The following is a 72,089-nucleotide window of genomic DNA, read 5'->3' as shown; positions in this document are numbered from 1 at the left end:
TCGATAATTAATTGAAGCTGTGTATTATCTCCTCTATAATCATCGCGAATCGTGATCGCCGTTGAAAAGCAACAGACTTTACAAATAAAGTGCTTTCATTTATGCAACAAGTTAATGCAGAGGTATTATTTTATCTTTGTTGTTCACCGAGTGTTAAACAAGAATTAAATAATACTCTCTGTGTTAATCGATGTGTAAACAAATGCACGTATATGTATAAATAACCGTCGCATCGCGACAATTTCCAGTTCCAGCTAGCTTCAAATAGATAGGCCTTAATTTCGCAATTTGTAATTGACCCTCAATGGTGATCGTTCGCAGGATATGTATATCTATAGACGAATCGAATGATCATTTCTAGTATTCAATGTCGCTTTTGCGGCCGTATACAAATATATGTACTTAATTTTGTATTCTCGTTAAAAGCGTGGTAAAACGTAATTATTATAATTGCACGATGTAAAGTGAACTTATATATAATTAGTTTAATAATCAGGGTTGCTGAATCTTCACTGTCAGATTATTCAAAAAGATGAAATTTGCAGAAAAAAGAAGAAAGAATTTCGTGTTCATCGATGCTGTATTTTTGGATAAGCATTTTTACACCGGTCACACTGTGAACCGCAAATCTATAAACGATTGCAAGGGCTGTTAAAAATTACATTTTACAGTAAGCGCTACCCAGAGTTTATATTAATCCGCTACTCGCTTATGAGCGTCAATGACATGTATAACTAATAATAAAACAAATTGGAATAGTCAATATATATTAAGACAGTTAAGATATTTTAAATGAAATTCTTTTCGAAAATAACTTTTAATATTTTTTAATTTAAAATTTTTTAACATTTGGCGGATTAATAAAAATTCTGTTTGATTCATCGAAATTATCTGTATGATAATCTTATATAACTGTACGTGTGCGAGTTGATAGTAATTATGCTGTTGAGCTTCTACTGCAGAACGCTATCAATGTCAGGTGGTTATTCGAAAGATACGGAAAACATATTAGAGAAAGACACAAAGAGAGCGATATTAAATTCTTCGCTGACTTCAATTCTTGTCGCTTATACTATTGCTTATATCTGAGAAATTTGAAGAGAGAGAGAGACAGAGAGGAAGAGTGTGCGTGCGAATGTGTGTGTGTGTGTGTGTGTGTGTGTGTGTGTGTGTGTGTGTGTGTGTGTGTGTGTGTGTGTGTGTGTGTGTGTACGTGTATTGAAGTACTATTGTTGGAACAATTCGACGGTCAATGATTCTACTTAATACTCAAACGACAGTTTACTAAAAAGACAATTTTTTTAATTATATTTTTGTACGATATGAATATTAGTGACGTATTGTATATCCGCGGGATATAAATTTATCTATATCTCAATATCTGTGTTGCAGCTTCTCATTTTTATATATTTGCTTTAAGATCTGATCTACTGACAGAAGATTGTATTTTATCTAAAGATAACATAATGTGTTGACATTATTGAATATGTAAAGTACTGTGAACGATTTTGTACCTTGTACATTTCTTCAACGCTATGATACAGCGTATTTGCAATTCTTAGTTAAATAGATCATTATTTATAATTAGATTTTTGTGTTAAACTGAGCTCAAATATTTTCTATTTTGTTATCGTTATCAATTATACTCTTTTAAATTATAGACTACAATTTAAAGATTAATATAACTTTAAATTAGAAATTATAATTATCTATAACTAATAAAAAATTTCCTCGTTAAAATTATATTATAATTAGTCTAGTCGATCATTTGCAATAACGTCACAAATATTAAAAATTATCTTTCGTTTTAATTGATCTAAAATTTTTCACAATAATGTATTCAAACATTAATTACGTAGTATATAAGAAAGGAGTTATGTGTTTCTTTTTAAAAATAAGGACAGATTGTTAATTATAAATAAGAAATAACATTTAGAGTCGCAAACAAATCTGCACATGAATAATTTGCAAAGAATCCAGCAATTATGTGCAATCGCTGTTCTTTCATAGGATTTAAGTATCATATAGGATTTATTAGATTTTAATCTAAAGAAGTTAAGAGAATGGGAATAACATACATTGAATTCTAATTCGTCAGATTTACAAATAGTTTAGCGCTTGGACTGTTTTGCATTATTTTATTCTGTGATAAATCATGATCGTTGATCAAGGAAGAAGAACAAAAGGGTTGTCAGGCGCAAATACGGTCTTCCCAAACGAATTAATAGTGAAGTCGTTTTCATCGCCCACGTTAGTACGTGCCAATCAATGCTGTTAAATCAATTATTAACATCGAAACTTTCGGGGCGAGATGTTAATATACCGTATGTTGAAGCGTATATGTCTGCGGGGCGACATATATGTATATAATTTTATATTAAGATCGAGTTCTTTTTTATGTCGAATTTGTCTACGAATTGTCGTCCTCAGAAGCGCGATTCTCTGTGAAAAACGACGGCAATACTGTACGAAGAGAATTTATGTCGAACGTATTGATTGCAAGATTCTCAACCGAGACATCTAACAGCGAAATCATGTGGTTGTGTCATCTTGACGACTCAATGCAAGACGATACGGAATCCGAAGAGAGTACTTGAAGCGAATAAAAATGACGGGGAATCGCCGTCTTTCGAAGTTTCGCCGCGATTTTTCACAAGGAATCGACACGTTTACACAAGCGCATACTCCGCGTAGGTCTATAATCTCTTTTGTAAATACATTTTATACCGGCTGCGAGGATAGCCCGTTGTGCGAGGGTGGCTTCACGAATAAAGACTCTCACCTATCCCTCGCAACGACACGGTTCGCAAACTCATACAGTTATTTCTGTCACGTAACATCGTAATACATATTAGTATATGTATCTGAGAATTTGTACAACATGTGCGAAGCACGAAGGGGCACAGGTTGTCCCGTAATATCACATTATACAAGCATATGAAAAAGGGACACGCTTGCATAATAAACGTGACTCTTCCCGTAATCTTTTTCTCTCTCGCTTTATTTTGTATCCCTCCCCATCTCATTCACCAAATATAATACATATAACTTCATAAGAAGATAAAAAAAGGTAAGAAAGTTATGTACAAAAATTGTTTACTAAATTATATATATTTTTTTTACTTTGTGAATAGTTGTTTGTGTCCATTCCATACATAAATTCAATGTATCAAATAATAAAAAATAAATTTTATTATAATGAAATTAAGAGAGATTAATACAAATGCCTCCCAAGAAACGATGTCTGGGCGGTTTCTCTAGACACTAATAATGCCTACATAATGTTAGTAGTCTTTGAATTTAATGGCATTTCTGATGACAATTCTAATGAAGGATTAAGTTTGTTGTGTGTGTGCTTATGTGCATCAGGCCTAGTTTCGTTCACGAGACGACCTACAATTAATACAACATATTATTCAATTCTTATTTGAACATATATGGATTTACAATTACATATAAAGTACAAGTAATTTATATTGTATATAAACAACTCACTAGTAATAAAATCTATTTTTCATAATTTTGAAAGAAGATAATAATATTACAAATATTACGGCTATGTTTTCAATATAAAATAAGTAGGACGAAGTTTACTTAAAAAAGGAGTATTTAGACTACAACTTTAAAAATCACTGAAAGTACAAGGTCTCAAGTCGCGACTGTCTACTAATAAAGATTCGCTTGACAAGTTTGTTTAAATCTTTACTTTCCTCTCAGTTGGTTGAGCATTCTAGAGAGAATTCCACGCCCGGTGTCCTCTGCAGGTTTATCGATAATTCCATTGTTCTCATTACGAGGATGCCTACGTAGTATACGACTTAGCGATCCTGCCTGGGGATGGACAAAAAGTCTCCTAGGTGAACCATCTTTGTCAACAAGCTTAAACATTCTTCCTAAAGAGTTTGTTTTTTCTTTCTTCGATGCTTTTTCGTTATAGTCATCTATGCTTGTCATATTCTAAAGAGAGAGAGAGAGAGAGAGAGAGAGAGAGAGAGAGAGAGAGAGAGAGAGAGAAAGAGAGAGAGAGAAGAACAAAAAGTACCACAAATATATTATATAAGTCGTTAAAACTAAAACTGGTGATTTGTTTCGAAGGCTTCGAAATTTAAACTTTGAAGCTTCAAAGATTCGAAGCTTTGATATTAAAATCTTTGAATATATTTTAATATTTCTTTATTCCCACAAATATATTTTTTAAAGTTTCAAAGTTAACATCAAGCTTCACAGCTTCGAAAACACTTTGAACTTCAAACGTTTGCAATTAAATTTAAAAATTTGAATTTTTTTTTCAAATCTTTGAAATAGTCAAGACTAACATTAGTTAAAACTTTGACGCCAAGTTATTCAAATTAATTATACATAAAAACATTGCTGCAAAATTTAGTTTACTATATTGAATGTATCCAATTATTTTTAATGTAAATGCAGTCAATATGTAATCTCGATTAATTAATGCTATTTTGCGATCGCAATATACAGCGATTAATGTATTGACACGCATTTTACCGGTCCTAATTAAACAATCAATTACATATTCGTTGTACTGATGAGATTATCGACAAATTTAGAGATAAATCACTTTATTAAGAAAACTTTTCAGTTTTTAGTATAAACATGTACGTTTTAATTATAACATAACAATAAATTCAATATTGTAATTCAGAATTCAGAAAATAAATTTTTCAAAGGCTACATTATTTAGTAAAAGTTATTCAAGATAAAAGAGATTATATTTTCAATCAAATTGATTTCTTCACAAATTGATTTTCAAAAAGTTAATAGTAAGCAAAGATTTTTAAAAATAATCGGATGTAGATGCAAAATGAATATTACAGATCCAAACGTATTAAGACATGTTTAAGGTCAGAATGTGGTCGGTATGTATTTCAATTCATTTTCACTATCTTGACACTTTCAAGATTCAAACTTTCTTCATATATCATGCGAGATATCACTAAAGCCCGAATATCATACGTCCCCAGCTGCATCTTATATTTGTCAAACATGATTCTCCGAGGATTCAAATCACTTACAGTATCCAAACCTAAGAAAGACCTTCCCACAGCAGGTGTATGCGCTTTAAACATCTTCCCCATTCTATCCAACGTAGCGCTTTTCAACCTCCTGACATCTTGCCTAACGGCTTCCGTCCTCGATGTCATTTGAGATAACTCCGGTAATTCCTTTGTTCTCGATGGGCTAGTGCGTCGAGTACCAGCTGAACCTATTGTAGTTTCGGAAACTATATTTTACTTCAAAATGAGATATCTTTTGTACTACACTTAATTATAGCGTCTGTTATATTGATACACGGATTTCATAGAGCATCGATAATACATTGAATTTTAATATTTATAATATGCTATCATTAGTGTTTTTAGCAAATATAATATACTCGCAATCAATGCAATGACACATACAGCCGATCGCGTTTCGTGGTTTACCTTTCTAAATAAACCACTTCTGTATATCGTGATTGGCGAATCGATCGATACCTAGTCCGCCTACCACATAGCAATAAATACGGCAGCAATAAATACGGATGAATCTAGCGATTGAAACGCGATTCGTGAACGCACAAGTTTATACGTAACACCAATTCAATTTCTTGAGAAAAAAGACCGAACGAAAGCAATCTCATTCATCACACCGTGACGAACTGTAAGTAAGGAAAATTACACTTATATAGTTGAACGAACATCTTTTTTAGGTCGAGCCACAGATGTTACGACAAAATAAATCACGAAATAACTCCTTCAAAGTTTCATATCAAGTACGAATACGAAATTTTCAAACGGAAACTGGTTTTTTAAGCCAACATTTTCTGCAATCTTATATCTCTCTATTCGTCTCGCAAAACTTTATCCTGTGCGCATATGATGTGTTTTTCATCACTGCAAAGCTAAAGAAAATTACATGAATTTCACGTACGTTATTACGTATGCTATTGCGAATATTATTGCGTATGTTATTGGGTAATAACTAATAATGATAATGTTAAATGTTATCTTTGTTTCAACAATTACGACGATAGAGATATCAATACTAAAATGTTAAAGAGTTAAAATAAATAGATGACTAGATAGATTCGAACAAATTTAATGATAATTTCTCAATGAATTCTCAATGAATTCTCAATGAATATACACTTCGAGATTGATTGCTATGTGAGAAAAAGATGTGTGCTTTAAAATTCTTCGTGGTCATTTATAATTATATTCATTTGATACATATTTGTGTAAAAAAGGAGAGAAGGAAATAAAGAGCAAATATAAATTTTTAGACGTTTTTTTTTGGTCTTGTAATCGGAGATGTTAATTAAAATTCATTAATTAATTAGAAGCGTATAGTGAGTTCTGTACACTCATATGTGCCTGAAATTATCAGAAAATTTAGTGCGACGAATATGAGAGATGGAAATTGATTAACTCACTCGGAGATATCCAAGATTCGCCGTTCTCGTTGATTACTTCCTGCTTTACTAACGTTCTGTCATTTTCTTCATGACGTGCGCCATTAACAACCTAATATAGATACGCGTCAATGCAATTCCGGTTCAATTCTTGATATATTTACGACCAACAAAATGATTTAATAAAGCGATCCGACTTAATACGTTCTAATAAATTCGGGGTGCAACTAACCTGATACTGTGATTGATCTCTTTCGAAAATTTCCGCATCCGGTTCATTCATTGGCATTGCGTATGCAAGAGTAATTTTTGTCGCAGATATAATTCTCGATTCTCCTTTCTACGAATTTTCGAGTGAATATGAAGCATGAGCAGCATGCAACCTAATATTAAGCACAATATCGATATATGCAAGTCACAGACAATAATGGTGAAAAATTTTATTGATCATCGACTCGTTACGACACAAGAGACGCGGTTCGCATACGAGACCGTCTCATTTCCATCAGAAAGCGAAAAGCTTCCTTGACAGAATCAAAGAGCTTATGCGGATATTTTGACCAAACTATTCTGACTTTTTGCGAAAGCCAGCGTGAGTAAGATATTGGATTTCAATCAAGGGAAAGAACGCAGCCTGTATGCAGACGTTATCATGTTTATTGGATAATAGATCCGGTTTACGAGTCATCGTCGAAACCTTTCGCTTCACGGAAACGGGATTCTCGGCAACAGGAGAGATGACCCAATCCTTTATCGAGTATCAGATGGATGTTTTCACATTCCGTGATAAAACGTCTCCGTTACGTTGCCGACGTGAATCAAGAGACGGATATACTAAAACTTTCTCTGATATGGTGCTTAGAGTCTATTGCCAAATATCTGTGTTTTTGGGAATTAGTAATGGCGGAGTTGACGGAGAACCATCAAATAATTGCTCGTTTGTTTCGTTACTGGATAAACAAGTAACCAATTTGGTTCGTTTGCAAAAAAACGTAACTTCAATTTACGTAGCACGATAAAAATCGATGTGTTAATAAAAAATAGATTGATAAAAAAGGTGTACTTTTTTCCAATATCTTTTAACGTTGAAATTTGTGATCAAAATTTATTCGCTCGTAAGAATCATAATTGAGCAGGAAGTATCTTCAGAGTATATTTATTTAAGAAAAGATTCTCGAGTAAGAGATCAATCTATGATTAATTAGTGATCATAAAGTATCTATCTTTTCAGCGAGATATTAGCCAATTATCGGTAATCGTGCGACATTGTTCGTCGAGTTTGTAATTCTAAATGGAAAAATTTTCGAACAATTTGAGGTATATATTTTATAAAATTTTTTTTATTAATCAACGTCTTTTCTTTCAATACAATGAGTATCACAAAGTATATAAACATATGCTTGTAAAGTAAATTATCTCTTATCTTTTTATAACAATAAAAAATAGTTTAACTTACATAATTGCATTATGTGCATTGTTATAACTAAATTAGTTATAACAATGCACACATATATATATATACTGATATTATATACATATAAATATAATTATACCTATAAATTAATGCAGATAAAAATTAATTAATTAAATAGAACAAATTAAATTTTTATGTTTACATATTTATGTTTATTAGAATAACATATATTTTGATATTACCGTGGAAAATATTTACATACATAACTTATATGTATTATAATTAAATGTAAAACCATTAGTTTAAATCTAGTTCGTTTTAATATGAAATAACGTGTATTATTTTATAATTAAATTAACGTTAGTCAAAGCAATTTTATTATTCGAGTTCATTTATAAATATAATTTATAAATATAATTTCAAATAAGATCTTAATTTATCTATTTATTTATTTATTTAAGATCTTAATTAAAAGACGGTAATTAACCAACTTGATTTTGAAAATTTGTTTAGTTTTGCACTAGTTTGCATAAATTTTTTTCTTAGCTAAAGCTTGCAGGGAAAGGTCCCAAGAGAGTAAAATTTGTGTGCAGAAACGTGACGGAACTGCTAGATTCGTAAAATGTCATTTAGTTTTGCGCATTTCTTCAACACGTGCTGTAAAAGACCTGAATAATCCGTGATTCGTGATTGTCACAGCCATCTTCGATCATGGAGACTAATAGAAGAAAGGTAATATAACTAAGGAGAACAAAGTGCCTCATTAAAACGATTGTTCTTTCATCAGTATTCAAAGAGTAAAATGATCGATATGCGATTCTGTAGCAGACTGAAATTCTTTTTGATGAAACGCTGGCGTTTTTGGAAGAAATAAAAGAATGGTAAAATGGAGACTACAAAGGAACGACACGTACGCGTTTATACCGTGCGTCACAATATTCTGATTCTACTGTTATGCTCTCAATATACACACTACAACAAAATGTTATTTTCTCAGTCGTTATCATGAGAGCGGATAGTTCTTCGAAGTTATTAAAACATAATACAGCAGCAAGTAATAAACGGTGTAAAAAATAATATCAAGAAAAATAGTATCAAGAAAAGCAATTAGGATTACACACAACTTGAAAATTAAAACAGTTAACGTTGATTAATTCTTTATAATAACAGAGAACAGAGTTTTATTAATAACTCCGAGTTATAATCCTGCTGGAAAATCACTATGAAACTCATTCGATAGGTTATACACGTGTAATTTATCGCATTCGATACTGTAACAAGAGAACTATCGAAATTCTCTTACTCTTTAAATATTCCAATAGAAGTAGTTGTTGGATAAGATCAGATTCTTATCTGATGATAAGATCAAGACTAATCCAACTTTCTCACTATGAATGAGAATTTCACAACCTACAGAAAGTGCGGTGTCGTCATATAAGTAATAAATCATGTCACATATCAGTTTCGGCTCATATACTTATCATGTTGAAAATTGAAAATAAAAACATCCAGCCAAAGCGCATTCTGCAACTCTCATTTATCATCATTTCTTACATTTGTTATCTCCGCTTAGAAACAGAGTTATACTACGAGATGAATAAAAATACCAATTTAGTAAAATAAGATTTATTTTAAGCGTATATAAATATAGATTACACCTACTATACTTCATACATTTTTCTTTACATAATCTAAAAAAAAATTGTCTCGCTTTGATTACGTGATTGTTAAAGCTTAATGTTAATACACAAAATAATTAATAAACGAGATATTCAATTTATGTATTTTATAATAGAGGCGGGGTATCTCTTTTATCAGGAATTTTGTGTTACGGATGCTTGGAGAGAATCTGTTACTTCGATACAAGACGTAACGTAACTCGTATATACATACTCGCAGAGACATATCCTTGATACATATATCGTTAAACAACATTATCTGTTTGTCGCCTCGACAATGGGAAGAGAGGAAATGGGAAATTGTATCATGATGTGCTGATGTTGAAACCGACCTCGCGCTTTGATTTAATTGACCACGACGGCGACCTTTTCGCTGCGACATCGCGTTTCTGACAAGTGATCGATTCAAAAAGGTTACATAGCTGTATAAGCCTGTATTTTCTATTTCCGATCACGATCGATGGTCCTTTATTCGTAGTCACGTATCTACTCACGTGGCGCGATTACGTCGAAAGTGGCGACTTTTGCGATAGAAGCGGATACGGATAAGAAGGGTGACGGTTCCAAACTCCGGCGGACTTTCGATCCGACTGGTTCGCAATGTCTCTCTTCGCGATCCGCACGATCGCTTCGGAATTTCATTCTAAGGTAGCAGAAAGCATTTAGAAATTAGCGACGGAAAGTTTGTGGACTCGCGTCAGCGCTTTCCCAAACAGACCCAGAGTTGGGGATAATTAACTCTCACGTGATCGTAAATTTTGAGTTATCGAGCACGATAGCACGCGCGTAGGCAGTTAATTTTCAGCCTAGATTACATTCCTGACAGTCTTTCTGATCTGGCGCGTGCGCGGCCTATAAATATTAATTATTTTTTTCAATATTCCATTGTGCATTAAATTCGATTTATTGATGTAGACATACTTTCGAGCTAACTTAAAGATTAAATTACTGAGCGAGTTTAAGCAGACTATGAGCGATGGTCTTGTTCAAGCGTGAGAAATGCGAATCCAAGAAATAAAACAGTACAATAAAATTGCTCACTTTAATATTAAAAGAGAAGCTTCCAAAAAAGGAATCTGCCTGTATTTAAAAAAAAATATTATTAAAAATCACAGGTTCTATTCTCTTTCAATATCCGGGCTTCGTGTTTTTCCGTATGAAAATTAAATGTATTGTACATACAATAAAGATGAAAAATATATCCGATGTGAGAGATCAATACACAAACTAGTTATGTTTATAAACATTAATAAAAAAGAATGTATTACCTATTATTATACAACATTGATCATTCTATATAATTATAAAATAAAAAAGAACATAAATATTCATAAAAAAATATCTGCTGTAATTTTTAGATAAGTTATATGTTTATTTTTCAAATTTGTACTCTATGAATATACAACTATATTTATGTCCTGAGTAAATAGCTACAGCTACATAAATGCAATACATATACGCGCGTCGTTATTAAAATATGTATTTTAAACATGTACTTTAAATATTTAAATAATATTAAATCGTTATTTATTTTAATATAAGGTTCTAAAAAATATTGATGAAATAATATTCTCGGCTCATTAACCAAGTAAAAATAAAAAAATCACAGATTTCAACAAAATCCTTATTTACTTATGCCTCAATACAATTTCGTACAATCGTATATCATCGTTTTATATATCATAGAATTCGTTTAGGGGTAACAAAGCCTAAGAAAATTATATAAAACTGGTACTTGAATTCGTACCACAAATGGAACGTATGAGACAAAGAGTTTTTCAGACGATAACACATATCTGGTACAAGGAAGTATACCAGTGATATTTGAATGCTCCGTCGGAATTTACATGTATTTCGTGTACCGTCGACAATTCCGTCGAAAATGAGGTGGCATGGCGGAATATTTAATATAGACATTCTTTGATGAAAGGGATTTTGCGCGATTTTCGTGATCGCACATTTATGCGGAATTTAAAGCAGTTGCTGTTTCACCTGATAATTTATTCCACATGCATAATTTGGAGTTACACGGGGCGAACTGACCGACCATTTTTGAGATACTGTGACTGAAGGGTGAAAATAACTTGAAATGTAATTAACTGTAGAAAATTGAGAGCTGTGATGAAAGATGATCTGCATTACAAATCTCCGATAAGACAAAATGAAATTTAATTGCGATCAATCATATCTCATGTGACACTAATGATTTAAGTGATATAATGTTCTAACGTATATTTTGATGTACGTATCTGAATACGTAATTCGAACGGAACTAGATGTGTCACAAACTTGAACGTGGAACTTATAGTTACGAACTTTGAGGTATACGTTACATGATGTTCACAGCGGTAAGTCACAAAGCGCAAGACATACGTGTACAAACCAAATCAGTAATCTAAGACGAAACTTGCAGTGAAACGCTTATCATTTATGATATTAGTTATAAACTTGCATATCGAAGATTTAGATAAGAATTATTTAATTTTGTGCATACTATATTGGACATACTACTTTGGATAAATCCAGTTTTGATTTACATATATAATTCTATTATAAATTACTCTATATTGATTACAATAAAATGAAAAGGGATTAGATACTAGTTATTTTTCTAATATTTAATTCCTTATAAAATTATCTTTGCTCTGTGCAAATTTGTATGCATTTATAATTTATAATTTGCAGCAACGTAATTTTTCACTCGACGCTGCATTATTGAATTGTAAATTTAAACCGCAGAATCCGGTATATCCATAGTTTCTCTCATCTCTTTCGTTACTTTCATTCCTTTTTCGTACAACATGATTAATCACCGTATAAGGAAGTGTACGATGCTTGGGAGCACGTATAGATAATTTATTTGAACGATCTGTATACAGTTTTTTGAATGATGTAACCTCCGTTTTACAAATAGAAAACATATGGACTGATATCACTGAAATATTATTTTAAAGTGCTATTAACTATCAACAGACAACAAAGAACGAGCGATGATTTGTTCTTATTCTTCATTTTCACATGTCATCGAAATACAGCAAATATTGAAGCATTAATAGCACAAAACATAATACATTGTTAAATTCGTAATTTTTGTTATTTTTCATCATTTCTATAGGTTGTTATTGCTTTTAATCAATATTCCATTAATTTAACTAAAGCAATGGAGTTAAACAATTTAAATTAAGAAAATGTTAAATTGAATTCAAATTGTTAGTTTATATAGTGTTATTTACTAAATGCGTATATGAAACACAAACGTTGTTTATTTTGAAACTAAGCACAAAAATGGATTGATTTATATTCTGATACACATAGAGGTTAAAAAAATATAAAATATTATTTAACTTAAAGGATTGGATTACCAGAGCTTTTTTGACATCTAATAGTGTACGCATCTCGTTACGCAATTCATGGAAGGTCATGCGTGCGATTCCACGTGGAACAAATAAAATGGATGGAAGAAAATTGCAAGATTCCATGTTGCACCTGCCCGTGTCGTCTAACACATATATCGCGTAATTACTCATCGATCTACCTTGCGAGAGTGAAGTTCCAGCGACAGTCTCGCGGTCGCGTTGCTAAGGAAAAAGTCGCTATCACCGCATGTTTTCTTCCTTTTGGTTTACTTATTAGCCAATATCAATTTTTTAGAGAAACGCGATTTTGTTTTAAGATAATGTAAATTAATCTGAAAATCCGAGAATCGAAAAATTCAGGGGCGTATATACATATAAGAAAATAAAATTGTATTCAAATACATTAACACAAGTTCATGAACAAATCCTAATAAAGATAAAGAATTACAAATATTAATTTTAAATAAAATTTTCATATACGTGATTCTATTTTACGAAAATTATAGATCGAAAAAAATATGAAAGAAAATATCTCTAGTAATAAATTAAAATAAAAGTTTAACTTGAAACAACCAGTTTTCGCACTGTAGAGTTGACATGTGTCAACTAGACGTACAACTATAGGCATTGGCTAAATATGTTTTTGTAAATATATGTTTCTAAATGTTTGTGATTTTTCTGTTGAATTAATCTGCTGGCTTTAAAAAGTTAGAAAAATTACCTTTTAAAGTTAGAAATAAATGCGTGTCCCCGGGAGCCAGATATAAAGTAGTGGTTATTTTGCACTCTTCAAGTATTTGCTGCGGTCTCGAATTAATAGTAAGTTTATTCGGTGTCTATAAAATATATGTGTATATTTGTATACGTCCACATTAGGATATAAGCATACTAAATTGTAAGGTTTAGGTTAAACAGGATTTACCTAAAGACGTGTTTGTCGAGGTGGGATGTGCATGAATAAAAGTGGAGATGATTAGATGACACAATGTTAAAGAACGCTGGCAAGATTTTGAGGAAGCAAATAAGTACTCAAGCAATGCTATATCGGATAGTGGCGCGGTAGATGGGCGTTCCGCGTACGAGACGTTATCCTACAAGCAGTGTGGGACGTTCTACATTACACACAGCAACAAAAATGTCTTCGCTGATGGTGTCTGACACCTCCCAGACGTAACCTTCCGGATATATAGAGCAGAATGTTGTGTACATAGGAGAGAGGATTATGCTAGAGGGATGTAATGCTACTTTTCCACGACAATAAATCTCGGTCGTATATAAAATGTTTGCCGCTATCTTATTTACAACCCTCGTAATATGGTATCTCGTACATTTTGTTTCAGTGCGGCGCGTAACTAACCGAGTAAGTTTGCATAAATGTTGAGTTGTTTAAATCGGTAAAATTTTCGTCCCAGGATACGAAAGAATTGTTCTTCGTATCCTGGTACAAACAGATTTGTTCATTCGTGGAAAATATATGCAATTGCCTCGAGCAATACATTTTGCGTTACTATTTCTTTATATGCAATCGAAGAAACTATTCCATTTGAGCATCGACGCGCGTAATGTTGATCGCACAAACGAGTATTTATCCTGTGATATTGCGTAAAGATTGATGCGTGCACAAGGGTGGCGCAAGAAACATAAAGACATACTCGGCTCGTTCACGATTGGCCACGGAGTTGGCGAGGTGTGCGGTATCCCAGTCCGGAGCGAGCCTGGTTTCAGTCAACGGCGCAGATCCGTCGCGTACGCGTCGCTGATGCCGGTACTATACGTCGACTGTTACTACTTGCTGCCGGTCGCGAGAAACGCTACCATTAAATACGTAAAATTAAACTATAAACACATCGTCTCTCTCTCTCTTATATAAACAAATATTAAATATTAATTTTAACATCAATAAATAGCAATCCAATTATTACGCACTGGAATACAGTTTTTAGTGTTCTATGGATAGATTTTAAGCTAGATAAACATTAATTGTTAGTGATAAAAATATAAATATCACTAGTGAATTTTTTATTTATTACTGTGTTATTAAAAATAAATCATTCGTTGTTAAAAATTAATTCTTGATGGATAATAATTTATAGGATTAATAATTATATATAGTTATACTCTGTAAAAAATATGTTAAGTGTGAAATATCCGAATCATTATCAAAATTAAATGCGCAAATAGGAAGTGGATAGAGGAGTAATTATACTCCCTTTCTAGTGAAAATATATTAAACTTTGATGGTGTTCTTCTTCAAAGTATATCTAACATTATAAACTTGATAATTAAACGAGAACTCTGATATTGTTCACAAACATGACGTGAATATTACTAATAATCTTTAACAAGTGATATAAGATTAATATAATAAACAAACACAGTTATAAGATGATTTCATGATGATTTTATACCATTTAAAAAATTTCGATAATTTGCAGAAATAATCAGCATTAATAATTAAATAAAAAAAAGTAATAAAATGTAAATTAAATTACTTTTGTTTTTTGTATTCAAATTTTGTTTACGTATTTAAATTGTACCTAATAGGTAACTAGATGACAATATATAGTTGAAGTATTATTTCAACTAACGTTATATAAAATGTGGAGATGTAATGAAGAATGAATGAAGAATGTACTAATAGAAATTGGTGTGTATATTATATATATATATATATATATATAGTGCATTTATACGCACGATACAAAAAATTCTGCTTCATCATTCACAAACATATTCGGACCGCAATGGAATATAAAATACAAATTACACGATTTATTGATTATTAAGATTGCAATTCTGCAATAATTTCTCTTTTTTTCTGTCTTTTCGAGCTCTCTATTACATAAAATTCAATACCATTTCAAAAGAGAACAAACGAACAAAGATGAAAAGTTAATCGAAGGGGAAAAGAAACATCACTACTTCGAAATTAATCGAGTGAAACCTGAAGCAACTTCTAATGACCAACTTTTAACGTTTCACAGTCAATCTCTTTCAGTTTTCGTACGGTTGATGCGAAGATAGCGATACTTGTCATCGTAATAATACACAAAGTAAGAAATGACAAAATTTCTCCAAAGTAAAAGTCGCTTGATACTAATCACAATTTAATCACAGTTAACTATTTGTTTTGTAAAGTGAGTTTTTTTTTTTTTGGTGAACTTATTGTCATTTTTTTGACACATAAGTAGTTTACCACAAAGGTATCGCGCAAATCAGTTTTTATTCATGTTAACAGAAAATTCCTAAATTGCTACGATTAAAATAATATTCCATTTTACATTTCTGGAAAATTAACTTGGATTCTTCAATGGTATAAAATATTAAAGCTGAGATAAAATCGTCAGAGCGTGTTTATTTCCGCTATAGTGATCAGTACCAAACTGTGCAAACTAAAATATCCACGAGACGGACTGCCTGTTATACATATTTGGATAGCAAAGTGAGCACGATTTCACGCGATACAAACATTTTAGTGAGTACGTCGATATTCACAGCATTTAAAATCGGTGAGTGAAAATTTATAATAAATTTAGTTGTATTTAATATTTTAAGTGAGATTTTTAAATATAAAATTAATAAATTAGATGAATATGTTGAAATGTGAAATTATCAAAATAATCCTTAATTTACTAATTACCTAGTTACCTATAATTATGAAATTATTAATCGTATTTTAAATTAATCTTTAAAAACATACTTTAAATAAACATTTAAATTAAAATCTTGTTGAGAAAAATATTAAAAACTAATATTTTATCACGTGCAAACTTTTCTTACATTACCTATGCTTCTGTTATACTTTTACCTTATACTTTTATTATTTGATTACGATGGTTTTAACAATCTATTGCACATACCTCATCTATTTATTTATAATTAGTTACTAGTATATTGAATATTTTGGAGCTAATTGTGTGTGAATTTTCATAATTATTAATTTCAAATATCCATGTAATATTATAGGCTCTACATATAACAATCTCGGCGTATGATCTTAATGCTATGTACATTAATAATCATTATTACTATGCATAGAAAGCGTGATTGACATTATTATATAGGACCTAATTACATTACGATGACTAAAAGCAAATTTGTGGCAAGCTGTACTACAAAGTGCACGAGCGTAAAAATGTCATGATCACGGAAACACTTAACATCAATTATGGCGTACAATATGAATCATACTAAGCACGCCATATGAGACAAATCATGTACTACATACATATGTATGCTTTCATATCAACTTGTATGCGACAGCTTTATCACGTAATCAAATCCTAAAGAAAATAAACCAAACTTAAATATCACAAATAATTAATGTATTGGATTATATCATTTTGTTTTATAAATTTTATTTGAAAATTGACCAGAGTATCAATCATAGAACATATGGAATGAATTCCGATCAGAATGATTCCATTTTCTTTAGAAAACACAATAGAAATCTAGGAAGTAATTGAATAATTTCGATCAGAATCCACTCCGATTTGTTCCACGATAGGTGCTCTGAATGTTTCAGAGAATCAAGATCAGGTTGGAAAAGATATCAAAAACTGATTGATGTTTCGGGATCACTGAAATGCTATTCGTAAAGATTTATACATATATTATATATATATGATTGTTCATCAAACTATACCTGTAGCAGAACACGGTTAAAAGATATTATTATAGCATTGTTATATATCGAGTAAAAAGTTAATTATTAAATGCTAATCTATAAATTGGCGGCAATTTAGGTAGATTAAGACAAAAATGTCAATGTAATCATGATGGTGATAACATCGTTTAATAATTCAATAATTATGCTGATATAATAAGACTTTAAAATAAAGAATTTTTATCTGTCTATTTAATAATTAGTCAATAGCGCTACTATGATTTTCAATTTCTTCGATGCTATAGTCAATTAAGCGCTATTTGCTAAATTAGCGTAGATGTATAAAGATAACAATATTTGCCGTTGGGACACGTTCAAATGCTGATCAACAGAGTGAGGAAATATAATTGTGTTTGTACGGAAGAAATTGCCTAATTGCCTTGCGGCTGATGTACACGATCAATACAGGTAATAATAACTACAATTCTCTGCATTTGACCACTAATTTTGATACAGCCTGTTTCTGAAAATACCTGATATATCTGAAAAATTCAATAATCTTATTCTTAAGCTATCAAGTAATAAAGAGTTATTTTGCAAAATATAATATTATAATAAAAAAGATGCAAAACAAAAGGTTAGGCAAATAATTTTGCTAACCTAATATAATTATTCTGACCTTTTGTTTTTATAAAGATTAATATATTGTAGAATATTTATGTCATATAAAATACGTGCCATTTATTTTAAATGTCGAATATACTTTGTTTAACGAACCGTCCAACTATTCGCAGTTTTAGTTCGATTCAGACACATGACGGAAAGTTAATTGAGCAACACTAAACTGTAATAACGATCTAACGTAATAAAATAATCCACGTGTATACGGCATTTATAGATGACCAGGCTGGTTCGAGTTTAATACCGAAATCGTATACAGGATAACAGAAATTCACGACTACAATCGGCATATACCATTGCATTCCAAATATCATTGTAGCTTTCAAATTTATTCGACTGAATGATGTGCAATGCAATCGTAACGATTATATAGAATACATAATAATAATAATGTAGTGATTTTCAATAGTCGTGACATTAAAATACATGATTATCATAATAATTTTCACAAATTGCACTTACAGAAAGAATATTATACATAATATGATATAATTTCAATACATGCGACGGAAATAAAATTGTTGTCATTACGAGATAATATTTATTTAGCATTAAAAAAATTTAGCAAAAGAATTTTGTGCAGAAATGCCTGGGTGGCAATTGAAATAAAAAAAAGCTCACGTAAATGTATGATATATTCACCTGCAAAAAAAACAAATCACTGTAATGTTACAGAGACTCGTTTTTTTACGGGTAAATATAATAAATAATTGAAAAAGTATTGTAATTATGGATATGCGTATCCCAGCTTTTGCTGGAATGTGTAGGAATCAATTCACTAGAGATCAATAACAAAAACTGTAATAAAACATTTTTATGCAATTTTCTTCTCTCGTTCGTACATCAGCACTTGCTCCACAGTTCTATCATGATTTTGTGATGATCGTGTGGTAACATACGTAACATCTCTCTCACAACTCAACCTGACCCGATCCGTTCACCCATAATCCACCTAAAGGCTTCGAGTGAAGCACGCATACAAATGACAGGAAGTATCTTCGAATATTTATTACAGCACTGCATTAATACTCTGACATACTACATTGTTTACGTTTTCCGCGTCTAGCCGCTCTCATCCGGTGGTCCGGGACGAGATGAGATGTGTCCCCGCAGCGATATGTTTTCCCACACACGTACATTACCGTGCGACGAATTACCTATCGCTTCGGTCCACCATTCTCGAATAAGTTCATTAATATTTCCCGGATATTCGCATGACATTCGAAAATTTTAAAAGAGCAATATCTGCAGGAATAATGAGTGGAAACGTTATAAACGCTTTTATTTACTAACAGCGTTTAACTTTCTATAAAAGGCGACCTTCCACGTCGCAGATTCTGTGATAAAATTAATGTCAATTTTTTTCTCAGAGAAAAAATTAGTGGAAGACTGTTATTTCTCTCCTCGGGGTTTCTTCCGACGCATCTGTTGAAAGAGCGTATACTCTGCAATACGCTCTCTTAAATTATATGAATTCAATCGGAAATGCTCACGTTTAGGATACTCGCCATTTACGGTTTAGCGCGATGGTGTGCATCTCAAACGCTATGAGTATGTACATTTATAAAAAGGTAAAGTTTAATAACTAAACCGAGTATATATATTATCTGGTATTCTGACAGTTCAGAAATTCATTTTCGTGTCACTGTTTCTAGAGGTGTTGAAGTATATAAATGGGAACGGGGATGTCGTGTGCTGCCAGCTGTTCGCGAGCGGCAGCAATTGTGGAAACTGTCTCAGGCACTGGGCGCGTTAACATTTTAACGCGTTAGCTCGCGAAACGGCCTTCTAGCTCTCTTTGGAACTTCGGTTAATCCCGGAAGTCAAGCATTCGAGATGAAAATTTATTAAGCCCAACAAATATTCTTCTCATCTCCGTACGTCATTATACTCGAATTAGTAATTCGTCTCTACATGTTGCCTACACGGATGATCTAATTATTAAAATTTTGCTCGCAGAAAATTTACCAAAAATTTATCGCACATATTATTGCAAAAATTTTAGAATTCGAACACTTGTTTAATTTACAACTGAGTAATATATAAATAAATAACAAAACGCAAATATTAATTAATCGTATACTAGAGATTTTATTTTAGTCTTTTTTTCTGTTCCTTTTTTTCCTTTGATATTTATTAATATATAGAACAAGTTAAAAGCGTCGATTTCATCAAATTGCTAATAATTTGAAGAATGTATATGTTTATCGAGTGATTACCTGTATTATACTTGTTCGTTTTCATTAAAACTCTGTGCCGCGAGTATAATTATTACGAACATATAAAACAAAACTCATAAATCATTAAAACGACCATGTCACTATGATAGGTATTTTAAATGGGTTGCTGAAAATATAATCCTCGAGCAAATTCCATCCGCGATTTTATCATCACGCAACTATACATATATATGTATAAGTATTTGTTACTGCATTTCGCGAGCCTATCGTGCAAATATTGCTTCATAATATGTACAATAATGGCGTCGAAATATCCAAAAAATTAGGTCAAGCATCTCAAAACATGCTTTTACTTTGTGCATTTTGACAACAAGTATCTTTTTGTATTATTTTTTTGCCACGATTTAAAAATTTGTCGAAAGTTTACGTAGAATCGTATTGTTCGTGATTTTCGTATCGATTGCACAGAATATGATTGATACTCGACAGCGACGATAACCACGAATGATAAATCAGACATCCGCGGCACGTCGCACGGCTGCATATTGCAATTCGTAAGTGAAACTGTGGTAGACCTAGAGTGAAAATCGGATCGGACTTTTCGTGAGCGGAATTTTAATCAGTTATCATTGCAGAAATAGCAGGTAGCTTATTTTTTAATTTATAGAGTGCCATTGAGCCTCCATATAATCTACTAAATATGTTCTGCTTTCACATATCATGCTTCAGTATTGTTATTTTGAAGGACATACTATCAAAAACAAAAGGGATATGTTTGGATCATTTAAAAATCTTGCACGTGATTATCAAAGACATATGTATTATAAATCTAAATTAATACTCTTGTTTATAATAACAGGACAACGGGTTCTTTTATACAGAGCATGTATTACGCACATTAAATATGTACTTTGTAAAATATCTGAATGAATAATACTGTATAAAATAGTAAGTCAATAATGCAAATTAATTAACATTGTAATTTTTAATAAACCTTGTGACAAATGTATTTGTGTTTCCTTTATTCAAATTATGATCAACGCCGACGTATTTAAAAAATTGAGTTTATTTGTATACAACATTGTTCATTGCTAGGAAAACGTGAGCAAATACAATTATAGACGGTTACTTAATATGTCAGCATTCGCTAAACCGATATAATATATAATGTTTAATTTAAGATTTCTGCTCTATAGGAAAATTTGAATTATGTGCATAATTTTGATCAACATATGTTCATGTAACAATATTATAGGATTAATCTGTAAACCAGTAATTATTTATAATAATGCGATTCTACTTTTTTAAATGTTCTATATATCATTTTTATAACGAACATTAATTGTAATATATAAGTAAATAATACACACACGCATGCACATAAACGTTAATGTTCCATCTTTTTATATCAAGTATTTTATTTGAACCTTTGTATCTGCATAACTTAGTTTATTAGTTATATTGTTACTTACCTAGTTATATTACATTGTAATCGCATATATTAATTTTGTCGGAGTTCATTTTATTCCCAGAGATGAAAAAAATTCACATAAATTGTGCTGATAATATCGCATAACTTAGTAACGTAACAAAGAAACGTACAACAGTCAGTTTCGCTAACGGAGATGAAATGTACAAAGAGTGTCAAGAACAATAGTGGTGTCGAATAAATCAGATTTCTTTATCTCTGACGTTCAAAGTCAAAGAAGAGGGCATAAGTATTTAGCGTAGATTTAAAAGAGTGAGATCCCTAAGAAACTGATTCTAATGGATTTTCTAATAATAAAAGGGTATGGTAACTACGTAGAATTAAAATTTTATTAAGACCATTTCACAAACGTTCTCTCTCTCTCTCTCTTTGCAAAATTGAATACTATACTTCGTAATGCTTCTTCAATTTCTTTATTTCCTGAATGTTATATTTTACAAAACGAATAAGAAATTCATCTTTGATGCGTCGCCATACGTATTTTTCATCATTCAAACTACTGGTAAAGTAATAGTGTTTAATAATTATAATTATATTTATAACTAATAATAATTATAATTATAACTTTAATAATTATAATTATAACTAATAATAATTATAATTATATTATAATTTATAAAAACAAAAATTATATTATAAATTTTTATTAAAAAGACGGTGAATTATTAATTCATTCTGTGAGTTATATAAATAGTTTATTTAACTTTTCGTTAATTCTATAATTATAATGATTAAATACAATGATTTTAACCAAAAAGAAAATTTTAAATAAGATATTATAAATATTTTATGCAATTTATTATTGTTATTATTTTTATTTTTATTTTTCTAATATCTCAAAATATGTATATTAAGAAATTTTTTAATATATTTCGAGATATTAGAAATTAATTAATTAAAGAAATATTTGTCAAACTATTAGTCAAAAATTCCTATAGTTAATATTGTAAAGCATGTGTGTCATGATCGTAATGATTTTCTTTCCTCAACGAATGTGCTTCATCGACTGGCATTACCGGTAATATGGTGGAAAATAGCGAATGAGGAAAAGAGTTACTTGCGATAAGCACCATATTTCTTATGTTTTACGAAAAGAGAGGCTGGAATGGATAGACTCGAGAGAACAACGGCATAAAGAGCTCAAAGACCAGATAACAAAACTTTTTTATTGAAAAAACGTAGTCAAAGTTACTAAACGGAAAAAACTGTAAAAAAATGTAGTGTAAAGAAAAAATAAATAAATAAAAACTTATAATTGCATTAAATATAGGAGGTTTAGCTGTTACGTTTATATTGTTTGCAATATATTTCGTATTTTATACGCAAAGTTAAAAATGGTTGGACTTAACTGTGGTAATTTTTCAACAACGCTAAAGAAACGCAAACGATAACTTAAAGGAATTATGTAATACAAATTAAATAAACTTTGTACATATGTGTGCGTGTATATATTTTACGTTTTAATGACGAATATATCACATAAATAATGATAATTAATATTAATACAAATAAAAAAATGCAAGATGCAATTAATAATATTTGGCCTTACTATAATATACTATGAAATGTACATACCTATTACATAATGTATTTTAAAAAGTAACGTCAAAAAGAGAAAGAGAGAGTTATCAATATATTAAATAGTTAATTAAATACGTGTCAATAATAGATGATTGAAATAATAAATAATTTCTTAGTATTTAGAGTATCGATTTTTTTTAACTGTACGAACACACATTTTGTACTTTATGGAAATTCTGTTAGGTGTGGTATTACTAATCGGAATTGGGTGTAAGTAAAAGTACACACCCATTTGTGTGAAATGGCGGACAACGGATAGTTGATTTAAAATATTGAGCGTTAAGTGAAAATTGTATTGTTTTTCGCAGAAACAAAGATTATAATAGAGATTCAGAGACGTCCCAACCTATTGTATATCGTGCAATTGTGCGATATTTGAAAATTTGAACATTGAAAAATAATCAAAAAAGACAACGCGTCTCTAAAAGATTGTGAAACAAAATGGTGGTCATATTAAATGTTATCTATTAGAGATTTGTCATATTTTGGTAATTAATTCTATAGCAGTTTTGTACTAATTTTGTTAAAAATAAATGTATTATATGTAAAGCAAATGATGACATTTCGTGTGCCATTCGGCATTTCACAAATTGGCGTGTGCGCCTTCACTTACGCCTAATTTCATCTCGCAATGCCACACCTAATAGAATTTCCACGAAGTAGGTATAGAATTTGCTTATACAGTTAAAAAACCGATACTCTACAAGTATAATTGTAATGAGATAATTAAATGGTATAACATTTCGTACATCCTATATATACTCGTATACATGCTCACAATTTATATTATAAATATACATATATAATATGTGTGTGTATATAATCATATTACTCACATAATTATTACCTAACACTTATTAATTTATATGTTTTGTTCTGTTTACAGACGTTCATCGAGAGAGATGATCGCAAGTTCAAGAGACCAAATAAAATTGCAATTATTGCGAATGAGGACAATCACTATTATATTTATAATTTATTTTAAACTGCAAGATAATAATATGTATTGCTCAAAAGAATGCTACAATAATTATCGGTAAAAAATTTATTTAAAAAAATGTTTCATCAAACTGTGAACAAAAATGTGAAAAAAATCGCAAAATGTGAAACTATGCTTCAAACGTGCAAAAAATATTGATTTTATCGTAGCATTGTTCTGGACTGTAGTTCTAAATGTTAGAGAACCAGCAAACAGTGAGCAAAACATTCACGAATACAGTTGTGTGATAACAGTTTGATAAAGTGACATCTCTCAGAGGAATATAACATTCGCTCTATCGGAATATATTTCGCTAGCATGGGCGCATGAGGGAGGGAACGAAAGATCGAAGAGCACGAATGACAAGAAAATGTCGATTCAGAGGTGCAACCTGTCCGATAACCCCGTTTCCACAGAATATTTCGGTGCTTTAGAGGTCGATGACGACCCATCGATCGTTACCAGCTTTCCCCGATTCTCCACCGTCACGTCTAAAATTATCAACATCACCTCGCCAATCATCCCACAGTCATCAGGTCAAGACAGTCTCCTGGAGAATCTTATTATACCACTGTATGGTACTATCTTCTTCCTTTCCATCGTGGGAAATTCTTTAGTGCTTATTACCTTGGCGAGGAACAAACGGATGCGCACGGTGACAAATGTTTATCTGTTGAACTTGGTAAGTCTCTATACTCTATTTCGCACTTATTATTAGATATAAAAAAACGGCTGATATAGTTCCTCCATAAATGGTAATCAATACATTAACTCTGATTTTTTTATAGGGGGGAGGGTACATTAAAAAAAGTTAGAATAATATGAGTATAATATGCACATAAACAAAATGTGAAATAGCTATAAATTTATAAAATAAATTATTCTATTCCTTCATATCGAATATTTAATATCGATAGATTAATTTACAAAATTTTAAGATTTAATAAACAGAATTAAGAAGTATTTAACGATTTGTGTGTTCCTAGTAAAAAGTAAATGATGTATTACTTTTTTAAACAAATAACAAAATTTTCAGGTGTGAAATACATCATAATTACTATAAAATACAATATAATTACAATTATGTATTATAGAAAAATATTTAAATACCTTTTGTTCATAAATGTATTATTTACTATTTTAATAGCATATTCCATTATCGATGCAGACAATGCTGCGGAAATTGTTCATCGAAGATCTCGCAAATTAGCTTTCATATTTTGCACACAATAGTATTTGGCGGCAGCATGCGGTAACAGGTTCATCCAAAGCTGTTTATCTCGGTGACATTACTGACAACATGCGATAACATTAGATTGCTCTGGAATTATCTTAATTGAATCTACCTGAGATGAACAGATTATATGACACTATGTTCCATATATTTATTCAAAAATTATTAAAATTCAGTCAGTAAATTTTTAATCATGCATACCGTGTTTATAACTTATAATAAATAGACAATATTAGTAAACTCTTTTAATTAACATGGTAATTATGAATATTAAATTTAATCTCACATATCTCACAGAACCACAATTGTTACTCTTTAAATATATGGTATAAACTATAATTATTTTTTAATAAGTCCATATCTCGGATAATAATCTAATTACATTCGATATAAAATTTTTTGTGATCCGAATATATGATACAATATATGAAAAGAGAATTATATATGCTAGAAAAACATATATTTATATATATAATGTTGCTTCCCTAATTACTTTAAATCAACTATTTTTGACACAGTAATTTTTCATCCTTCAATTCCCGCGCGGTTAAAGCATTATTTAAAAATAATGTACAAACATTCCATCTATAGATTTAAACGATTTTTCAAATCAGATACGAGATAAAATATAATATTGCATATATGCTCAATGAAATATTTCTTGCAACTTTAACAATGTCCCATGCAGGTTTCTATGCGAGCAAAAATATCCGCTGGCTTGCGTGTGAGTTAATAAATAAAAACAAAGAATGATAAAAGAGGCAACGAGACCAGAAGATTCAAGGGTCTGCAATGTCCTGCGCGCATCTGTTTGCCAGAGCATTTTTGCATATTTCGCACGAGTGATGTGGGGAAAAACTGCCAACAGCACCATTTTTTCGGCTACACCGGCTGCTAGTGATTCGTCACGCTAGCATTGTCATCATTCTTCCAGAAGGAAGAAAAATGTTGGTCACGTTCGTGAATATCGGGAACCTAAGACCTATTCTCGCTACGTATTCAATGAGGACAAACAATTGATCAGAGTTAAAGTGGGCTTTCTTTAAAGAATATTTGCAGACGTTATACGGCGTTTAGGTTATCAATATTTTACCTTATTATACAAAATTGTCACGTAAGAAAATCTTCAGCTTATGCAAAATCAAAATTTATCGATGTCAATCACTCATAGAACATACATTTTACTTAATGTCTAAATTGTTCAAGATATATTTTCATAATCCGATAGATCTATCTTTAAAAAGAGTGTAATTTTTAAATATTGATAATCTTTTTACGCAGAAATGACAACAACAAAATACGGTATGAATAAAAATAATTGATAGAATGTATTACAAAACACAGTAGAATATATTGTTAATATTTTATCGATAAATGAAAATCCATTAAAACGACCGTATAATCTTTAACCTCGATATATTTTATTTCTATCCGATCCATAGACATTCGAAATATATTGCTTGTTTTACGATACGTTCATTTGTGCGCAAGATATGAAAGTGTAATCAAAATATTTTAGGCGTTTTTTTTACATACACTGTGCATCGAAATTGTTTGCGAAGAAATATATGAGTTTTTGAATATTTATATTAAATAAAAAGTTCTAGTTGCGCTTTTACAAATTGCAAAAGAAAAAGCACAATGCACAAAAATAATGCAAATATTGTTTACAAATATTTAAAATGCAGTGGCAAAAATATTGAAACTGATAAATAGGGTTCAGTTCCTTTTTTTTTACTATTTTTTGTCTGCTCATCTCCACATCAAAGTATTCAAACAACTTGCATTTCGAAATGTAGATTTTTTAACTCTTTTTTTGCATTTTTAGTTCATACAGATACGTGAAAACATTGTTTGAATAGAAAACTATTTGCAAAAATATATATGATTTGTACACGTGTTATCACTGTTATAAAATACAGTTACGAATAAGAGCTATTTTTAAATATTTATCTATAAACTAATCGTAAGAATTACTGTATTTATAAACACAAAACCCTAATGCATAAAAAAATCTAAAATTGTTTTTGGGAAGGTTTTAAAAATTTAGTAACTAAAGTTCCTAACAGAGAACAAGAGTAGAACTAATTTATATGTACTTTTTTCATTATAATTATAATAAGTAATTAAAAAGTAGTTTCTGAGAAATCAATTATTTCAGATGCAAATAACGTATCCTTAATTATCTAATTACAAAAAAATAATGTAAAAAATTTTTAATGCGAATAAAATGATTTATTAAAATTTATACTAAAAAAAATCTAATCATAGATTGATAAAAATATTTGACAGTATATAATTTTACGGTCTTCTTGTTATATTGCACCAAGTTATTTTAGGCACCATTATATTATATATTATCAACATAAGAAAATAATAAAACCATAATTCATATATAATTTGTAAATAATTTAAAAATTGTTCGTTATACAAATTTTTATTATAATTTTATGCAGGAAGATTTTATTTACTTAATAGTACTTTTATTGTAATTATTATGTTTTAATATTAACTGATAATGAAAAGCATACTACTCTGTTGATATTTAATCAAATCCTTATTACAGCTCATCCTTATGAAAGCTCATGGTATTTATACTATTCAAATCTCATAAGCATAACGGTACTATACAAAATCTTATTAAAAAATATTTTTTTTAAATATTGGAAACAGACATTATATAAAATAATGTACATTTATAATTAGATAAATGTTATCGTAAATTTGTGGTTATCGAAAATTAAAAACATATTGAGCCTTATTACAAACATTTAAAAAAAAATAAATTTTGACATGATATTTTATACATTAAATTTTATACGTTAAATAATACGTTACGGAATAACACAATGTGACAGGAGTGTAATTAATTTATGATATTAACAATAGTACGATTTAAATATATATATATATATGTATGTAATTTGAAAATAAAATTCTAATAATTAATAATTTTAAAATATAAAACACAGCATGACATTTAAAGAAAAAGTATCGTAATAATTTATCGCAATTCCAGCGATATTTCTCGTTCGTTCTAACAGAGTCTATATGGTAATCTACAGTTATTTTAATAAACAGAATTCTGGCTACAATTTTTTCAATTTTGGTTTTTAAATATAAAACTTGTGAACTCTTTTAGCATGACACTCTAAAGTATAAGAAAAAGATCAATATTTTCACTTTTGGCTACAAATCGCGTTAGTATTACTCGAATAAATATAACTACGAATTCTGTCAGTATATAAATCTCCCATACTGATTGTCGGCTCTCGATTGTCTTGATACAGTATTTTTTATTATAACAAAATTCTCTCGTGAGCGCGCTCATGTTAATGCATATATTTTCCAAATATTCTATTTTGTGTTTTGTATTTCCGCAATCTTCCTTCAACAAGGATTCATCGTACTGATAAGCGCCTTAGCAGAAACTTCGGCTTGGCGCCGCCCGGGAAGCTTTCCCGGAAATGTAGTCAATAAATATAATATGCTATATGAATTCACTGTGTTTGTGAACTAAACAGATTATCGTATCGATACCAACTTATCGTGTAATATTTTTGCAAGTAAATAAAATCGAGCAAACAAATTTAATTTAATTTCTTCGAAATATAAAATATCTATTTTTATATATTTATCTTGTGCTTATTGTATAGGCAAATCAGCGATATATTGTTACCTAGTACACAAAATATTCTGTGTAGTTTGCAATACCAAAAGATTGTACACGATAAAACGCTTTTCGATATCGGTTGTATTTTTGGTATCATAAAACGAAAACCTGAAACTCGTATGTAAATATCGCAGAATGTAAATTTAATCACAAGTATTTTTTACGACCTTTACACGTCGTTTATTTCCCGCTAGTGTTTTGACTAGCGCTGAAAAAGTTATTTGTGGAAAATTTTAGAGAATATACAATAATCTTCGATTTAAATCCTAAAGAGTTCGCGTATTCATATGGACCACTGCAAATGACATCATCCGCTTTAAATTCGTCGTCATTAGTGTCATTATGACCTTTGTCTTCCATCACATGTATCATACATCGCGAGCACAGACTCCTCTCGAGTTCCAAGAGAGTATAATGCCAAGTTATCATAAATAATATGTACTGACTAAATAGCATTAGCTTTAGTTGTGTATGTTACGTGAATGTGTTTTTGACATTACAAAAGAAAAAAATACCATAATAATGCTTAGGCACGTATATCAAGTTATAACCAACGTCACGATCCTGCATCAATTTGCAGATTTTGAAATGATAAAAAAGGAAATAATAAAAATTGAACTGTATCTTAAGTTATAAAATTTTAGAATTTAATAATAATACATCTATAAATGGATTCGAGTATCTACATGCCTTTTTTTATATAGTTTCGTGTACAAACAAGAATTTCTTTTATTGATCTAACATATGATATAAAAATTTTGCGCAAATTGTTTCGCAGCAGTACATTTTTTAAATATATTATTCGTATGGTAAATGTCAAAGTTTTGAGACTGTTTAAATGCTACGCTAATATGTCTATCAATTAGAAATGATCGATACTCTGTTCTGACTCAATATCCATCATCTGGTTTCCCTTTCAACTTCCTATTAGTTCAATGTACGTAAAACTACTAAATTAATATATAACAATTATTTTTATAACATGATTTTTATAACCATAACAATTTAGGAAGTAAAATAACTGATCCATATATTGTACAACATATTGTACATTTCTTTTGTCACGCTTATTTATCACTTTTAGAAATATCGATTATTTGAAATATTTGTTATTATTTCCCCATTCACTTCTCTCAATAGATTATATATACTGCATATTTATTTATAAAATTTATATCAAACTTAAATCAAGATCTCTAGCACATATGATTCAATTTAATCTATCTCGCTTCATTGATTTCATCGTTAGTGACGTAAAGGTTCGAATCTGTCTCTGACAGAGGGTCGGCAATTGAAAGGGCCGAAAACTATTTCGCGTGTAGGAGTCAGTTAACAATTAACTGCCAAAGGTGACAAGTATATGACATTTCCACGATCGAGTTTATCGTAACGAAAGCGGAGGAAGTAATTAAAATAAAATAAAATAAAATTGAAAAATAACTATCGTAGGAGTTATATAAACAACAGAGACGTTATTTGCAATATTACTAGCAGCCTACGAGTTTTCAATGCATCTACTGTGCTGGATATCTTGCTGAAAGCAGAAATCGAAGATATAAAACTTTTATATCTTGAAAGAAGCCTGTAATTGCATTTATAAAAAAAAATTCAACATAACAAAATTTCACGGACGAGATAAACGTAGTGAAATATTCTTCATAGCGAAAACGCAAATTTTGTCGATAAATGGTAAACTATAATCCCACATTTTCCATAATGTACAATGTGTATTGTAATCTGTTAACAAATTTTAGATACGTATTTCTGCTCTGGTAATTACCGACTAAAATTATAGCTTAGCAAGTTGTTTAGTATAGATTTATAGACAATTTGTTTATGAGCTTATCTGGCATAAAAAATTTGAAAGATTCTTCGTTACAATAATTTAACGGGGATGCATCATTAAAATACAAATCTTAAAAAATATTCAACTAATTACTTGCAATTAAATAAGATCTGTTGCTTTGTACGATTTTAAAAACTCGTTTCCTGTATATTTATGATATAAAAAATATGATATAAATTGAAAAATGTATATATATTCTATTTATTATTATTACAAAATTAATAACGTATTTTATATCTACTATTATTTAAAACAATTATAATATTTGCATCTCTTATTCTTATATTTTTTCCCATTAATATAACAAATTCATAAATACAAGGAATTAAACGGTTGAATATTTTATCTTTTACTTTTATAAAAAAGATACATATGCTTTTATTTTAAGTTAATTGTATTATTTCCAATAATATAAGTTGTTAAATCTTTTAAAATAATTTTTATTATAACAAAAATTAAATAGACACCTGCTGAATAAGAAGCTTTTTCAACTCTTGCTCGTAAAAATCTATATAAATATTTTTTTCCAGATAAAAAACACAAGTATGCACTCCGATTTCAATGCTGGAACGCTGTGTGCAAACTCGATGCTTTCACATTTCTTTTGTTTAACAACTGCGCCTGGTCTGATCAGAAATCCCGAGGCAGAGAGAGAATGAAGTTTTATTTCTTTTTTGGTCAAATAATCCCAATTAGAATCATTTATTTTGTGATGGACTCACAGGAAAGTAAATAGAATGGATAAATCAATTCTCCTTGTACTGGACAAAAATCAATTAACGCTGTCAGATAGATTGAATTTCAGATAGTCCATTTCACTACTATAGTCTACTCAACGTATCGTAATTTTTAACAAAAACTTTTGCTCACTTGAAGTAAAACTGTATATTTGCCAATTAAAATAGGGAGTTAGATTTCACATATAAATGTAGATTTTTCAAACTCTTCTATATCATGTTAAAAATTAATTCTATGATATAGAATACATTAATATACGTGTATGCATTAACATTTAAAAAATTTATATGCATATATAACTTATGACTTGAAAGTTTCAATATTATCGTTGACGAATTTTATATATATTTGAATCGATATTCAATATTCAAATAACATTGTACCATATTTTCATTTATTTATATAAGTAAGTTAACTATTCCAAAAATCACATTATAACCATATCGATAAATGTTAAAATGTTTATATATATATATTTATATATATACATACATATATATATTATAGTTACACATATAAACACATATACGTATATATAGGTATTTATTAAAATATTTTATAAATTAACTGTATGCAACGATTATAATATATAATATGATTTCAAAATAAGCGCTAACTAAATATAATATATGCTGTGATATCTGATAATAAACTTACAATTAACTTTAATATATAATGATACTGAAACATATTTATCTATTTATAAAACATAAATGTGTGCACCGATAGATAGATATACAATAAAAATACGAAACGTGTATAAAAGAATAAAAAACGATTTTTTTTACAAAAGAAATCAAGATGTCGAATGTGATGGTTCCTACATTTCGTATGACAATCGAATAAAGTAACAAAACTTGAATATTTTGAGATAAAATTTACTCTCAATTGTATGCAGGCCGTATAACGCATTGGAAAAATCTGCCACTTACATGACAACGTTAGAATAAAAAAAAATTATTCTAACCAATAAGAATCTTTTATTCTAATTTGGAATTATTTGTATTTTAAATTAAAACTGATTAGTTCTACTGTTTAAACCTTTTTTGCGAGATAAAATATTCTTCTTAATATAATAAGGTTGGAAAAAGAAGACATCTTCACCATTCGCTGTGCAATATTTTTAAATATGTAAAAAATTTTTTTTAATACATGGTATTATGAGTCTATAACTGAAGGCAGTCACGACGTTCATAAAAATTTTCATACAATTTTGTAATATTTCTCTGAACGTCACTTTAAAAAACATAACTACGTGTTTATGTAGAATTATAATATAACCATGCTGCTGAAGAGAGAGAGAGAGAGAGAGAGAGAGAGAGAGAGAGAGAGCTTGTTGGAAAATCATAATTTCTGTTTACAACAAGTCTCCTTTGGACGTTTGAACGTGCTAAATGTAATATGAAACCACTCATGTTTCGTAAAACGCAGTCAGGATTATAACATCTACGCTTATCGCGCCATTTTTAAGCCTATTCCTCACAGATGTTTCTTCCTTAAAAGACGATAACCAGCGTAAACATTGGTACAAGCTGTAATATTTTTATCACGATAAAATAATACATCTCTACGTTTAAAAATACTCATAATTTTTTCGATCAACCGAAATCGTTAAATCGGTATCGAGTATAAACATCCTAGTTTCTCTTCTGTATCTGCTATCGTTTTATTCTCGTAAATTTTTTAACTGCTACATTTCATTCCAATTAAATATTAGATTTGTTTTAAAAATGTTTTTCAAAAATTATTGAAAGCGAGTAATATAAAGTCATATTTTAAGAAATATTTAATTAATTTCTATCAACTAAATATATATATAAAAAAAATTTTAGTTAATTTTAGTTAACATTAATTTTTAGTTAATTTTAAATTTGCTCCTTAATATAAACTACTTTTAATATGTATGATATGTATTGAATTATATGAGCATCTTGCGAAGATCAAAATTTACAAACGATTGAGAAGTTTAAATATTCTTCTAACAAGAAATTTGTAACTGTTCCGTCTAAACGTGTTACGTCCGACTACTTGGAAACAGTTATTAAACTTGTGACTTTTCAACTTTCTGCTTGGCAGAATAGCTGGACCGCAAAACGCAAAGAATAAAAGTTTGGCGAAGCCATTAAGTATAAAGCGTGTAGTGGTGCTTCGTTTATATTGATATTACTTTGTTCCTCTTATTTTTTAATTTATTGATACAGTATGAGAAACACCTTATATATTTTCTTAATTTTTTTTAATTTACTAAATCATTCTATTCATATTTCATCGAATATAACATTTTCTATGTCTATAAAGAAATATTATCTTAAATAAAAGTATGTAAATTTACAGTCGTTAGTAATGCTAAAAAAATTATTTTAGATATTGCTTTCTGTTATATTGTATATTTTGTATCCTTATAAAAATATCAATTATTTTTTATGCATTAATTTTACATGTTATTTAGTTCGAATACAACATCAAAAATATAACAGCACAGAATGAAAGCTCGGCTACCTAATAACATTTAGTAAAGTCATGGTTGCGTAATAATAATATTGATCCAGTAATTCTTACAGTACATGTTTTTTGCACATTAGTAATAGTTTTTATTTTCCTATTTTCATCCTCTCTCTCTCTTTCTCTCTCTCTCTCTCTCTCTCTCTCTCTCTCTCTCTCTCTCTCTCTCTCTCTCTCTCTCTTTGTCTACTTCCAGAGAGATCTTTGCAGTCCTAATCACACATTTACATTTCTTTACAAACTATGTCATATATGTATCTGTAATAAAGTAAAAATCTTCATTGTTAAAATTACACTAGTAAACGTTGAAAAAAAGAAAAATAAGAATTCTCCTTCCTTTGAGCTTTCCAAAATCAGATTTTAGTTTAATTAAAAGTCTGTCTTCTCACACAAAAATTTTTTTGCTCTGAGAAACGGAAATTATATTTATCACGTCACGCGTTATAATACATTAAATTTCATGTACGTATAAACGAAAAAGATGTATATTATATATGTACTATACAATAATTATTTAAAAATATGTAAACAAATTTGGAATCTTCAGGCTACGAGCAAAATTGAAAATTTCCAGCATCCAGTTTATCGTGTTGTTGAAAACCACTTTCTTGTTGTTTACTGATGATCGATCGACCTGGACTCGAAACCACCTTTATTTGTAGCCTCACTAGTCGAGAAAGTACACGAATGAAGAAACGATAAGGTTATTTATTTCCACGATACTTTGGCCTAAGATGTTTGAACGTCTCGTATAGTTTCTGCACTTCCCCAAAATGAAATCCAGAGGAATCAATTTTTTGATAAATTATTAATTACATTTTGATCTTCCTATAAGTACAACTGTTTGTTTAATACTTTAACAGTTCGGATCGTTAATCCATTTTTTATTTTTTGCAAACTGATCAAAAATAACAATTAACAAAATTTTACTACCGATTTCTGTTTCAGGCTGTATCGGATCTTTTGCTCGGTGTATTCTGTATGCCTTTTACTCTCCTGGGTCAAATTCTCAAGAATTTCGTTTTCGGTCTCACAATGTGCAAACTAATACCGTATTTCCAAGGTAAGCATCGGTTCATTGTTTTCAGGATAACATAAAAATTGGATATTATTGAAAATGAACATCTCCAATTTTTGCCCCATCATCTTGTCGTTGTAGAGATAAAAGAATTTTCGTGAATCCCGGTACGCGTATACGACGTCGCGTCGTGAGAATCACGAAAATGATGTTTATCGCTTATTCTCTTAGATACCATATTTTACAAGACGAGCCATAGAAAATTTATTAAATAGATGATTACCAAGTAAAGAAATAAAAGTAATCGTTTTAAATAAATCATGTCAACATGTTAAAGTAATAGCAACAGATTTCTACTCTAAGAAATGTACTATATATACATAAATCGTTACTTTGCTACTTTACCATAAGTGATACTGAAGACACTAAATTGGTAATCTGCTAATTTACTTGGTATAAGCGGATAATTATTTATTCAAGTTTATATGGAGCCGAAGTTAAAGCTGTCTGGACATATTTTTTAGTATCTACAAGGGAACCATGGAAACTACCTCTCACTGATTTTAATAGGTTTTAGACATTCAAAAATATTATATTCATGTTTTCTTGTTACTTATCTCAAGATTTAAGGATCGAAATAATGCCTGCAGGTGCAGAGGATTAATTAAAAAGTTTGACATTTTCAAAAAAAATTAGAATAACGAGGCTGAGGAACCAAACCAATTGTTGATGCTTACAAATATGTTTTCAAAGTAAAAATAAATTTAACCCGTAAACATAAAGAATTATGCGATTTCATGAGTTTGATTTTAAAAAAATGTAAATACATCGTCATTGAAAGAATAAAAAATTTGTGCGTGCGTGCGTGCGTGCGTGTGTATGTGTGTGTGTGTGTGTAAATTTTACTTTCATTTATAATGCAACATAAATATATGCTTAGTTCATCAATAAAAATAAAATTTCATTAATCTTTGCGCAAATATTTCTAGAATTTTCAATTACATTTTAAAATCTATTTTAGTATACAAATTCATAATTTTATTATGCACAAATATTAGCATAAATACTACTGTAGTGGCGCAATTACGAGCATTTTCTCATAAAAGAGATGCATATTACGCGAAATACAGCACGCCAGTAATTTAACAGCTATTTTATTTTTTATAAAACAAAATACAGTAATACTCATACTTTTGTTACTATAATTGTCGTGTTTAATTTATAATTACAAAAGTGCTTTTACACACAATGAAATATAAATAAATATAAAATTCATATATATATGTGTGTGTGTATTGTATTCACATATGCGTATGTACGTAGGTGTATCAGGGTTTGTAAATAATAACTATAAATAATAAAGATAACAGAAAACAAATGCATTAGTAGAATGTTTAGGTTTGTAAAAAGTTAATTTCTTCGCTCCTGTAGATTAACATGCAAAACAAACTATTTGTTGTTTAAGATGATCTCAATCCGACTCACATTATTTTATCGATAATGTAAACAGCAGTCTGCGCCAAATTGAACACACCTGTCGCGTAACAAATAAACTTCTGTACATTCCAATTTAATTTCTAATTAGTCTTCCACAAATAGCTCGTTTTTTTTGGTTTGGTTTAATCTGCGGAAGACTGCGCGAGAAAAATCGAAAGATTCGCTTCCGTAATTTATTTGTACTCTTTTTTTCCGTCTTTTCTATCAGAGAAAGGGAAATATTAATAGTATCGAGTACAAGTTAAGACTGTACACTTCGCACCGCGTATAACTTCTGTTTTATTTCAACGAAGCTCTTCAATATTCAATTAAGGAGCGCAATTGCTTAGATGATCACGATAGAACGTATCGTTTTATTATTTACTTGCAAAATGTACTTTTATTTATAATCAAGTCAATTTAATTTTTCTTTACCTAAATTAACCTTTTTTAGGTAAATTGTGAATTTTAATTTTTAAAAAACCTTGTATATATTTTTCACAAAAAAATTCTTTTTTCTTCTTCTGATACGTATACTTTTGATATTAACATGTAACACATAATATAATTTTTTAATAATTTCTAATAAGTGAAAATTGTGTTACATACAGATTAAAAGATTATAAACATATATTATGACATTACTGTGTCTCTTTCGTTTCAAATATCTATCGTGATCTAAATTCGTCATTTCTCAATGCTCGCAGGGACATAAATCTTCATTGACATTGAATTTCCGCCTGAAAGTATAGCAATACAGATACATGGTACTTTGATAAGTCAGTTGTCAAAGTGCACGTAGTTCGTATCCGAGCTTTTACGGAAATCGCTTCTACTATATGCAATTTTAAGATCGCATATCGAAAGGAAAAGAGGTACATATATATATATATATATATATACCTCTTTTCCTTTCGAAGCATTATACAATGCTAGGTAAAATGCGACACCATTAGAGAAACATCCTCGTCCACCGAGTCTTTGTTACTCTCAACGATGCGTAATAACATTTCCGAATAATGACATGATGCATGAAGTGCTAGTAAAATGTCGCACACTTTAAAAATTGAGAGAGCTACATAAAATTTATTAAGATTAAATTAATTACGCAAATATAAGTTATTCTTTATTTCTTAAATAGGTTATTATTAAATATAATAAATAATAAATATTATACAAGTTATATATTATATATGTATATATATACATATTTGTTATTTACACCAATATAATTTATTCTTAAATGCACATGATTTCTTTGATACGATAATTTAAATCTATTTAATATTTTATGTAAATAACGCTTGTTCAAGCCACTAGATCTTTAATATGACGATCAATCTGCTACCAACGCGACACTCAAAAAAGCCTGTTGTTGTCAGGCATGATATATTTGTTAAGCGAGCAGCAAATTACCATTGCGCAATGCATATACAAGTGACTGCATGATCTAATGCTAATTTTCTAAGCTACATCGTAATTCATATATACGTGTATGTGTGTATAGTAAATACGTATCTACATATAATAATTTCTCTGTGTATACGCTATATGATAACGTAATTTATCTGTGAGATGGTGACTAATTATAAATGATAGTTTTATCACACACATATATAAATATTTTTCTATATTTTATAAAAAATTTTTTTAAATATTTTTCTTGTCTTCCGAAAAATTTCTTGTTTTTATTACGTGTTTTCTGTGTCATATAGTTGATATATTTGTACAAATCCTAGCAATAAAGCTATTTTCTTTTAATGTATATAAAATACAAACATTACAGCACTGATTAATTATTAATTATTTATTTTTCATATGAATTACTCTCCGAAGTATCATATATCTGAAAATTATATGATAATAACCGCGAGAGACATATGTATATCGATTATCAAAATATTAAAAATATTTTCACATATTGATATATTGATTACACACAATAATAAACTATTCTCAATTATTATTAGTTTACATACAATTTAATTTATTTACATAATAACGAAAAAAAATTTTATATATACATCCCTGAAATAAATCAAAAAAAACTTAGGAGCACTGAAAATTAAAAAAAAATTATTTATGTATTATTGAGAGAAATTTTATTTATATATTTTGTATCACACAAAATACTGAATCATTTAAATCTCGTTGAATATTACTCCCACGTATTAAAGAGCTTGGCAATAGGATATTGTGGAATTATGTTGTTTCACGAGAATGACTAATGTGCACCGGCGGACTCGAAGTCGAATTCCCGTCGTGGGGAGATATCGTTCCAAAAGAGACAATTCCGGTGCGTATACGCATATCTGGTGTGTATTATAACCGCTGCGTTCGCATTCGTGGAATTTAAACGCACCACCGATGATATCGTTCTCGCAAAATCGCATCTCGAATGTTCTCCGATAAAGGGAAACGATCGTGCGTACTTCGACGATCACGCGAACTTTTATTACGTTCACGGAATACTTTTTCAGATGCATATAACGCGCTATTAAATTTTGTTTTATGCTCTTAATCCAATATTCAGATGGAATTAGGTATAAGATAAGAGATGGTCCGGTGAAATATATTGTACGATAAAATGGTTGAATTTAATATTTTCTATCAATATTTTCCACCCGCCGCTTACTTTTTATATATATCTTCCTTCTAGTCTGTATTGTATATTGATTTTAAATCATATACAATAAGATTACAGCTGTAAAGAACTGCGTATATCGCAAATCGTTTTCATGTTAATATTAATTAACTTGAGGGTTACATACAATGAATTTGGGATAAATTCATTGTATGTAAACAAGAATAAGAATCAAAAATACAAAACAGAATCAAAAATATAAAAGTGTCGCGTATCACTATTTTATTAAAAAAATTTTATTTCTATAAATTGTAAATTTTTTAAATAAAAATAGTTCATACAGCAAAAAAATCGTGGATTTTCGAGGATACACACAGACATTATAGGTACACACACACGCGCGATACGTTACGTTATACATATAAGGATAATCTTCTTTCGGTGAAAATCTGCCTTGAAATTGAAATCGCATGAACGTTTTTCGTCTTGTCGTAGATATTCCTTTTCTCAAGACATTTTTATTGTCACAGCGTAAGCGTAGGATATAATCATCCTTTTTTCCTCCATTGTCGTGGATTATATACGTGGCCAGTCCTGTCTGAAAACGATCCAATTCGCAACGTTCCGCTTTTTATTCATATATATATATATATATACAAAATAAAGAGATTTTAACGGCGACCTTTTACAAATAAAGTAGTGTAATGTATAGAAACGTATTGTAACGAAACCGTTCGCGAAAAATTTCCATATCGTACATGTACTATTTTCATATAATGAGCAAGCTCCGTGCCGCAGTTGTATTAATTTGTACATTAATAACCTCGATTAATATGCGTTGGTAACACGAAATTCAAAGGTCTTTATGCAAATTTTTGTAAGAACGTGATCGGCTTCGCTGAAACGACGCATGTTTAAGATACAAGTTATTATGGTACTTATTACGACGTTCCACAAAAGTGACGAATGCTACAATTTTTTCTATCACTATATGCCCTGCTATAGCGATAAAAGTGACAACAGATGTTCTCGAGAATTAATCTCGATATTATTTCAACGAAAAAAGAATTATAATTTGAGATAACTTCGTCGAAATGCGTTTTTCTTCCGGCTTTAAGACAGAGGTACGGCCTGAACGAAACCCCTAGTGGCAAAGGTCACAAACGTATTAGGATGAATAGATGCACTTTCATCTTACTATATGAAGGCATACGATGAAATATATTCAGGAAGAACAGCGGAAATTTATGGAACATATTGGTACTGTAGGACGACGTTCTACTCGATGTTCAAAGGTTTATGTCTTTCTCGATTTAGTCACCTAGCATGTCCGTTGATCTTATGTGGCGTGTGTTTTCTCGCAGTTTATATCAACAAGGATGAAAGTGACGAAGAATTTCAGCTTCCTGCGATGTTTCAAAACTAGCAACTATGTGAACTTGTGTGAGACACAAATGATTAGTTTAAAACTTCTAAAACAACACGCAAATTTTAATTATTAATTAACGTCTAAAAATGCAATAAAATTTTTATTTAATTAGTAAATAAATGATGTATAGAATAATGTTTAAAAAACAGTTAATGCCACAATCAAAAATTTTTATTCTTAAATTTTTGCTACTTTAAAAATATCAAAATTCTACTAATTCTGTTTTCATTTAAAATAGATAATTCATATAAAAGACGGTTTCTTCTTTTAAAAGTACAATCAACGTAACAGAGCGTAGCACAATGAGTATGTTAATTTTGTTAACTTTTCGACTGTCGCTACTCTGTGCAAATTATTTTTCGGATGAATTCCTTACATACTCTGTTTTTACAAAGTATATAATTAATTTTTTTTCCATAGTCAAATTAACTCACAATATAATCACGCCTTTGTTTTTGTCCACTTTTTAATGAGTTACTATGAATTTTTTCTTAATTTAACAATGTGAAACGTAGAAAATAATTATTCATAAAATTCTATAATTAAAAATGTCATAATTAAAGACGCAGTAACGGAAATTACTGATGAAAAAAAACTGGACGGAAATATGAGGAAATGTTTCAATGAGAACCACGTTTGTTCGAATGATTAAATGAATAATTCTCAATTAAATGAAAACGTATGCATATTTTAATGACGTTAGATGTATTAAATGAATGAAAAATCTATGTTAAACGAAATAATTGTATTATATCTCCTGCAAAAACGATATAAATATATATATTGCCATGCGTTCTTAAAATTAAAAGTAATTAGAACGTAAGGGCAGAAACGAGCATCTTTGAAATTAAAAATAATTACAACGTGGGTAGACTGCAATCATACACAGTGCGATCATACGCGGTATCCTATTTTATCTTTTAACAACAAATTCTTAGTAAATTGAAATTGATTTTCCTTAGCGACAGTATCAATAATATTCACTAAAAAAAAGGATTGTGTTAAATTAAACTTTAAAGAACGAGAAATAAATAACAAAATTCTCTACATATTTCTAGTTAATTTTAAATAAGATTTGATGAAATTTTGACTTAACTTTAAATGTATTTATATAAATTTACAGTATAAAAAAAATTACAAAACTATGATAAAAGATAATTTTTTTCGACATTTTTACTAAGAAAAAGCTAAATCAGATTAGCTAAGGAGTGTATTAAAAAACTAGTGCGCCAGAAATAGAGATTTATATACATAAATGTAAGCGCTTTCAATTTCAATTTAATACGTATTTTCAATTTCATTCTTTTGCTAACACGCAATGATACTATCCACCTTTGTGGTGATGTTGCATCGCAATCGGATTAAATTGCGATAAATAAATAACGGATTTTTCAATTAGGTGAAGGATATCTATTCGATAAAATCTCTGTAACCTATCATCATGTTGATAAGAATTTCCTATTAATAACCTTGACATAAAATATTTTTGTAAGTAGGTCGAGGCCGCGAAAGAATTTTGTAATTCGATTAGAGGTCACCGGGAACATTTCAGATAAAGCCCTCTCTTTTTCCATCTATGTTTACTTTAAACTGTAGAGGTCGTGAAAATTGTTTGGCAACACTTTTAAATCGAAACTTCTCCATTCCTTTGTACGACTGATAGGAGAGAAGAAAGTGAACCGGAGTAAATGCGCTTCTCTGCAGGAGTGCATGTCACGTGCGTTCATTTTTTGCTACGTACACCAGTAGTCCAGATAGTTAGCTCCAATCCTCCGATTCTATTATTGAATGTCGAACTCCTTTCCATCATCGACTATTGATATTTTTTTGCTAACAATTGGACGTGTTCTCACAGTTAGTTCGATGTTGTCCTACATCGAAAGAAAATGGAAAATATATTTTTTCTTTTTTTTATATATTATGAGACCAGTTAAATTTATCGATGTATTTTTAATTTCAAACTGATCCGCATGAAAAAAAGTATATATTACAAATCTATCGGCTGTCGATACTTCGTATCACGCAAAAAATCGTATTAATTTTTTACTGCGTGAGGCAGACTAGACTTACATTTTGCGAAAAACCGGCAATGTTAAAAACAAAAAAGTCCTGCATCCACAAAAACAGGTAATAAGTGTGCGATGGAACGCAATGCGATTTAAATGATACGCTTTTTCCAGCCGTGTCAGTGTCGGTGGGTGTTTGGACGCTGGTTGCCATTTCGCTCGAACGCTACTTTGCCATTTGCCGACCATTAAAATCGAGACGATGGCAAACACAGTTTCACGCTTACAAAATGATTGCTGTTGTGTGGACTCTCAGTCTCGTATGGAACATTCCGATTCTCATCGTGTCCCAATTAAAGAGCTTAAGCGGAGGTAAGAAAATATTATTATAAAATTACCTCATTTTTAGATTTTTAGATAAATAAAAAAAATAATAACTGACAGACATATAATGAGTTTCTAAGTAATTTTACATTAAAAAATTAACAACTGATTACATTGTTTCTCCGATTCGTTTTTTTAATAATTAATTTAATAATTAAGTGAATATCTATCAATCAAAATGAATACATAATTCACAAACATTTGAACGTCACGAAATATATACATTTTACAGTGACGTTTACAGTATTTGTAACAATTTTTGTTACAATCGCTTGCTAGATTGAGATTGAAGCTTTAACAGTCGTGTCGACATTTTCATCTCAATTTGATACCAACATCCACCCTGGCCTTCCTCTGAGAATTTCTTTCGCCGACAGCTTATGCATATACATAATATTCAACTACTGGCATATTGAATTCTCAACAATATTAAACATTTATTCCAAAAAATATTAGGCTGTTCGTGCGATGAATTTTTTGTTATAGCAGGACGCTTTTTGATTAAAATAAAGACCTTTTTACATATTTTAAACAAAATAACAAACAATAAATAATTATTACTAGCAAAATTTGTTTTATATTACATATTGATTGATTTATATTACATATTTATTTAGTCACTATTCAACATTTATTTGTTACGCAGAAATTTATTATTGAATTAGGGAAGACCGTAGCCGGTTGTCATACGAAGTTGATTATCAAAAAGCTAATAACTCAATTGGTATATTCAGTAGAGCACTCTCTTCTTTTTATTGTAGATTGTTAATATAATATTCAATTGTCGCATAAAATGGGCACAATATAATTGATATATACATATATCAATTTTAATCGTTAATAACTCGGTAAATAATAGTCTGACAATGAGCCAAAATTGAAAAAGAAACTTTTAGTTCAAAATTCTATCGTCTGTCACTTCAAAAATATTAATTGAGAATTATGGGACATCCTATATATACAATTATTTACATATAATATTTAAAAATCATCCATTTTTTCAAATAAAAAATCATTATTTACGCAAACTATAATAACCGACTCTGCAATTTCTGTATAAAATATTGCTTCTCTAAGATAAAAAAATCTAATCGATAACGTCCACTTGCTATCGTTACTTTATTTAATCCAATTTAATTACTTAAATGATACGTAATAGTATACAATTACAGTTTTAGCCGTGCAATGTAGACGTTATGTTATACGATGAAACTCTTGCAATACTAATCACTTGCTTTGACATTTCTCGAACTTAATATTGAGATATTGTAAGTCAACCGCGCAGCAATATCAATATAATCGATACCATATGTGACTTTCTGAGCTCGATATTGAAGCAATGAAAGTCAATTGCACAGCAATATCAATTTATTATCGATTAAGTGTTTATGTATATGTATATTGTATATAAAAGAAAATTATATATTGGATACAACGAGACGAGCATTATTGAGTTTTATTGAGCATAAATCTCACATATACATGTAATTTATCACGATACAAGGAAAAAAATTACGCAATTTTTTATTTGCTAATTAATGAAGCTTACAAATAACAAATAAATGAATATTTAATTTTAATTAATGACTTTAATTAACGACTTTAAATGGTTACATCTAAGCTTTCCGCGCGAAGAAATACGGAATTAGATCCTTATTTTAACCGTGTGGTTATTCTGCGTTGAGAAAATAGAGAAGATGAGGTTGTGGTGGTAATACGATCTCTTCTCTCTTAGTTATATCAGACCTCCACGTATTTTACGGTCGAACGGTTAAAGAACTTTTTCGCATCATGTGGCAATTTTAGGAAGGCGTAAGTGTCGCGAGGAATGGCCGAGTGTCGGCGCCGAAAGAGCTTACAATCTCTTCCTAGACGGTACACTGCTTCTGATACCATTGCTGCTTATGAGTTTGGCTTACTCACTGATAGCGATAAAACTTTGGCGTGGCTTGAAGCTTGAGATCCGACAGTCATCGACATGTACCAGAAGACGTAAGTGAAGTGTCGCTTCGATATACGGGACGTAGATATGACAGTACCAATTTTCACGTGTCGAATCCTGCTGCGTCGGCATCGCGAGGGTCTTGGAGAAATATTTTCCGAAGCTGCTACTATGTCAATCTCATTTTATTTATGCTAATTTTGTTACAAAATCTATTGGACGAAAAATTTACGAGAAACATATCAACAAACTTTTCTGATCATTTAATTTTTATATTGATTTATACTATTAAGATCAAAAGTTGTAAATATTATGAATTACAGTCGGAAGAATGGAATCTAACGCAACGATTCGAGGCTCAAATTATAACAATAATAATGATCAAGATGCGAGGACGACAATGGTATTTGACGCTTGCGGCCCGACTTCGAGATCGCGGCGCAGCTTTTCGTCTTCTTCGAGACACTTCCAAGGCACTTCTCAAGGTGTACCATCTAGGGTGAGAAAATATTGAGCAAACATCACCTTGGGTTAGAAACTCCGATTATCATGATTAATGAAAACTGAGAGTAGAAGTCGAATGCATTAATTGCTTTAATGCATTAATTATTATTTGATCTGTAATATTACTTCCTCTTGACTCTGTAATCGTAATATTGGACTTGTGAGATCCAAATTTAAATAATGAATTCTAATATAGAAAAGCGATAAAAATTATTTTCTTACTATTTTTCATAAAGTATATTTTATTAAAAATTGTTACCACATGCGAACAAATCTGAAAAATAGAAATTTTTATCAAACAGAAAAATGAGATAAAAATAACTTTAAAATTGTATGAAATTTTTTTTATATATTTTTACTTCGAATGCTTGAGATTCAACATTTTATTTTATCACTGTAAAGCTTAAAATACATAATTAAACATGACATTTAATAAATGTATTAAAACATATTTGTATTAATAATATTGTAATTATATTCTCGAGATTAATACTGAATTCTGTTATTTTCATTACCACTTTATCAATACACAACAAAACCGTGGTTTCGATTGTAATTTACGGGAATGACCAAGTGCGTCATTAACTTTCCCTGGCTCTTTTATTTGAGATTTCATAATCCAATAAAATATAGCCTGTGGCTAAATATTAAATAAATTAGCATGGCAAATTAATTTATCTACCGTCTTGAGAACATTTAAACCGAACTTACCTATACAATGGTTAACCGAGATATCGCGTTTCTCTTCCTCCTTTTTCAAAAGAAGATGCGGTTACCACGGACAGCAGTCTCCAGGGTGCTTACTGGCAAGTGTCACGGTACAGATTTGTCTCAGGCATCCCGGATTCAAATACGAGCGAACGGAAGTGGCTGCTTAACGCGAGACACGAAGGATATCGCTAACGAGGATCAGCAGGACTCACCTTGTCCACTCACCAGACAACACGTGATACGCAGTAATTACATGGGGAAGAGCATCGAGGCGAAGAAAAAGGTACACATATACGGAATCCTGATTGATCGAATTGGATTGCTCTCTCAGCGTGGCGAACCACAATTTCCGTATCAAATATTTAATGCAAGATCACGTGTGCGCCTTGCATGCATATAAAGCGCGCATTGTAAAGTTCCCTCGTCGTAGTGTTCGGCGTTTCTCGTTTCTACGAAATCGTGGGATCTGGAGCAAGCGTCGGAAAAACGCGTTGCCTTGGCGGTGCACGCCAAGCCGCAAGATGTTTATCAGCGCTTCGTGGCTGTATTAACCTTTTATTATCCATTTGGTGCGCGCGACTCCCTCCCAAAGAATCCTATATTCCTACTTTGCAAATACAGAGCATAATATTTACAGGGACCGTAATGTTATCCGTGTATATATTTGCACGTAAGACGATTTAATCTCGCGCACACGGGGACGTTGATCATGCCACGCTTAAGCGAGCCGGCACTCGTGGTGCCGGAATATACAATAAGACAACGCGCTGCGCTCGCTTTATGTAATATGAGATCCGGTTAGAAACATGTTCACCTCTGAGACAAGTAACTGTGCCCGTCACTTATATCCGCATTGAACGCAAATACCGTTGGTGTTGCAGGTGATCAGGATGCTCTTTGTAATAGTCCTCGAGTTCTTCGTGTGTTGGGCACCGTTGCACGTAATCAATACGTGGTACCTTTTCTCGCCCGAACTGGTGTACTCGATCGTCGGCAGTACTGGCATTAGCCTGGTGCAATTATTGGCGTATGTCTCGAGCTGCTGCAATCCCATCACGTATTGCTTCATGAACAGAAAATTTCGCCAAGCATTCCTCGGACTCTTCGACTGCCACCGCTGTTGGAGGTAAAAATTTCGACGAAGCCATGCGTATACGTTTTTTTCGTTACAGCGGTGATTTAAAAGGATTTATCACGAAGTAAGGCGAAGCTTCACCATCAAGTCGGCCCTCTTTACGAGTTGTACCAGTTGGCTGACGGAGAGCAGGATTAATTTCGCGGAAGATACGTCGAGCTTCCGCAATCGGATAGAAAGACTTGCAATTACGTAACAGCCGTTCTTAAGCCCCAAACTTGCTAACACGTTCTCGCTTTTAGGCAAAAATCGTAAAGTGGCGAAGTTTGCTCTATGAAATGCTTTTAAATATAAAATAGAGTTTATAAAATTATAAAATACGAAAGTGTATGTGCATTAAAGTCTTAGTGCCTTGTTAATGAACTTTGCGTAATACTTTTAAAAGTACCTCGGCAAAATGAGAAGATTTATTGATTTAATTGCAAGATTTTAAGAGAAAAGTCACACGGGAGTTAACATCGATCGGTGCACACGATTTTAAAATGAAAATAAACGTTCGCCTAAACAAGCGTGCATTTTATTTTAGGGTAGGTTGCAGACACAGCGACGTCGCAATGGCGACTACCGGAAATGCCGGACAAGTTGGCAATAACAGCGAATTAAGTGGAAACGACTCAACGGTGTATCTGGGCAAAGCGTCTCTCGCCGCCAGATCAGGTATCGTTGCATTGCTAAATTGATCATTTTGTTTTATCGTTATATTATATTCCCAGATTCGGTTGCAACACGAACCCAAATTTGGAGATTCTATTATGATACCGTGTTATTATGCGATACAATGTATAGATAACTATGCCAAAATTCCGTCAAATTATCATAGTATTACGCGACGTCGCATGCCGTCACACTCGAGATTTTGTCATTTTCACCATGTGATATTTTAACAGATTTCGTATTTGTTTTAAAATCGCGCTTTCTGTTTACACCTAAGGTATATTAAATATATAAATAAAACGAATATTTGCCTCTTGTTTAGTCTGGTTGATAATAGTTTACTAAAGCATCAACGTGTGATCGATAATGGTCCGCCACAGACATCCGCTAGTTCCTCGTGATACACGTTAGAGTTCCCGCGATGTAATTTCCACGATACCGGTTTACATTAACCATCTATACATATACCGTACGTTTCTCTAAACTTTTGAATGAACAATTAGTCCTGCTCTAATTCCTACTTGTCCGAAGCTTAATTATTGTATCTATTCCATGAAAATGTTCTTGGTCTGCGTGTCTGATAGTAAAATGACAGTAAAATACAAAGTCGCAATGCAAGATTTAATACTACTACATTTACTATTTTTAATAATAATTGAATTTAGACGCACGACGAAAATTCAAGTACTATATAACTGATGCGGCAATAGATATAATACGTATAATACTTAAGCGGATTGTATATGACGTAATGAACAGTAATGATTGAATTTCATAGATATTATAAGCACTGCTATCTCGAAATATTCTATCCGAACCTTGTGAGGATAATACTACACAGTTTCCTTTCTCTCTCTTTTTTTTCTCTCGATGAATAAATGCATTGTCCCATTTTTATCCTCAAAAATTCACCAAGTACGTATTTCGTCGTAATCTTTATTTTATCTGTGCAAAATATTAACTCGTGTGTAAATGTGTATATGTGTGTGAAAAATGGTATGTATTTTAATAAGTGGTTTTCACTAAAACTGGAAATATCCGTATAATTAAAAATCTAAATTATCCAAAATAATGATTATGCGATTACAAAAGATTACAATGATCACAATTTAAATTTTTAATTGAAAGAGAAGTAAGAAATCTCTATATGAATTAGTGAATTTATTTGACAAAAATCAATTTTAAATAATGTAAATATATATTTGTATCCTATATTGATTACAAAAAAAATACAAAAATGTACGTTTTTTATAACTTAATATGTTCGGATTCAGATTAAAGATTTTAAATACATTCGAGAAGATTTTGATTATCCGGAAATCTAGATAAATAAATAAATAATTATCCCGGATTATTTGGATATCCGCAAAATCGACATTGTTATTTATTATCCTATCGTCACTTCACGATAAGGAAATATTATTTCAGAGGTAGTGCGGTTGCTGGAGGAGGAAGATCGTGTCTAGTATAAGTCGTGTAGATTATGCGACGTGGCGGCGCGACTGAACGTATCTCTGTCTCAACCTCGCGAGGAAGAAGACTTTCTTCTGAAAATATTCTGGCCGCCCGTCGACAAGATTGCTTATGGCGCAAGTGGTAAGAAACCCGCACATGCTGGACCGTCTCATTGCTCATCGAGATCTTCCTGCGTGGACAATCTTCACTTCCTATACGATTGACTGAAGTGAAATGTTGATGTGATTATCAATGTTCTGTGACCTGATTTCCAATGTTTTATATACAAAATCTTTGGCCTAACAGAAACTCAGATCTCATTTTTTTATAGCTTCAGTCAGATTATAAAAATCAATATCTGTATTAAGAAAAAAAAAATCCGTGTTGTGTCTTTCCGATTCGCGTCGAGAATTATTTTTGTATTACAAACTGATCGTTCGCGCGGTTAATAATTTAAAAAAAAATTAATGCTTTTGTAGACGTGTTTTAATCGAATAAAGAATAAAGATCTTACATATAATAATTCTACATGTATAAGAAAAATTTTAAAAATGTCAAATATGTTATAAGTACTTTAACGATCTTATAAAATTGTTAAAATTAATACTTGTCATTAGACTGTTAATTACATCGATTAATATATTCTTAATAACAATAATCTATTTCAAAATGATGGACGTAAATACATATTAAAAATTGTATTTTTGCAGTTTCTTCTTATCTTATCTTTTAAGTACAATAACAATACAACGCTAAATATTCGTGATAGCGTAAAAAAACCGTTCCCGAAAGATTAATAATTAATAATTAACCTGATTTTACCGGATAATAACTTATACGTTTGAATTAAAAAAATGACAAAATGCTTTCGGCACTTCTACAGGCGAGCTCTTAACCCGGAGCTATAAAGTATATTTATCTAGTAAACATAGTTTTACGCGGAAAACAAACACAGTTATACCATTTCTGCTTAACGCCTGCTCATTTATGTTACTTACGCTAATTTCGAGAGACGGTTTTAAATTTCATGTTTGCTCGTACCTAGTTATTAGATATTTTACATTTATTGTAATTTCAGCATAAACCGCGTTTAATTTAATTTTGTATGGTTTTCTGCGAAAATGGCGAAATTTCACGCTTCGAGAAATGCCCGGCGCGTGGCGTTCAAGAATCTTTCATAAGATGCATTACTCAACATGAATTCATATAGAAATGTGCCGTATGATATGTAGTTCGCATATCTTTCGTGCATATTTTTGATACACCTGTTGCACACGATTCATGGATCTGCCAAAGAATAACTCTTAAATGATAGCGTAAAGTATACAACCACATTACTTGTCTGCATCAAAGCTGTACTTGCTACTCTCTCATATTTATATGATGGTGCTTCAGTATATTACTGTTCGTGAAAACGCAGATATTTCTCGTGCAAACCCGTGTTACGTAACGTCGCATCGATTTCATAAAACGTAACCGTTCTAAAAGATTTACTTCACTTCTATTGCATTTTTGTATAAATTTTTTAAAAGTTTTTTCGAAGTATTTATGTACTTTTTAAGGAAATACTTCATTAACAAAACGCTGTAATATTTTATTAATCAAACATCGGATTCCGTTGCATTTAGAACATGATACAAATATTTCAGTGATAAGAGACAAATTTTTAAATAATATATTTATCAAATAACTGTGTTTGTTTCGATACATTTTCTAATCAATTTTATATAATATTATTTAATTGTAATGTACGTTATTTACTTATTCAGAAGTATTTATAATAGAAAGATTTATAAGTATAATACATGTATATTTTCCCTCTTTACTAAACTATATCGCGCTCGTTACATCACGTAAAAAAAATATAAAATACGAGTATTGCGTACATTATGTAATTATAATAAGATGAACATCGCAGCTCAGCAGCATTACGAAATAATTATTCGCGCAAACATGCAAATTGTATTATAAGACATAAATAATGAAATGAAGAATCTCACGACGCGACGTTCTATATTCTTCTGAGATATTCAAGAAACATTCGAAAGTTCTTCTTGCAAGATGTATATCGAAATAGAATAAGATTTGATCGACTTTACAGATAGATACTAGCAGAGATGTTTAATAAACTTTTTTCAACACAATTCTACAGTCTGGATTATTTTTTGATCAAGCATTTTCTTCGTTCTCTCCTGATCTTATTATTAGACATGTCCTTCAGCTCTCCAACTTTTCCTCCAACGACGCTGAAGAAGTGTTCCATTTTATTGCTTGTGCGCGTTGATTTCTAGGTATGGAAAAAGTTTCTGCGCTTCTGAGTAGATTTTAAATCGAAGAATATAAACCACAACTTTTACTTATGCTGACTAAGAAAACGCAGAGTATGAGGAATAGCATTATATAAACGTTTCTTTGATTCCATTAATCTGAATTTATTCTTAATTATATTGAAATAGTTTTTAGTCCTTCATATAATTTGGCACAACAAACAAATATCCATGCATCATTCGGTGATATTAGCGTAAAGTAAATCAAAGAAAAATCGATTATAAAATATACGTAACACAGCTTTTTTCTGCAGCGCAGTCCATCGATTAGCACAAAGATATTTACATACTATATTTATTTGTATGTACTTTCATCCAATTTTTAGTTTTGTTCGACATTGTCAAAGGCTGTATTTATTGTACTAGAAAATTGATTACAAATTGCAAAAGGATTTATGTATCATGTGTTTGCCGCTGATACATGGAGCACAATAAATAAGGGAACACGAAGTAAATTTAAAAAAGTTTAACGCTCTTTGTTATACTCGTCAAATTATCTATATGCGTTCGACAAATCAAGCAATTATAAAAAGAATTTTTTCGTTCTTTTTCCCCACATTGGGAAAATATATGCTGAACTTTGTGTGGAAATTAATAAAAAATTTAATTAAAAACTTCTCAATGGAATTTAATATCAAAAGATTCCCTCAATATTTCCTATGTGCCGATCGTCAACTCTCTCTCTCTCTCTCTCCTCTTCCTTAGATTAATAATTCTTTTACTGAAAAGCTTGGCGTAAAACTGGGTTATATCCAAACACACATGAGGTTCTGTAAAATTTAGAGAAGAATATTGTCCCATATGGACTATTTGATCTTGTATCTTATTGGTCCTTAAGGATTTACTCTAACATGATTATTAATCAGTGTGACCAGTTTTAAAGAATAAAAACTCGAAAGATAAAAATATATTACGTCAATATAGGGTAATTCATAAGTATAAAAAGAGATATTTTTTTACTTATTTTATAAAGAAAAAATTCTATTATATATATATATATATATATATATGTTCTAAAATGATTTGTTTTTAAATACTTTTATGAGACTCATATAAATAATGAATATAAAATTCTCACTGGTACTGAAAAATAATTCCTAATATGTAAATACAATAAATTTGATTAAAATATCTAAGCGTTTTCTATAATACACTGCCGGAAATTGAAATCCCAACACCAAGGAGTTATGCTAGATGAATTCAGTTGATCGGGAGACTCTGGACCCTGGTCTCCTAGTAGCAGTGCTTTCCCGGGACCATTGCTGCCAACAACTGTACACAGTAGAGACGCCTCGACCCATTCTTGCCACGATATCACGAAATGATAATTCACCCTCCCGAAGGCCTATTATACGGCCTCGTTCAAAATGAGTTAATTGTCGATATACAGTTTATTGTTGCCTTCGAGGCATTCTGTATAATTTTATCACACGTTATCACAACCTTTCACAGTGATACTAATGCTTATGAATAGCTCCACACGTGTCTAATGAAAAATTTTATTCCGCATTCGTCGTAATGCTCATGTATAAACAAACATTCTCTCTATATAACTTTTCATTCATATAGCATTCTAGCACAACTTCTTCATAGTTTTGAGATTTCAATTTCCGGCAGCGTATATTTTCGGAATTTTTATACTTCTTTTTTCAACTTTAACATCAAGTATTGTGAAAACAAAGTACCTTAGGACATACATATGTTCGCAAGAGTTTTCTTCATAAAATAAGACAAGGAATATCTTTTTACTTCAAAATAACCATAACATTACGTGTAGCTGTTGCTCCAATATCTAATTCCGTTCTTGCGATAGGAAATTCCGTGAGAATAGGACAGAAATTAAGTTATTGAATAAATTAATTAACGAGACATGCACGAGATAGCTCTCATGTTACTTTCTCATGTGGCTTTTTATGAATTTCAAAAAGTTTGGCAGACGTCTGTCTGATGCACGATACGTTGAGTAATAAGACCTCCTGAGACATCATGCATAATTCATTACGGTTTTGCGTTGCGTTTCACGAACAGTTGTCGTTCTGAGACTGTCATTGTTTAATGAAAATTCTCTTTACTTCATGATGGATTTAGTTCGATTTTTTATCTGAAATCTTTTCTCTCGTATGGTATAAACTTATAAATAGTTCAGTAATCTCCAAAACTCTTGAGGTGAAAAGATCATATAAGGAATCTCTGCTTTACGTCTCTTTTATGTTATGTGTATGTGAGTAAACCTCTGTCTTCTTTATATATTACAGATTACATCTTTTTTTACTGTTCTTGAAAACGTTGTACTCCTTTGATTAATAAAATTGAGATTCTTTCGTCATGTTGGCAACAAATTGAAAAAGTAACATATTCGTATAACTTCGTATCTCATTTATTTAAATATCGCGCTACATAAAAGTGTACTATAATAATCATGTAAAAACGTACTAATTCCTAAAACTAATATTATAAATTTTTTGTTAATATGTACAGTGATATACGCACGTTTATGATACATGTAATTAATTCCTGTCACCCCTTTTCTCTCATTACCTATTTCAAGTTATTTATGCATATATAATTATAATTATGTTACGATATTATGCAATATGTAAATTAGGAAACCGATGAATTATTTTATTATCTAAAATGGACTAGGAGTACTGTTGTTTCTTGCAAAACTTGTCATACATGTTACATGAGAATCGGAACAATAGAAAAGCCACTTTAATTTGCATTTTGAATTAATGGTTGAAGTTAACTGAAACATTCAATAGTGTAAACTAGATTTAGTATTACTGCTGTCAGACAACCATTATTTAATCTGTCTTCGAAAACATATATTTTTTGCAGTTGTGTTCACGATACGTATTTTAATTTGTTATGTATAGTAGTCGACAGTCACTTGTTAACACAATTTTAAAACTAATTAGTAAACTCGAAAAAGAAAATCCTGTTTAATTAACGTAAATTATGAGCAGTAACTCGTTCATTACTTTTATGTATGTTTTTATATATTTTATTATGTCATATAATTTATATTTTATTATTTACTTTATACATGTACATAGATATATATAACACATTATTTATATAACTTATGTGGGTGTATTATTTGCTTCAAAAAATCTTAAAATTTAATTATCTCTTTAAAATAAAAAAATGAAAGTTTATGATATTTTTCTTAATATTTACTTATTTACACAGATCGAAGATAATCAAATACAATATCGTAATATAACATAATACAAAATTATCGCGTGATGTATATGAAGAACTTTTAATTATAATTCACAGAATAATTTACGTTTTGGTTTAAAAATAATGGGATGGAGTGTCTCATTGCCTATGCAAAACGAGTAGCTTAATCCTCTTTCTTAGCTACCGACGAAAAATTTATCATTTGAATAGCGAAAAGGAAGACGAAGTGTGCTAAAAGGATTTCCTATCTGCGTGCTCATGTCCTTAGAATTCTAAAGACGTACGATTATATTGAGAGATAAAAATCACAATAAAAAGCATCTTCAATCTATTTCTTTTCTTTTTTATCACATCATCTTATAATTACTTTGACTTACTCCTCATGTCATGCTTTAGAATTCACAGGCATTTCAAAAAGGGTTAAATTGCTGTCAAAAGCAAGATAGTCCTTTCACAAAGTACCCAAGTCTTCCAACATAATGGCATTATCTTGAAAAGTTATGATTTCCTTGTTGGAAACCTGAATAGCAAAGCTTTTAGAATTCTTTATCATTACATAATTCACTCACTATGTTCACATTTATTCTAAGCTAAAAATGTTCTTTGATATTAATTTCCAACAATATATTGAATAAATATTGTAAGTTTTATTAATTTATAAGGAAAAAAAGGATCAAAAAATATAATTTAAATTATATTTTTATGTAACTCACATAAAACAATCACGGTCAAAAATAACGCTAGTAAAATTGTATAAAAGGAGTTTGCAAAGATATGTGCTTATTGCGTGTAAAAAAATTTACAATAATAATTACGACATGCATTGAATCAACAGGTTTTTATACATTCTTTATACGATGTTATTATAATAATTAACAATGCGGGTTTTATAACATTTAAACACGATTCTTCTTTATATATCTCTGCATAATTATAAATAATTATAAATAATATATAATTATGAATAATAAATAATAGTCTACAGTAGATTGTTCAGAAAAATTTATGTAAAAACTTTGAATAGTTTCTCAATGTAAAAAAGTTAAAAATTCTGAAAAGATTTTTAATTGTGCCAAAAATAACGACGAAATATGGAACAAAACGATGAATATATTGATTAAAATTACATATAAAAATAAAAATTTTTAGTTTCTTTAAAAGATTGAAATATTTCGTTCCCTTATAAAGATATTATGTTCTCTTAGACTACGTTGCTTAAATTTAGATTACTATGCAAACAACTTGTGAATATCTGTTTCAACAATATCAAGATTCATCTGCTGTTGCAGTGTTCCAACGGTATCCGGGCGTGTCCGGCGTATATATATCAAATTGATTTACTACAAGCAAAGTGCTTTTTCCGACCTTGCGATTTGTACGGTGTGGACAATCCTGATATTGATCAACTTTATTTTAGCTACAATGCCCAAAGTAAAAAATAACAAAAATGCAATGTAATATACTGTGATCTGTATGTTTTTCAATAATTCATTTGCATATACACTATATTAAAAATTAAGGCATCACCTATTTTGTTTTTTAAAAATAGGCAACTTTGAAGAGAGCGTAGTTTCGTTAAAAATAAAAATAACGATTCGTCATAATGAGATGATTCAAAAAGCAATTTTCAAATCTATATTTTTTACATCGGTATTTTAAATAATGATCTAATTGATTTTTTATGAAGCTACACGAATACAAATAAAGATTCGTCAAATTTAAAGACTTTCTTAAGAATTTTATGAAGTTTCATGAAGTAAATTAAAAATTGCACGCAAAGCATTTTTACAGCTTTCGAAATCATAAACATTTGTTTTTAATTTGCATAATTTTTGAGCGTTTAAGCTTTAAAATCCTTTTTGTAGTATTTCATTTTTTACGAAATTACACTCTCTTGAAATTACCTATTTTCGGCAGAATAGAAGAACCTATATTTTTTTAGTGTAGTGTATACGTAAAACATTTTTCAAGAAATAACTTTTCAGTAATTGTTTAAGACAATTTATTCTTTATGTATTTATTCATCGCAATATATGTAATTGCAATTATATGTACATATTTATATACTTATGTACTAATCGAAAAATATCAATTCGTTGCTATACCTATAAATAGCGATATAACTTTATAGATAGCGATATAACTTTACATACTATATAGTTTCCCTTGTTTAATGCTAAAAATATTTATACACGTACGTTATTAAATTGAATAATGCAAGATGCATTTATTAAGTATATATGCTGGATAATTAATTTATGCCTTATGCAGGTATCGACATATACGATAGATTAGGGTAACTCCGGTATATACGTCGCACTTAACAAAAACTTAATATATTAATTAATTTATTAAGTATTATTTATTATGTTTAAAGTAAACGAACTGTATCAGTAAAATTTTGTACTGTCTACTACTACGGAAAAAATATTATAAATCCAAAATACTTATTTTTCGTATTAAAAAAAGAACTTTTTGAAACCCTTGCATTTTTGCCATTTATCTCGTGAGGGTGAGTTATTCGGCTACTCTTAAAGGGAATAGGAGGTATGTACAGCTCACGAAAAATTTACAAATTCTTATAAATAAGACATAAAATGACACAATAACTTATAAAATGTGTTTACAATGTTTTATTAAGGAATAAGAATGATAAAATGTATATGTGTGTGAAGTAATAAATAATAATTACAATCATCCTACACACATATATTACACATGTTATGAGTGACATGAGGTACATATTTCATGTAATACGTTTATTGCATTTAGTGCACTGAATTCAACGTACTTTGTATGCTTTGGGCATAAATCCCGCCCGCTAAAATATCCTAAATAGATAAGATATACAAAACAATAAACTAAACAAAGAATGCAAGAGCAAAGCATACCTACTTGTAATTTGTTATACAACATGCTTTACTATTCTTCTCCACTTATGTATCATGAAATAATCACTAAGTCTTTTACACCTCCTACAATAATCGTTTTATGTAAATTATAATTTATGATACTTATTACAATGACAAATCGATACAACTCACAATAATTTTATTAATATTAACAATAAAAACTTGAAATCATAATATAATATTAACATATTTTTATTAATTCTTATTAATAACATATTGTTATTAATAATATTTTTTATTAACATATTTTTCATAATATAATACTAATATAACATAAAGGCATGTAATAGAGTAGTTACCAGAAAATTATCCCCACTCATACTATTTTTTCTGACTTCTACGGTGTATATCCTTGCGCGGCGTATTTACCGGAGTTACCTAATTGATTATGTATTGTCTCTACGCAGATTTTAATTATAAAAATTTGAATAAATCGCAAATATATCATAAAATATTTGGTTAATTTATTAATTAACAATAAATTAATTCATTAATAATAACTTAATAATAAAATTTATCAAGTAATAATGAATTTAATATTACAATTTATACAATAATAATTTATTATTAATTTATTATAAATTAATATATTTTTTAACTGTGATATATTTGCAATTTGTTCTAACTTTGATCGGATGATTGATCGGATGATTGAACAAATATTAACATGTACATTTGTAATTTGCAAGAAAAATGTTTACATAATTTTGTAATATTATATTGAAAATGTTTGATGTCCATTAGACACATTTTTTAATTATAGCAAAATAGACATACACAAAATTATGAATATTTTATTTTAATTAATCGTAGCTCTCTCTCTCCCCCTCTCCCTCTCCCACCCTCCCTCCCTCCCTCCCTCCTCTATCTATCTATCTATCTATCTATTTATCTCTCGTCAAGTAGCAAAAATTATACGTGACATAGAAAAATATTGATATACCACTCTTTTATTATTATTTATGAGACTTTTGTGCATCTAATAGCGAATAAAATTGCTTCGATTTATGACGTTGTGCATTTCGCTTCCAGTATACATATTTTTCAACTCTGATTGAATTTCATTTGTTTTGTTCCTTTTATATCGTTCATTTGTCTAAACTAATTGTGTTTCGCAAACTGTATGCAATGCCTCTGACATCAATAACAACAACAAAACAATAAGTCAGTGACATTTATATTAGTGTATTCAATAGCGTTATATTTCCATATTCCTATTTATTGTCAAACTTCAAAGAATTTTTATTATTACGATACACTTTATATAATTTATAAATATTTTGAAAAAAATGAAAGTTTAGGTATATTTCCGTTACTCTTATATTTTGATTCTATTATTTAGAATATGAAAAGAAAAAAATATTTACTGTTCTTAAATATATTTTTTTATATTTAAAGGAATGCTTTAGAGAGAGAGAGAGAGAGAGAGAGAGAGAGAGAGAGAGAGAGAGAGAGAGAGAGAGAGAATGTAGTAATTCAATAGAAATAATAACAGAAATAATAACAACATAATTAATATTTTAAATTCACTAATATCGCATTTGATGTGTTATGTCATCGTTGAAGAATCAATTTAACATCAATTGAAAAATAATTAACAAATATTTGACATTATGCTCTCTTTCTGTGATGGTAATCAATAATAACAAATCTCAATTTTAACATCAATGCAATGAAAAATATGAATACGACAGCACGATTATACGATTAAGTTTAAATGATTTATCGAATAATTGTTCGCACGAACTAAACAAATAGCATTGTTGAGAAATGTCGCTGCGCGTAAAACGTTCTCAGAATTCATGGCTAATTGCTTTTCACTTACTCCAGAGATTTTCGGCCAAGAGGAAATTTCGCTATAACGTATGAATTTATTTCACTCAGCTACGCAAAAAGATTTACTCTGCATCTTAATTTATTTAAAAAATTTAAGATATACAGAAAAATATATTATTTAGATATATCTTATTTTAAATATTAATTTATTATTGTTTCTTCTTCTTATAACGTTAGAGACATTTTAATTGAGAACTGCATATAATCATAATAATAAGAATAATATAAATAACATTAAAAAATGTATAATCTCTCTATTTCTCTTTTTATTATAACTTCTTTCCATTTTGTATTATTGATAAGTGACCTAATTTGATTTTATTAACTGATTAAAAATAAGTTTAATAATCATTTAAATATATTAATTAGATTTAATAATTAATTTTCAAATGTTTCCTCTTTTGTAACGTACGTATGTATCGTCAACATAATTGAGAGAATTACTTAATTAATTTAAATTTAATTTATTTAACTCTTATTATTCAATTTATTTAAACTGCCACAATGTCGTTAGCAATTGTGTGAACATCAACTATTGATTTTTTGCTATAACAATATTCTCGTCCCTGTTTTGCGTTCTCCTTATATCTTATGCCCTCGACAATCCAGCCTGATCCCACTGCAGCTCGGTACAAATTCTACTAAGCTGAAAATTTCTCATTGTTTGCATAGAAATAATAAATATGATTCAAATTAATCCGTGCATTTATAGATCTCGATAAAATACGACGATATACTATATATCTTCAACAAAAAAGTAATTTTATATTAATAAAGTATAGTAAAATATTATATTAAAAATGTTATTTTTTATATTTGGTTGTACTTTAGATTAGCTTTATACATTATAGAAAATAATAATTAGTTACGTTACTTTGGGATGTACAAATTAAAGAAAAGTTGTCAACAAGCATAATATATTTATGAAGACTTTCAATCACTTCATAAAATTCTTTCTCGCTTATCAGCTGCACTTAAAGAATTTTATCCGATTTATCTTCACAAAAGAATTTATTTGTTTCTATTTTATTACTAGTGCTCTCGAAAACAATTAACGTGAAACTAGTACGAAACAGTCATAAAATAAAATTGGAATTTTCCTTGCTCGTATACTCTTAGGTTTTAGTACGTATCACAAATTCTTCCGCCTTGACAAACTTCCATTGCGTCCTAAGAACTTTCGATTAGCACGCGCGTATAAGATTTTGCGATCCTCCAAAAAATTAGATGTCCATACAATCTTAACATTGCAAACTTGGAGCCATTACTGCCCTTAATACTGGCGTCCCTTTCTCACGGTGTTTGAGCGAGATAAGATCGCGGAGAATGTATCCTAGTTTAAAGCAGGACATGGAATCCCTGCCGAAATAGGGATAAAGGGAAGCTGTTCAATCTTACACGTGGGTCTCACCACGGATAGAAATTTTGCGCGCCGTCATTATCGTCGCGACGCCGTTTATCAAGCGCTCCTTTCTCGCGCCTCCGCAATTCACGAGCTTGTTATTGCGAAAGTTTCTGCGTGAAACTTGTTGCATTCGCGCTTAAAATCGACTAGTAATGTTCGGTAGAACGGTACGTTCGCGTCTGTGAATAAATGCATTGCTTTGCACTTTGCATTTTATAGATTGTATGATCGAATTGTACTTAAGCGATCGTTCCACTAGAATAAGCACAGTTGAAAATAATGAGGAAAGTTTCTTATAATAATACACATATGCGTCGAACACGCATCAACTCAAATAATTTATTAATATTTAATTATAGTCTTTCCATTTATCATGCATATCAAATTTATATTCAATTTTAATTTTTTTTTTTAATAAAATATATATCTTGTTGAATTTACTAAACGTCTCAAAAAAACCAGTGCACAATATTTCTCATTTCAAAGTATCACGATAGCTCGCATCTCGAACAGTTTACTTTTGTTGAAGTTACTGTGGCAACACGTTCGCGAAATTACGTCCATTGCTGCGAGTGTTTTGTCTTAACGTTGAAATAGAACACGAAGGTATTGAAGTATCTATCATTAGGACGATAGCAAACCTTGTTAACTGCTGTCTCCTATAAACAGCATTGAAGCAATGTCCAAACTTCAGCGACGATCCAGCAATGCTTGACGACACATTTGCAAAATCCATTTACGTTAAATCAACAATAAACAATTTATACAAAATTATCACTTCATTATTTACGACAATTATCGTGTCATTATTTGTTATTTGTCATTAAAAAGTTTTTAACTACAGTGTTACTGTTATTAATTACTGTAAGACACTTTACAATAATTTAAAAATGTAACATTTAAAAATATAATAATAGAATAAATTTTTAATTGCTTATAAACAATAAAGAATCTCTCTCTCTCTCTCTCTCTCTTCCTCTCTTAGAAATGTGCATCTTTATCACAATTAATAATTTCAATAAATGATTGTTTTTTGCTGTTATATCATATTATATCCGTTTAAATTAATTCAGTATAAATAGCTATTCGAAATCGCTCTAAGCTTTAGAGTTAGATGAAACCAGTAATTCCAATCCAGAGGGATGTTGATCATTTATCTAGTGGTGTTGCGGAATTGCATGGAAGGATTACGTGTCCAACATTGCGCTGCATTGTTTGAAACATGTATATTATTCGCAATGATAAATATTTTGTTAAATAATGTTATTTGAAATTCTTATATAATAATAATTTTGTGTAAAAAGTAGATGTTACTATAATTTGCATATATTTTATTAAAAAATTAATTATATCTCTTAAGATATGAAAAAATTATAAAAACGTAATCATCATTAAATTATCAAACAGCCTGCTTCTACGTATACTTTTCACGTATGTTTTTTTAACTTTCCATTAAATTTATTAAAATATAACATACTTAATTTATTAAAATATAATATTTTATTAAAATATACTTCCATTTACTCTCTTCATATTTGTCGCGTTTCAAATTGCACATACAAATTTTCGTTAAAATACATGTCTACACGAACTTTATAACATACAACCAGCTTAACAGTATTAAATTATAAATATATGAAATTTAATATATAAGGAAAAAGAAAGGATAAAAAAAAACATATTTTTTTTTACCAAAAATAAAATTCAAGTCTTAAGTTTATCTTAGGTTTATATTGTCTCTATTATCTTTATAATTTTGTTAGAGATAGTTCTTATTCTTTTATTTCTCTATATTAATACTCTCTTAAGTTTGTTGTTTTTTACTTCTATCATCGGCGGCCGAACCTCGCGTTTGCGAGGAAATGAAAAGGAAACGGCGAGAGAAATCCCCTTGACGAGAATCCAGATAAATTGGGTTTTGTATCGTTTTGTACACATTGCAGATGCGTGCATGGAGAGAGTATTCAATCTCGATTTCTTCCTTTTGTAAAAGAAAATCAGGATTTCTCGTGATTAAATGGCGTAGTAGTCGTACTCATTGCGGTTAACTTTACGAAGTGTCGGTCTTCTATTCCCTCTTTCTACTAAAAATTCAGTAACAATACCATTCTTGGTAAATGTCACAAATTTTTCAACTGCAGAGAGAAAAGAAAAAAAAAAGAAATCGAATATCTTACGATTTTTATTGCTCAAATGCACTTAGTTAGTATCGAAGATTAAACAATGTAAGAACATTTTTGGAATTTCATAATTTAAATTCTCTTTAAAAGATACATAAATATAAATATACTATATATGAAGATCGTGTGTATCTTAATCGTTAAAATATGTAAGCATGATTCTGTTTTCCGGACGCGACATGTGCATTTTATTTTTAGAGAAAAAATTTGGTATATGATACCTAGAAGATAGAAAATAAATATCACCCTTACAAGCAGGATCGTGGCACGGAAACGTGATATATTAACCCATTCCTTACGAAGTATCAATATTGAAACATTCGACGTTTATTGATGTTATTTTTCTAGACCAATCTAACATTTTCGACGATGTTTTCGTTAAGGAAAATTGGTGCCTTATCAAACTGAAAGTAAAATTTATTATTATTATTGTTATATATTTAGTCAAAACTGAATAATTTTTTTATTATAGATAGAGAAGAAATAAATAATATTTTTTATGTCAAAAAACGATTATGAGTCAGAGAAAATAAATTTTTATTAAGAATTAAATTTAAAACACAGATAAATTCAGCAACACAGAACCAATTTTAATATACTATCTGCAATCATTGAAACTTTACTTATTAACATCATAACATTGTCATAATCTGGAAATATATAGGTCTCACAATGTACTCAAAACTATCTAGTAATCTTATAAACAGATTATGAATGCGCACAGCGCTTGTTTAAGAAGTCGGTAAAGTACAATTATAATCTTAATGGTGGAATTATAACGACTTCCCCAAAAGTTGTTTATATTAGGAAAGTTGATTGCAGAAATTTAAAATAGTATGACAACTACACGTATTTTATGTAATGCAAGGCAATAAACAAGCAACAAACTTGATTAGGCTTTCTTGTCAATATGTTGCTCTGTCATATTTCTCACGTCAGAATGGAAACAGAATATTTAATGAACAACGGGCTAAATATAACTAATGCAATACAACGAACTAAATATAATTAATGCAATAAGACTAAAAAGAAATGACTTGCAAATTACGTAATCGCATAGTTTTTTTTTTTTGCCTTCTTACATTTTAATGTGCATGACGTGAATTATCATCAAGCAAAGTTTCCTAGGGTGGGTGAATTCCACTGCCCGTTTTCTATCTCGCCCTTACATTATGCACTTGCTGATGAATTGCATTTTCTTCGTACTGTAATTTAACGTAGAAAATTACATTAAATTTTCTAGTGTACGCCACCTTTCTTCGGTTAATTATCACCCTTTAACCTTCCTACGATTTCCATCTTGTGAGCCTCTCATTGCTAAGTGCTGGCATTGTATATTAACCGTAGACAAGTCATATATATGTAGATGCGCAGTTCTGTATTGCAGCTAAATACATATAATTTACATAATATATATAACCACTATGTTACATATGCCGAACGCAAAGTGATTAATCTGCTCATTGTATTAAAAGTATGTATACTAATCAGGAAAATGCGCTCTGATAATTAAGCTAATTAAGGTGATAGATAATTACTCAATATTTATACAAGGTGGGACGATAACAATGGTATAAACATACATAAATTAATTCCTCATACAAAGGTAAATCGAATAAAAATAAGTGGAATAAATTTTTTCGGAATATTTCAAATCTTTTGAATAAATCAATTTAAAAAATTATCTTTTTACTTTTCTAAAAACATTTGTTATATGTGTACTTTATATTTCATGTATTTAGAGTTACTTTTATATAAATAATTATTTAAAACATAAATGGCATAGTAGATGTATTTTATCAATATTATTAATTAAAAAAAAAAAATATGTATATACACAACACATATGTGCGTGGTTCAACTTTTCAAAATAAATAGTTATTGTTCTCATTATTTAATATAGCATTATCAGTAAGTTGTATTTAAAAATAATATAGTTGTATAAGTGTGAGTTACTTTTCCAATTAAGACTGTTGGCATGAGAAACATATCGTCTCGTCAGCGTCGATGTGAGTTAATCTACAGGTTAAATAACGCCTCGTAAACAACCCCCGAGCTACAACTGCCGTCTAACGACGGATATTTTTCTACCTGCGGTTCTATCTAGCAACGAAATTACGAACTTCCCTGTAGATTGCAGCTGTTATAGCAGAAGGACGCGATAAATCCGTTTCTCGCATTGAACGTTACAGCCATTACAACTTTTGTGCACATTACACTTTCCGCAACATTTGAATATTCTACCTATCATCGAAATACATACGAGAATTATATCACAAAACTACGCTAGATATTACAAAATTTAATCTGATAAACAAATTTAGTCGATACTAGAATGTTTACAATTACACGAAATTTATAACAGAATAGTTATATAACATTTTAAAATTTATTTAATATATGTAAATAAAAATTCACGGATACAATTTTAATTTTTTTTTTTTTTTTTTTTTTTTTTTTTTTTTAAGAAAAAAGTCGATAATTTTATATTATTTAATTTAATTGCGTTTTTTAAATTACTTTTCTTCTTCCTCTTTTTATTAACTAATGGAATGGACATTTTTATCTTTTTCATTGAGAAATTAAGTAAATCCATCGGTTATCGTTTTCGTATATTGTCGCCTTACAAAGCGACAATGGAGCATTTTATCCCCGTAATAAATTAGTGCCAAGGATTACCAAAGAGGTTCGTCGATTACCGCCACTGTAATGGCGTCGGGTGGCGCAGGTTAGAAAATCAAATCGGAATGCAAAGTACTGCAGATCTGGATCTTTTGATGATGTCTTGATTCGGTTGACGTTAAAAATTAATTAATAACTTAATGTCATGTAATTAAGTCATTATTTTTGCGATTTAAATAATTTAATTTTTTTCACGGCCAAGCGCGGTAAACTAAGATGAACAGATGCTTCAGAACTTTTCACGATTTCAAGAAAATTTTTATGCACCCATATAAAGACCGCGAAAGGCCATTAACGTAAACGACATGATAAAATTTTACGCTACGAGGAGTACGTGTCAAGTACAACGTAGTTATAATAGATCCATCACTAGCAGCGAATGTCTTGTTGTAAAGTGTGTGCAACAGATGCCGTTATAATCTTGTACTAAGTAAAATCACGACTTCAGACTGACAAGACATCTTAATAAATTTTCTGTGAAAGAAAGTATTTTTTTTATACGAAAAGTTATCTTGCAAAAGAATATTAAATATTTATAGTTCTATCAAAAAGCTGATGCGTGATAATAATATAGGGATATTATCGCAACAATATAATATAAAAGTATGAAAAAAATATATTCAAAGATTTATTAATCGGCTACGCAATTTCATCAGAATTAAAGAAAATTGATTCTATATGTTGCTATCAAACTCCTAATTAAAATATGTAAATTATGGACTAATAAAAAGCAAAATTTGCAATAACATTAATACCTAATATTTCTTTAACATTAAATCGTTACAATCGAAACAAATCGCTTGATTTTACATTATCCACTATTTAAAAATTGACTTTTTATATTATCAATGGCGTAATTAAAAATATACGTAGCTAATTCCAAATATAATATTCAAATTTAATTAAAATAAAACAATAACAAGTCTTTTGAATACAGTTAATCAGAACCCTTATTCTTCGCGGTAATGTAATTACAACATGCGATATTTGCGATAAAAAAAAGTTTAATTCCAAGTAGAGCCGAGAGCTCTACTTAGAATAATAAAACTGATGATGGCACATGCATAAAAATATTTACGGCATATCATTACAGTTTCTGTTGATTACTCTTTCTTTCAATATCTTATTTTATCCTCTTGTACATTTTTATGGCACATTTTATTAAATAAATTCAATACTTAAAATTTCAGATTCACACGCAGTAAAAGTAAAAATTTAAAAAATTTTATATTTTTTTCCACTTATGATTTTCTTGTTCATCTGAAAATCGATGTATTATCAACAAATTTTTCTTTTCGTCAATTACAAATATATAACAAAAAAATACATATATTTTCTAAAAAATATAACACTGAAAAAAGATTTGTCATAACATAATGCTGTTGTGTATTGATTTACGCAGCATCTTTTCTAAAAAAAATGTTGTATTTTTAATAACAGTGAAAGAAGGAAGATGAGCTTTAGAATTTTAAATGATCAAATTAGGTGAAGCAGTCTGTATGAAATGTAGCGCGTTTCAAGGAAACAAAATTCTAAATTTAATTCCTTAATGCACCATCGTAAGTTTAATATGTAGTGATTAAACTTGGTCCTTGAAACAAATTAATACTTTTATTAATCACACAGGACACTCGATAACGCGAACAAAATGTTCCTCGGGAACCAGAGACTAGGAGATAGCCGAATTATCTCTCACGATTTAATAAGGAACCTGGCACACGTTGTACTCACGAAATTTCACAGTTTCGCTAAATTCAAGCTCAATAGAATTCTGTAAAAGTCATTCTAAACACTGATAACGGGAGAAGCTGTTGGAATGTTAACAAGTTTCGCCATGCTAGCGCCGAAGCTGTAAAAAAAATTCGCTTTACACAAATTCGCAAACGTCATTCCGTCCCAACAGAATCTCGGCAACAGCTACTCGATCTTATCAGCTCTACCGTAGTGGAATATACATATGTAGGTACACATGCTTGGCAAAAGAGCCGTGAGCATCCTTGATCGCAGAATAATCTGGTTTAATCTATACGCTTTGCATTCGTGTGAAATACGTATCTCATCTGTGAAACTTTATATAGAGCATAGATTATGGTGTTATATCAAGAAACTATAAAAAAGAAATACTCTCGCTATGTATGCGATATCCTGTCTACGTACGTATGCATCGCTTGTACGATGAGATATCTGTGTTGTAAAATATGGCATAAAGCACCAAAGTAACAGGATGTATGTTCAATACAATATCCTCACGTACAAGCGTATTTTTTCCTCGGGAAACTTGGAATACTAGGACTTGGAATACTAAAGGAAATATTTTCCCACTCTACTGCAGAATATGCGTCGGTATATTATGTAATTTCCGCAGTACGTGTTGCAAATATTAATTCGCATCTGCAAATATTTGCGCAATTTATTAAAGGTAACGCTTTTAAAAATAGATCGTGTATAAATAAAGTATCTTCGTTTAAAATAAAAAAATATAATAGTACGCTGTAATTATTAGAAACATTTACGATAATAAACTGTCTTTCATTCTTGAATATCCTTTTTGAACAGATGGTTGTGTAAAACGAATGAGATGTAAAGGGAATTTTAGAAAAATTGTGCGATATTATTATACAGAGTCCGGATATAATCGCGTGAGTGCAAATGCACTGATTTACGCGATTCTCAGAAGAATAAACGAGCGATTTACCTTAACAGGGTCACTGCGCGTTTACATGTGTTTACATGTATATACATACATATAAATACATCAGCACATGATGAGGGCCAAACGGATAATAAACTTATTGCGTGGCAATTGTAATCAGTATATAATAATCCAATTCAGTACACCAATAAAAAGCTAATTCTCTCTCATGAAAAACACGTAATAATCTTACAAACTATTTGAACTAAACATGCACAATAGTACATGCGACGGACCTAAAATCTAAAATCTAGGAGTTCTATTTAAAACCTAGGAACATATTTGACCTAGAAGCTATCTTCTATGTAAATAATGAAATATAAAACATAAGGTACAATCTGATAATCTTAAATGTTTCTATCTTCTTGTATCTCTAATTTAGAATGACATATACTTTTATCATGTTAAATAATTTAACACAAAACTAATTTATAGTATACTACTATTATATATATTTATAAGATCTTTCCTTCAAATTTTCTTTTTTCTTTTTTATGACTTTTTTCTACCTTTCTCCATTTTGCATTTACATTTAATGAATATTAAAATAAATTTAATTAGTAAACGTTATAAAATATTTTGAATTTTCGTTGAACTTTAAGCACAAAAACAAAGAAACAATATTATAATAGACGAAGAAAATAAAAAATTCTTTCCTTTATAACATTAATAATTTAAAATATTTCTGTCATAAACGTTTCCATCCTCTAATAGTCTAGAACTCGTGGTATATGGCAAAAAATTACTCTGGAGAATAAGAACGAATTTATCGTAGAATACCGGGTCATTTGTTCTCTTTCTGTAAGTTAAGGCTTGCGTAATGCCTTCCAGATTCCGTCGAGGTTCGACTCCTTTACGATAATCCTTGATATAATTAATTTATTGTTAGAATAAAATATGCTTGAGTTCCTTCGCAATTGAGTCTGTCAGGATCATGAATTCATCAATTACATTGTTGTTTAAAGTACTCACTGTGATTCAGTGATAAATAGTCTCATATAATTTCAGTGTAATAATAATTGAATTACAAATAAAGCGCAAAAAAATTTAGGAATAAACAAAAGAAATTTTTTCTAGAAAAAATTGTCACTGATAAGTAAAAATCATCTTAAAAAAATTTAACAAATCATAAAACTGAAAAATTTATTGTTATATTGTTTCTAAACCGACATACTCTCAGTGTATATCATATAGTTGTGTTGAAACTTGAAGCAATACTGCTTTTAAAGCTTCGCCTCGAGGTAACATGGATTTCACGTACAGAATATTCTTCTGGAAGGAGGAAGCGAAGCTAGAAGTTGACTTTGTTTCTATGGTCTCTCTTGTCCTGTTGAGGATAGCAAACCTGGACCGGATTCATTTTCCATTTTTGCTCCGGTTTCTTTGTCGACCTTCCATTGACTACGCGGTATTGTATGCCATTGTTATCCATTTGCAGTGACAATTCGGACATGAAAATCGATCGATCCTTTGGTATAATCTTACGCAAGGCAAATGCAGGCAATCGGGAGGAATGGGAGACGAATTGTGAGCATTTTGAACTCCAACCGTGCCTCGTTTGTCACGCTCATGCTGGCGCGTCGTGGAAATACATCAGCTTTCAGTTTCGCTAGAATCACGCCGATAAATGCGTGTTTCGGATTACTATAATAATGATTCTTAAACAAACACCGTATAAACTGCATCATCATATATTCTTGTTATCTTTCCGTGAAATTCATTATTAAGATAAATTAATCAAGCAACTAGACACCATGACCGGAAAAAAATCGAAAGTATCTGCTAAAAATATAAATCAGTCTTTTAATCTACATATTTATTTTTCAAAAAGGCATTACATAAAAATCTTTATTTCTTAACGAAAAGACACAGTAAAATAAAATAAATATCACTTATAAACAAAGTTATGTAAATGTAATATTTTTTAACGATCTCAAATAATAAATTATTATCTAAAAGAATTATTTTAAATAAATTATATTAATAATATCTAAATAATATCACGATGGTATTTAGATAGAATAAACTAGTCTATTTCTTATTTAATAATAAACGAGTAAAATAAATAAATATGGAGATTAGAATAAGAGATTAAAAAATACGTGATTGTTATAAATATCTTTATAATATTTCAATTAGAATTCAATCTATTTAATAAACTAAATTATAAGATTATTGGAGGGGGAAAGGATTCGTTTATATGATACAAGATATGTACTTCCATCTAAAAATAGATTGCTATAATGCGATAGGAGAACCCTTTTAAACGCACCTATTGCATTTTCATGGGAGACCGGAGTTTATAAATTCTAATTTGTATTTCGAACAGTTGAGTTCAGGAACGACTAGAAATTGTTTCAATTTTTCATAAAAATGCACGCAGCACTTGGATACGTGCGATTTATCGTCTCCTTTTTTCTTTCTGCTACCGTTTATAGGGTATACTTGGAAGTTCTTTTACTGCTCGTGTTCCAGATCGTCGTTCACAGACAAGTACAAATAGCGAAGGAAGATAGAGAAGAAGACGTGGCTGGAAAAATGAGAGAGACGGAGAAAACTGTAAAGGAGGAGCTAAAAAGATACGAGAGCTTTTTCGGCGAACGCAGAAGTTATAATTTGTTTCCCCCTCATAGATGAATACTTTAGTTCAAATTGACTCTTGTAATCTCAAAGAAAAGAATTCGATATTATATGGTTTGTATTGTACGCATATTTTATATTGTACTCTGCGTCGAACTGTATAAACATTATACGAGTCGACTTTTCGCGGAATACGGCAAGCATACGGTCCTATCATGCGAAAAGCATTATCTACTAAAAAGTAGTTTAAATCAAGCATGAAATTATACATAATACATTGTCTAATGGTACGAAACTTCCTTTAATCCGCATTGTTCCGGTAAATATGCAATATTGCGCTCCAATTAAGTTAATTTATACCGACATGTTGTAAATGCGTGGAATTTCCGAGCAGCAATTCCGGGCCAAATGTCGGATGCAACCCTAAATCTCAACGCATCTGCTAAATGCAATATGACAAGGAGAAAGCTCCATTTGTCGCATTACGTCATTTCCAAAGCAACCATCCATTAAGAAAAAAATAATTTGACAAAATTATAATTTAAAAACAATAGTTAAGATTTAATGATCTGATTTTCTTCTTTTCATTTAAGAAATAATTCTTAATTCTTTAGAAATCAT

The 72,089-nt window shown here is 30.0% G+C and overlaps 2 protein-coding genes across 4 annotated transcripts; one reads left to right on the top strand and one right to left on the bottom strand.

Moving 5' to 3' along the window:
* Positions 1-3,129: 3,129 nt before the first annotated feature.
* LOC108777810 (uncharacterized) lies at positions 3,130-7,247 on the bottom strand. 3 transcript variants are annotated; one of them, XM_018544780.1, is made up of 6 exons: positions 7,110-7,247; positions 6,645-6,795; positions 6,434-6,524; positions 5,034-5,224; positions 3,711-3,957; positions 3,130-3,393 (listed from the first exon to the last, which is right to left on the bottom strand). In XM_018544780.1, the coding sequence occupies exons 2-6, from the start codon at positions 6,699-6,701 to the stop codon at positions 3,275-3,277; spliced, it is 705 nt and encodes a 234-aa protein (XP_018400282.1). In that variant the 5' UTR covers positions 6,702-6,795; positions 7,110-7,247; the 3' UTR covers positions 3,130-3,274. The 3 variants fall into 3 exon arrangements, with proteins under 3 accessions (XP_018400282.1, XP_018400283.1, XP_018400284.1); XM_018544781.1 differs by having other exon boundaries at positions 7,094-7,113; XM_018544782.1 differs by having other exon boundaries at positions 3,299-3,393; positions 3,707-3,957.
* A 16,782-nt stretch (positions 7,248-24,029) lies between these two features.
* LOC108777775 (cholecystokinin receptor type A) lies at positions 24,030-49,679 on the top strand. The gene is made up of 10 exons (XM_018544734.1): positions 24,030-24,057; positions 24,695-25,059; positions 35,319-35,433; positions 43,058-43,255; positions 45,074-45,259; positions 45,533-45,708; positions 46,480-46,707; positions 47,306-47,550; positions 48,086-48,216; positions 49,642-49,679. Exons 1-10 carry the CDS (start codon positions 24,030-24,032, stop codon positions 49,677-49,679), a joined length of 1,710 nt encoding a protein of 569 aa, XP_018400236.1.
* Positions 49,680-72,089: the final 22,410 nt, after the last annotated feature.

This window comes from Cyphomyrmex costatus, unplaced genomic scaffold, assembly GCF_001594065.2.
Source record: "Cyphomyrmex costatus isolate MS0001 unplaced genomic scaffold, Ccosl1.0 scaffold467, whole genome shotgun sequence".
Taxonomy (NCBI): Eukaryota; Metazoa; Arthropoda; class Insecta; order Hymenoptera; family Formicidae; genus Cyphomyrmex; species Cyphomyrmex costatus.
This window is presented reverse-complemented; position numbering and strand designations above follow the sequence as displayed.

Coding starts and splice junctions, on each gene's coding strand:
- LOC108777810 (XM_018544780.1), bottom strand. CDS start 6,701: ATGCCAATGAATGAACCGGATGCGGAAATTTTCGAAAGAGATCAATCA. Junction 6,525..6,644: donor GAGATCAATCACAGTATCAG/GTTAGTTGCACC, acceptor TATCTATATTAG/GTTGTTAATGGCGCACGTCA. Junction 3,958..5,033: donor CTTTCTTAGGTTTGGATACT/GTAAGTGATTTG, acceptor CTCTCTCTTTAG/AATATGACAAGCATAGATGA.
- LOC108777775 (XM_018544734.1), top strand. CDS start 24,030: ATGCCACACCTAATAGAATTTCCACGAA. Junction 35,434..43,057: donor ACTAATACCGTATTTCCAAG/GTAAGCATCGGT, acceptor CGCTTTTTCCAG/CCGTGTCAGTGTCGGTGGGT. Junction 46,708..47,305: donor GCATCGAGGCGAAGAAAAAG/GTACACATATAC, acceptor TTGGTGTTGCAG/GTGATCAGGATGCTCTTTGT.